General features: G+C 33.0%; 7 protein-coding genes, 1 long non-coding RNA gene and 2 pseudogenes across 9 annotated transcripts; 6 read left to right on the top strand and 4 right to left on the bottom strand.

Annotated features, from left to right (window-relative positions):
* The first annotated feature begins 2792 nt into the window (after positions 1 to 2792).
* On the top strand, positions 2793 to 5837 carry LOC122578687. The gene is made up of 4 exons (XM_043750705.1): positions 2793 to 3019; positions 3245 to 3647; positions 4609 to 4736; positions 5183 to 5837. Exons 1-4 carry the CDS (start codon positions 2933 to 2935, stop codon positions 5645 to 5647), a joined length of 1083 nt encoding a protein of 360 aa, XP_043606640.1. The 5' UTR covers positions 2793 to 2932; the 3' UTR covers positions 5648 to 5837.
* A 2934-nt stretch (positions 5838 to 8771) lies between these two features.
* LOC122609740 (pentatricopeptide repeat-containing protein At2g15980) lies at positions 8772 to 14193 on the top strand. 2 transcript variants are annotated; one of them, XM_043782686.1, is made up of 4 exons: positions 8772 to 9248; positions 11135 to 13099; positions 13185 to 13287; positions 13844 to 14193. In XM_043782686.1, the coding sequence occupies exon 2, from the start codon at positions 11242 to 11244 to the stop codon at positions 12730 to 12732; it is 1491 nt and encodes a 496-aa protein (XP_043638621.1). In that variant the 5' UTR covers positions 8772 to 9248; positions 11135 to 11241; the 3' UTR covers positions 12733 to 13099; positions 13185 to 13287; positions 13844 to 14193. The 2 variants fall into 2 exon arrangements, with proteins under 2 accessions (XP_043638621.1, XP_043638620.1); XM_043782685.1 differs by having other exon boundaries at positions 13179 to 13287.
* Positions 14194 to 30669: 16476 nt separating this feature from the next.
* Positions 30670 to 38749, top strand: LOC122579598 (endoglucanase 6-like). The gene is made up of 9 exons (XM_043751795.1): positions 30670 to 31043; positions 31219 to 31431; positions 31611 to 31811; positions 36230 to 36319; positions 36405 to 36569; positions 37027 to 37311; positions 37491 to 37839; positions 37931 to 37993; positions 38079 to 38749. Exons 1-9 carry the CDS (start codon positions 30831 to 30833, stop codon positions 38366 to 38368), a joined length of 1869 nt encoding a protein of 622 aa, XP_043607730.1. The 5' UTR covers positions 30670 to 30830; the 3' UTR covers positions 38369 to 38749.
* An 82-nt stretch (positions 38750 to 38831) lies between these two features.
* On the bottom strand, positions 38832 to 45038 carry LOC122579599 (annotated as a pseudogene).
* A 2320-nt stretch (positions 45039 to 47358) lies between these two features.
* LOC122611018 (putative RING-H2 finger protein ATL21A) lies at positions 47359 to 48951 on the bottom strand. The gene is made up of 3 exons (XM_043783969.1): positions 48638 to 48951; positions 48072 to 48477; positions 47359 to 47870 (listed from the first exon to the last, which is right to left on the bottom strand). Exons 1-3 carry the CDS (start codon positions 48902 to 48904, stop codon positions 47359 to 47361), a joined length of 1185 nt encoding a protein of 394 aa, XP_043639904.1. The 5' UTR covers positions 48905 to 48951.
* A 5375-nt stretch (positions 48952 to 54326) lies between these two features.
* LOC122611017 lies at positions 54327 to 55932 on the top strand (annotated as a pseudogene).
* A 5563-nt stretch (positions 55933 to 61495) lies between these two features.
* On the top strand, positions 61496 to 61834 carry LOC122611016. Its single transcript, XM_043783967.1, has one exon. It carries the CDS (start codon positions 61496 to 61498, stop codon positions 61832 to 61834), a length of 339 nt encoding a protein of 112 aa, XP_043639902.1.
* Positions 61835 to 62623: 789 nt separating this feature from the next.
* Positions 62624 to 65510, bottom strand: LOC122579539 (probable lysophospholipase BODYGUARD 4). Its single transcript, XM_043751727.1, has 4 exons — positions 64952 to 65510; positions 63719 to 64056; positions 63219 to 63418; positions 62624 to 63093 (listed from the first exon to the last, which is right to left on the bottom strand). The coding sequence occupies exons 1-4, from the start codon at positions 65388 to 65390 to the stop codon at positions 62763 to 62765; spliced, it is 1308 nt and encodes a 435-aa protein (XP_043607662.1). The 5' UTR covers positions 65391 to 65510; the 3' UTR covers positions 62624 to 62762.
* Positions 65511 to 66134: 624 nt separating this feature from the next.
* Positions 66135 to 68572, top strand: LOC122579737. The gene is made up of 3 exons (XR_006320689.1): positions 66135 to 66346; positions 67634 to 67690; positions 68365 to 68572. It is a non-coding gene; the product is annotated as an uncharacterized LOC122579737 (long non-coding RNA).
* A 1694-nt stretch (positions 68573 to 70266) lies between these two features.
* LOC122579107 (NAD(P)H-quinone oxidoreductase subunit S, chloroplastic) lies at positions 70267 to 71298 on the bottom strand. Its single transcript, XM_043751209.1, has one exon. The coding sequence runs from the start codon at positions 71165 to 71167 to the stop codon at positions 70445 to 70447; it is 723 nt and encodes a 240-aa protein (XP_043607144.1). The 5' UTR covers positions 71168 to 71298; the 3' UTR covers positions 70267 to 70444.
* Between the last annotated feature and the right edge of the window lie 333 nt (positions 71299 to 71631).

The raw sequence follows: 71631 nt of genomic DNA, 5'->3' as shown, positions 1-71631 counted from the left end.
AACCGCACAAGCTAAAGGTTGACTCTTTAATGCATGCTTCATTAGAGCATGGAATGTCTCATTAATATGTCAAATTCATATATTGCCTAAACCTATAATATCCAATGATTAAAAAAATGGCAGCACTTAATTGGTCTTTAAACAAAAAACTTCATTCTTCATTAAAATATGAAAAATATTGCATACAACTCATTCGGACCTACAATACAACTTATATAGATTATCAAGGATTCAAGGTTGACTGAAAATATAGAGGCACCAGTATATAAATCACAAGTAAACAATGTATTTGATAATCAATTAAAGGAATCAAGCTTAAATATAATTACTTCGTGAACAGAAGATATCCTCTCCAAATAATGGTCCCGTAATTGTATAATCGTAAATGACTTATGCAAAAATCATTAAGCTTTTTGCTTTCTTAAAATGTAAAATATTGAACAAACATCAACATATGTCGTCGTCGTGGACCTTGGAGGCTTGGAATGTTGGACAAAGCTGGTCGGCAATGTAAATTGACTCTTTTTGGAAGTTTGTTTATATTTTCAACTCTTGCTTTATCGTTTAAATGCGTATATAAATGCTTGATTTATCTCTAATATATTATAAAACATTTGTTTTCTTCATTTTTTTAACTTTAAATAAGTGAAAATTTCAAAATATCTCAGTCACTTATTTATAAAACCTTTAAAATAAATCTCAACCACTCATTTTTTTTCTCCTCAAATCTCAACCATTCATTTTTTCATCTCTCCTCCATAAATTTCTCTAATTAATTTATTCAAAATATTTTATCTCAAAAACCGTAAATCGATAAACTATAAAAATTATATGGGTGTTCTTAAAACTTCATGCTCTTTCATTAAAGATGTCATTCGATATACTTTTGACGAATTTTTAAATCCGAAGGGTGGAGCCCGTACGGCTAAGACATTTGACTATCACACTCTATGACATATCATAACCTATCACCCTACCATCTTACTGCCACAACGCGCGGATAATTACTCTCGTTTTTTGAGTAATTGAATTATGCGGCATATATATATATATATATATGATAATTACTCTCGTTTTTTGAGTAATTGAATTATGCGGCATATATATACATATATATATATATATATATATATATATAGGGGGATATATATGGGAAAAAGGAATATAAGACTGTCTGGCACCTAAGCTTAGGTCTGGAACCCCTCACATACTAATATTTTATTATTTTTTGTTTAATAAATAAATGCATGGGCCCTCATAATTTTATGAATTAAAAAATAATATGTGAGTGTTCCACACTTAAGACTAGATACGCGACAGCCTTATATTCCCATCCCCTCTCTCTATATATATATATATATATTTAACAATCATAAAGAGGTTGAAGTTTTTATATATCTCTTCGTACGTACCACGTACGTAGCTATAAAAAATGTGCTTCAAATGAAAGAATTTAAAAGTGATTGGAACAGAGATAATGCATGTTTTGTACGTACGTACTAAGAAACCAATTCAACTTTGTTAAATTAACTAATGAGTTCTTAATCTCATGGTCCAATTACTTAAAATGAAAATTTTGTCTCTTCGAAATTTTTGGGTTCAAATAAATAATTCACGTTTTAATATTAACAAATTAAAAAGAACTAATTATCAACCATTAACATTTGCCGCATAAGATTTTTTTTTATTTTTTGATGACTCATTTCGGTTTAATGAAAGAGACAAAGACCGGCCATATGAAATAATCACGTACATTTCCAATAGATCGAGGTTATGAAAAGGAAAGTGATAAAGCTACAACATATTTTAGCCATTTACAATAATATCTGCTTTACACAGTTGTATATTGTATAATAAAACATGTACATTTGTTGTAGATGGCTAATAATTGTTATAGAATTATCACTTTCTTTATGAAAAGGCCATGTCACAAGAGTTGAGAATTATTATCTATCACGTAATGACTAGCAAAGCTAATAACCTCTAAACAAGGGCAGGTTGACTCTTTAACTAATTCACACCCACCAACCTAGCTAGCTAGTGAAGCTCATATTATAGATACATAATCGTGTCACATACCGATTGCCATATGATATATACATACCAGTAAGTGGGTGAGAACTCTTATATATGTATCATTTTTTTTTACCCAGAGTACATTACCACATAAAACTTATGTCTGAAGACTCATCATCCTTATAGGGGACCACAAGATATGATTTCTCTGGCCACTTGTCTCTATCAAGTTTTGAATATGTGATTTGTGATTCGCAACCTCTAAGGTTTCACCCATTACGTTCTTATTACTCCATAGCTTTATTCAATTAATAAAGCTTTATAATACCAAAAAATACCCCATCTAACATTAAAATCAACTCCTTGCAATACATAATTTTTAGTCAATTCTTTATTTAGCACTCGAATTAACTTTTTACTTAATTAATACGGAGTAGTAGAAACTAATTTTTCACAAAATCACTTTCAAGTTACTATATCATCATCATCATCAATATCATCATCGTAACTATCACTTTTCTTCATTACTGTATTATTTTTAGTGGAAAAAAAAAAGCTGAAATATTTGTTTTTAAAACATAAAAAGGCTCGTAAATGGGAACAAAGAACAGGCCTAAAGCCCATTTACGTTAGCATTAGACCGATAGAGAAAAATTCCATAAAACAAATTAGGCTTGATGTAGCCCATTACCATTTTAATCCTGACATCGTTAACATTGACTTCTCGAGTCAACACACATTCTGAAATCCCCACTTTTGGATTTTATCATTTATTTTTATTTTTTTCTGAAAAAAAATCAATGTGGAGGAAAACACACGCCAAATATGTTCCTGTTTAAGCCCTAAATCAATCAATCAATCTTCACTTACCAGTTTTCACTGCCTAACTGTTTCTGTGTCCTTAATTAGTTAATCAATGAAGTTAACCAATTTAACCCTTTTGGTTGCTTTGTTTTTAATCTTGGTAATTACAGCTCACTCCGCTGACCCGGTGGATCCTCAGGTAAATTCCATTCATTCATCTATTAATTACATATTACTATATTTTATTCGTGGTTATACCATTTACTTAATACGGTTTAAGTTAACTGGTGTTTTCTTAGTATGTATTTAATGAACTCAATCTTTTTGTATATTAAGTTTGGTTCATTAAATATTTGCGCATTATTAGCATATAGTACTTAATAATAAGACAGCATTGGTAACTGAAGTTGATAATTTGAATTAGGTAAAGGAGAAGAAAAGTACAGTTGATGAAACAAGTAAAACGACAAACCCCGAAACTAAGCTGAACGAGAAACCGGGGTCTAATTTAGAAACTAAGAAAACTGATCCTTTAGAGAAGGCTAAAGTGTCTTCAAATGATATTGGAAAGGGTAATGTGGATAAGGCAACGAGTCAGGAATTAGGGGGTGATGAAAGTGGTAAGGTGAAAACGGGTTCAAACGATAAGGGGTTGGCGGACAAGAAAAGTAAAGCAGACGAAGAGAAGAATGCGCTGAAAGAGGAGAGTTCGTCGTCTGCGAGGAAGGGAAGTTTTCAAGGAGAATTGTGTGATTCAGCTTTCAAATGCACAATCGATGATGGCAAGAATCATGGAATGGTTGCTTGTTTGAGCGTTCCGGGAGATGGTATGTTACTTTGTTCATTGTTTCGTTATTCCTCTAATGTATTTCCAAAATCTTTGGTCCGTAAAAACTTATAAAAGGGGGAAAAAGTGATACAAATATACAATGCTTTTCAAAAACCACATGTTTATATTTTTTGGGTGTGGATGTCTACTTTCTAAATTGTCATATTGGATTATTGTTTCCTTTATGCATAGAATGCTATTGCTTGTTTCAGCTAGTTTGAAAATATGTAAAAGCCATAATGTTTTGAAATATAAAGATAGTATACACGGCATGTTTTCAGATAGTATTCTTGTAAAGGGGGTGCATAGTATGATAGTATCTATCACTGCACATTAGGAATCACTAAAAATCCTGCTCGAAGTAGTTTTACCATGTAACTGATAAGTATGTTTTTTAAGTTACAACATGCACATTATGATTGATGCAAGATTTTTATGCAGTGGTAGGAGCAGTTGTAAACTAGACCTTGTCAAACAAGATATCACAACAAGTGTCCTTAAAGATTTGTTTCTCTTATACATTTTGTGAGATAAATTTCAATGTCTTTATCAAAACTTGCCCAACATCAAAAGAGTTTGCTTCATTGAATGAAAACTGCAACGATTACCACTTTGGTATGCCGTATGCCTATTGAAAACTGGAAGCTTTCTTACTTTTGGAGTCTTTTAAATTACCTTACCTGTTGTACCTGTCATTATAAACAGGTGAGGGATATTGATTTTACTTCTATAAAATATCCCTATTATATTATTTTTATGTTTATGTTATGTTTTTGTTATTTTGAATGGTATTTAGGACAAATATGTGTGGGCTTGTGGGTGGGAGCGTATCAAATTTGAAATTCTAAGTTCGGTCTATATTTCGCATGTCATGTATTTTATTTTGTTTTTATATTGGTATAGATGATACAGCTTTTAACTTCAAAAACATGGCTGACTGTTGTTTTCTTATCTTCCAGAGTCTACAGAGGTTTCCCTTTTGATTCAGAATAAGGGGAAGGGCCTGCTGGATGTGGATATTAAGGCTCCTGATTTAGTTCGCCTAGATAAATCCAAAGTTCAAATCCAAGAAAATGAAAACGAAAAGGTAACTAATCAGATAAAAGAAAATTGCCCAGTCAAGGAGGAAAATGGTGGGTTGGGTGGGAGTGAAGGGCCAAAGTAGGCTGTCCAACAGGTATAATTAATCGCCTTCCAAGAAAAAAAACGGGTATAAATAAGTACTGTGTTCAATATGATTACAAAGACTATTACATAAAGCAATTTGGTTTCATGCATTAGAAATAATAAACTAAAACGCTTTCAGCGACTTTCGATATGTTTGACTTGTAACGTTTTGGCTACTTTTTAATAAATATTTCACCTACTTGACTCATACGGGGTAATAGATAAGAGCACAACCCAGATCTACATACTTACAAACTCATAAGTATACAAGTCTCAATTGTTATCTTGACCTCCGAGGATTGTCTTATACAGTAGTTAGTGTTTTCTGTTGCAGCTTGTTATTGACTCGAAAACTTTTACTTGCAGGTTACGGTTTCAATAGGATCTGGAAAAACTGAAAAGCATATAACTCTAAAAACAAGCAAAGGCAGTTGCAGTCTTGATTTTATAAATTTTCTTACACATAACCCCACGAAGAAGTCAAACTACATGCCACAACTGACTTACACTAGTCTCTTCAGGCGAACTCCATTTATCGGACTTGTATCTTTAGCATTGTTACTAGTAACAGTATCAGTCCTTGTGTGTGTTACCTATCAAAGAAGACGTCTTGTGAACAATGGTATAAAGTACCAAAAGCTAGATACCGAACTCCCGGTTTCAGCTAGGCCCAACATAGATTTTGACCAAAAAGATGGGTGGGATGACACTTGGAGTGATGATTGGGGTGATGTGGAAGCACCCAGTACGCCCTCCATGCCTCTCACGCCAAGCATTTCTTCTGCTGGTGTTTCTTCCCGACGTATTAACAAAGATGCCTGGAAAGATTAGAATTACAATCAAGATTTGACGTTTCTTTTTGTCTCTGAGTAATCTAAGATGTAGAGTAAAGTCCATTTTCCCTCTTCACACATAGTGTCTTTTCATGTACCAATTTTCATGAAAAACGACTGGATATCTATATATTTTGGATCTTGGATCATTTGATATACTTAATTTTGGAAAAGTACTTCTCCGTAAATCTCACCTTAAAAACTTTTTTTTTGTTTTTTACACGGTTTAATAATATAGACAGATATTATTATGATTACATATGTATACATTATGTTTTGATCTTTTTAAACTCGTTTTAGGACTCAACTTTTACGCCATTAAAATATACCCGTTTCTAGCAAGCCTCGTGTCTTTTTGAAAGGCATATGCTCATGTTAGCATTAACTTTTTTCAGGTTTTACTACAACAATATATACGAAATGTTACCCGGGGGGAGGGGGGAATTTACACGTTACGAAATCCGACCCAAACCTGGTTGACCCGTGACCGCAAGTGCATTAAAAATGGAACTGTGACCCGGCCCGTGAAGACTTGGGTCAGGATTGTTTGGGTGGGTCACAATTTTTCGGGTTTTGGCATCACACGGCCCCGACCCGACCAACCATTGACCCGAAAATACAACAAAAACTTGGCTCGTGACCGGAAACGGGTCAGTTCGGGTTGGGTTTATGGGTTATTTGCACATCCCTAGACATAAGTATTCTATACGTATATACTAGATTTTGACCTTTTAAAATTCATTTGGAACATTATCAAACAGCTCAAACATGCTATTTTTGGACTCAAATTTGACCCTTTAAAATACACTTGTTTCTAATAATTCTTGTGTCTATTAAAGGCCTAATCTCATCCTATCATTACGTGTTTTCGGGTTTTACCGAAACAATATATACAAAATGTTGCATGCACTTAAAAATCATAAAAATTTCGTAAAACGAGATATGGTATTACTTACTAATTCTAACATTATTTTTTTTTTGGGTATCTTGCCTTTACACTCCAAAACGACAAATCTTTTTATTTATACCGTATAATAACGTAAACATAAGTATTCTTATGATTATATACACACAAAAACTAGATCCTAACCTTTTTAAACTCATTTGGAACATTAACACACACCTCCAATATGTTATTTTGGGACTAAAATTTGACCTATAACACCTGTTCAAGTAAGTCTTTATCTCTTTTCAAACACCTAATCTCATATTATCAATACCTATTTTTAGGTTTTACCGAAACAAAAAATACAAAAATTTACAGCCACTTAAAAACTGTAAAGAAACGTTTATGTAAGACCATATCTAATTTTACTTATTAATTATAACATATTTTTTTTTTGAGGCCTGTTTCCTCTACACGTTAAGACCCAACCCGGAAGACAATTTCTTTTATTTACACCGTTTAATAACATAGACATAAGGATTGTTAAGATAACATATGTATACATTAGATACCTTATCTTTTAATACTTACTTAGAACATGAAGAAGCACCTCCAACATGCTATTTTGGGATTTAGATTTGACCCCTTAAAACAAACTCGTTTATAGTAAGTCTTGTCTCTTTTGAAAGGCTTAATCCCATGTCATTAATACCTATTTTCGGGTTTTAACGAAACAATATACACAAAAAGGTATAGACACTTAAACCGCAAAAAAACATTTTTGTAAGATCAGATCTAGTTGTACTTATGAATTTAAACATTTATTTTATTGAGAGACTTGTCGCCTTTGCACGTTAAGACCCGACCTGTAAAAGACTTTTTTTTTTCATTTACACCGTTTAATCACATTGACATAAGTATTTTTATGATAATATACGTATATACTAGGTTTCGACCTTTTAAAACTCATTTGGGATATTATCAAGCAGCTTCGACATGCATTTTGGGAATCAGATTTGACCCGTAAAATACACCCAATTTTAGTAAGTCTTGTGTCTTTTGCAAGACCTAATCCCATGCTATCATTACCAGTTTTTGGGTATTACCGAAACAATAGACACAAAAAATTGTAGCCACTTAAAAACCACAAAAACTATTTTCATAAGTCTAGATCTGGTCTTACTTAAAAATTCAACATTTATGTATTTTTTGGACTTGTTTCCTTTATACGTTTAAGACCCGACACGAAAACGACATTTTTTTCTATATAGGTAGTTTAATAACATATACATAAGTATAATTATGATTACATATGTATACAATAGATTCGAACATTTTTAAACTCATTTGAAACTATAACAAATAGTAACAACATGTTGTTTTGGGACTCGAATTTGACCCATTAAAAATCATATGTTGCTTGTCTTATGTCATTTCAAAGACCTAATTTCATGCTACCTATGTTCATCACCAAATGTTATACCTTTATACCACAAAAAACCATTTCTGATATTGAATTTATTAAATTTATAAGTTTATCTTTTTTTGGGTTTTTATGTTGTCTCTACACATAAAAAAATCCGACCCGGAAACAGGATTTTTTTCTTAATAGTGTTAAACTAGATCTAAATCCCGTGTTAAACACGGATGAAATAAAAATAAAATTTGAAAACATTTAAAATTAAGATATATCTATACTATATTATAAAGCAGGTCTCTCCTGTTTACATTTTAAGTTTCAACATTTACTTTCCCAAAATGTTTATATATCAATTCTATATTTACCTAACACCCTTTATCTCTCCTCAAATCTCAACCAATCATTTTTTTTTCTCTCATCCATAAATCATTTCTTCCTCCAATTCATTCAAAATCTTTTATCTCAAAAACCGTACATCGGTAAATTATAAAAATTAAATGGGTGTTCTTAAAATTTAATGTTCTTTCATTAGAGATGTCATTCGATATACTTTCGTAAATTTTTAAATCTGATGGCGGAGCCCGTACGGTTAAGGCATTTGGCTATCACACTCTATGACTTATCACCCCATCATTTCACCACCACAACGCGCAAATACTTGCTCATGTATATATAAAGAAGATACTTTTGTAGTAACCATATATTTAATCATAAACTTGTGAACATATATCCCGTGTCAATCTATCAGTTTTCTATGCTGATTGCCAAGCAATGAAAAGTACATAACACTTTCCATGTCTACAGTTAACCACAAACTACAATGACAATACTTATCCACAATATTTCCAACCCCATTACCCCAATATCATTATCAAATATTCAAATGTTACATTAGTTCCTGCAGTAATATCTAGCCATTGCTCCCAATTCATCTAACATATTCAAACCATACCTATTAACCTCCAAACATCCTACATACATCCTATTGCACCTTAACTCTATCACTTTAAGCCAGTAGAATACCACCTTAACAAGATTTTTTTCTTAATAGTGTTAAATAATAATATAATATAGATATTAGCATCCTTATGAAATACGTATATAATAAATTCCTACTTTTTTAAATTTTATTTGGAACATTAAGAAACAAGCTTACAGAGTATTAAATTAAACTTATACGAAAGAGAACGTCGCTGAGGCCTGAGGGTTTAACAAAAGAAAATATAATCAAATAAATTATGAAAAGCAGTGTATGTGTGTGTTAGCTCGTACATCGATTGTGTTGATTCAGAGGTAATAATCTGTTTGTTTTATGATTATATATGTACGCAACGCAATGCTGTGTATCATTTCATGAATTACTTTCACTTGTTTTTCGATGACCCGCCAACTGTTCGACAAAATTCCCCAACTAGAACATTAGTTAATACGAGTATTTCTTTTTTATCTGTATCTGTAGCTATTGTAATAGCATACGAGTCTTGCCAATTTTATATCTGAGGTACAAATTTATGAAGTTCACCTGCTTTTGTTTACTTTGCCCCATTTCTTGATAGAAACCGTGTATAATAGGATCTCAATATGACTAGCAGTGCAATCTGTTTTCACGACCGTTAAATTCGTATTGTTACTCTGATCATTAACACATTGCGTGTATAGTTAACTATTTGATCCCATTACCCTTAAGTTTGTATTATTTGAAATATATTTGCTGCTTTTAACTTCCAAAGGTCTGGAATTCTTATATCTATATATACGTACTAGAATGGTACCCGCGCGATGCGGCGGTGGCATCCGGTGCTGGCATGCGGTGGCGGCGATGGTGGCGATACAATGGCGGTGGCGGCGATGGTGACGGGTGGCAGCGCACGGCGTTGGTGGTGGCGGAAGTGGCGATTAATGGCAGTGACAGGTGGTGGTGGTGGCGCGCGGCGGTGGCGGTGGCGGAAGCGGCGATTGGTGGCGGTGGTGGCGGCGGTGACAGCGAGTAGTGTAGGTTATTGATGTAATGTGGTTTAGATGTATTGTACACCATGCATTAGCATGTGTACATTGTTTAAAGTTGAAAGTTGAAAATCCTATTTTCTTTTTAGCTTTACGAGAGAAAGTTCCCGTGCGTTGCGACAGTGAGATGGTAGGGGAGATAGGTCATAGAGTGTGATCGATCATAGGAGGTGATAAGTCATAGAGTGTGATAGCCAAATGCCTTAGCCGTACAGGCTCCGCCCTCGGATTTAAAAATTCGTCGAAAGTGTACGAATGGCCTTTCTAAGGAAAGAAAAATGGAATTTTAAGAACACCCATATAGTTTTTATAAATTATCGATGTATGGTTTTTGAGATAAAAGATTTTGAATGAATTAGAAGAATAAAATGATTTATGGAGGAGAGAGATGAAAATGAGTGGCTGAGATTTCCTCTAAGGGTATTATAGTTATTTTAAGTAAATATATTTAAATTAGTGAACAAATAATAAGGGCATTATAGGGTTTTCAAAAACTTAGTTGAATGTTGAAAAAGAAAAAAGAGAGAGCAAATGCTTTATAATGTAGTATAGATAATATATTATAGATATAGATATCGATATAGATATAGTCATATAGATGTACATTGTTGAAAGTTGAAAACCCTATTTGCTTTATAATATATTAGTCACATGCTCACGCGATGTGGCGGTGTGGTGGTGGCGGTGGCGGAGACAACAGGTGGTGGTGGTGGCGGTGGTAGCGGCGACGGGTGGTGGTGAAGGTATGGTTATTAATGTAAAAGTAATCGATATAAAAAAAGATAGTGTAGTTGTTTTAAGGGTTGAGTGATGTATGTTGTAAATAATTTCATTAAAGGTATTATAGGTATTAGGTGAAGATATTCAAAAGTAGTGAATTAAAAAGAGGGGTAGTTTGGGTTGATCAAGTTCTTTTTTGAGAAAATGGGAGGGTCAAATGCTTTATAAGGTAGTATAGATAAGTATAAATATGTATGTCTGATTTCTATAGCGAATTAATGATTGGGAGAAGTTCTGCAAACTTATCTAGAGATTTTGAATTTATTAATGGCAGTATCTACTGTCTTTTTGGAAAGACATCGTAAATGTTTTAAAATCACTCAATCTGTTTGTTCACGGCTGTATGTATTGTCCAGGAAAGTATCATACGTGATTCATTTCATTTTGTGTTTCAGGATATGCCAACTATGACGTAAGTCATATTGTAGATTCACATCAGCCTAAACGTTTACCCCTACAGCTCCAAGTTAAGAGTCCGGTGGAAGCTTAAAACACTCCATAAATGGCATTGTTTTATTCTATCAGTGTATCGAAACGCACTGTCTTATTCTCCCCAATCGCCAGAATCATCCACTTTTGCTCCGCCGCCTCTTCTCCGCCGTCACCTGACGATAATACCACAGTCACCACTGCCGTCTCCATCCTCAAACACCACCGCTCCAAATCCCGATGGACTCATCTCCGTACTCTCTTCCCATCCGGTTTCAATCCTTCCCAATTTTCTGAAATCACTCTGCAACTTCGAAACAATCCACACTTAGCCCTCCGTTTTTTTCTCTTCACAATCAAACACTCCCTCTGTCATCACTCTCTGTTATCCTATGCCACAATCATTCACACACTTGCTCGTTCTCGCCAAAAATCCCATGCCCTAACCCTAATTCAGTCAGCAATTCGCAAATTCAGCGAGGATAGCACAAATCCACATTCAAATACTCCTCCTTTGATTTTCGAAACTTTGATTAAAACATACAGAACGTGTGATTCTGCACCTTTTGTGTTTGATTTGTTGATCAAAGCATGTCTCCGATCGAAACGAGTCAATCAGGCTATTGAAATTGTTCGAATGTTGGGCTCCAAAGGTATATATCCGATGACAAGTACCTGTAACTCTTTAATTATGTCCGTTTCTAAACACCATGGGAGCATAGCTGGTTATGAGGTTTACAATGAGCTTTTTGGATCTAGTACCGAGTTTGAGGATAAAAAAGTTGTTAATCGTGGTAAAACCATTGTTCCTAATGTACACACATATAATATAATTATGCATGCTTTTTATAGAGATGGTTTAGTTGAGAATTTAGAAAGAGTTTGGAGTGATATGATTGTAAATGATTGCTTGCCTAGTGAATACAGTTACAGCATTTTAATGGCGGCTTATTGTGATAATGGAAGAATGGTGGAAGCAATGAGAGTGTGGAGAGAAATGGAGAACAAGGGTTTAGAGCATGATGTTATGGCTTATAACACGATAATCGGTGGCTTTTGTGAAAATGGAAATGTTCAAAAGGCCGAGGAATTTTTCAAAGGAATGGAATCAAGTGGGAAAGAGGCTACTTGTGTCACACATGAGCATCTGATTAATGGGTATTGTAAAATAGGGGATGTTGCTTCGGCAATGCTAATGTATAAGGATATGTGTATGAAAGGGTTTATGCTAGTCGGGTGTACGCTTGATGTGTTGATTAAGGAGCTTTGTGAGAAGGATAAGGTCTCTGAAGCATTAATGGTTTTAAAAGTTGCAATGAAGAGAAACAATGTGACTGTTAAGAACGAGAGTTATGAGGTTTTAATCAAGGGCTTGTGTGATGACGGCAGAATGGATGAAGGTATGAAGCTTCAAGCAGAAATGGTGGGAAGAGGGTATGAACCAACTTCAGGGATTTATGGTGCTTTTATTGATGGTTACGAGAAAGAAGGGAACATAGAACTAGCAGACAAGCTGAGAATGGAACTTCTTGAAATGCAACAGCCTTTCGAAAAGTGTGTGTAGCTTAAATCGTGGATCGAGAAGAGAATTATGGCCTAGTTCTACCCATACAAGTATACTGCCATGTAATTCTAATACTCTAAGTCAAAGTTAATTAGAAGAATACAATTGTATGATCATGGATTTAGGTCCTTAACTGCATCTCACACCTGCTGGCATATTTTGTGTTTTTGTCTGATTTGATTTCCCATTGCGGCAACATATGCATAAAACCGTATCCTTAATATCCATGTCGCTGCTTTGACTCATTTAGTCAACACATTATCCATCTCTTTTCCTGTTTTGCGGGAAAGTTGAATTTGGACATATACACCCACCAAGTGGGATCCTATTTGAACCCTAAAGGGCCACATACCATTTCATCTTTAAGGTTAGATTCTATCTATCATCATTTCTTATTTGAAGTTTGAGTGAGCTAGTTAATCTGTGTATTTCTTTCTTTTATGCAGTTGCAGTGTGAATTTTGGAAAAATGTCAGTTTTATCGTAGAACCGTGTGAATGTGAAGTTGTGTGAGTCATCTTTGGTTGTAGTTCAATGTGCGAACCTGGATGGTGAGGTAATCAATCATTCGTTATAACTTTGTGTATTTTGCTTAAATCTTTAGATTTGTTCGATATAAGTTACAAAGTGAATTCACTAATAAACTGAAATGTGGCATGCTAAAATTAGTTATAGCCATAATTTTAATGAGTAATCTGCTGAATTATGAGCTTGTGACTTGGTAATGGACTATTGGGTAAGTTTTCTTTAAGTATATATTAGTGATCTAAATGTAAATTTAGGGAAGACAGATACACTTGATGATCTAGATTTGAAAGCAATGAGAAGAGAACATGAAATATTGAAGTTAGTTTGAATCAGAACATAAGCAGAATGGGGTCTATTTTAGATGCTAAGCAAGCGAAATAAGGGATAGTGCCTGCAGGGTGTGGATATTATTGCTTCTAACTTTATAAAATTGTAGCTTTGACTGCGATACTATTACCATCATGCTAAATGTGGGCTTTATATGTCGTGGGCTTGATGAGGTGTGGCTAGTAAAATGTAATTCTAACACCTATACTAGTAAATTATGTAACTCCAAAAACTGATTTGAGAATCTTGATTTGCAGGTTATGGCGTCTATGAGATGCAAAAACTGCAAAATGTTTATGTAACTCCAAAAAGTGGACGTGGATCTCCCTCTCAGCATTTTCTTCTGCTGTTGCTTGAGCTCCCGCTCAGGATTTCTTCAGGAGTAATAATGATGCTTGAAAAGATTTTATTTAATCAATATCTGCTTTTTTTTTCTTGCTTCTAGTAATCTAAGATTTCGAGAAATTCCCTCTTTCCTTCTCACAAAATCGATTTTAACGTGTATCATTTTTCCATATAGATCGAGATATGTATGTCGTAATTCAGTTATCTTTTTGTAATATTTCTCTTAAATTCTAAAGTTAATCTGCTTGCATTCTGGGTGAAATTTCTCTTGTTATATATCCATCTATATCTTGAATCTCGAAATTCTGATGGACTTGCTTAGTTGTAACATTTCTTAAATATTCCATTTGTTTGGGTATATATTTATGTTTATGTATCAATAAAGTATGTTGATTTTACAGTTAAATTTTGAGTAAAGTATGTCCTTTTAATTTGTAATTCATTAGTAGATCTTCAGTCCCCTTTTAGCTTGTAATCGCTTTATCTATTGGTAGACCATTGTAAGACAGGATGACACAGAAGACGAGTACGAACATAAGGTGGTAAGACAGATGCTATAAAATGACCCAATGATAGGTTATGCATACAAGATTTGAACTCAATAATTGAATCTATTAGTATTATATTGTACACTAGTGTCAGTTCGAAAATTCTTGATTACCAAATACAATTGGGTGTTGCCGTGTTGGCATGGGTTGAAGATCATAACCAATTTTTTTTATTATCACAGCATGTGTAATACAAGTGCCAAGTTGTGTGCTAACTTCTTAGGTGATATGGCATTCCTTTCATATATACCACTCTCTCACTCACTTATTGTCGGTGCTTATGTGTTGGACAATGTATCATTTGAGCCTGTCGATAGTGGTCATGACTCACTACATGTAATTTGGGTAGGACCCTTAATTTTTTTATTTTACAAGAAAAACAAGACATTCGGACATGCAGAATTTAAATAATTTTTTTTAAAAATATATAATCCACTCTCAGTAATTCGAATCCTGATAGAATTTTGAAGACTTTATCGATGGACCACCAACCTCATTAACATATTATTGTTGTTGTCATGATGTGTCGGTACATTAATAGTTGATAGATTTGAATTTTATTCCAAAATCTAATTCTTCTTGTTGTAATATAGTGTTTTGCTTAATTTAAAAATATAAGCAACTAATGAAACAACATATATGGCCATGTTTCTTGATTTTCAATCATATTACTGGATTATCTTTCCAATGAGATCATGACATTTACTCTAAACATTCTTGTATTCTTTTTCTTCTGTTAATTATGATCTGATAAATATCTTAATTCATTGAACTGAATCATTAACTAGTATTAATGTATTATGTCATTTAATTGTCTTTAATACACACGTATACTCAAATCAGTATGGAAGCATGTGGGCAGAGCATGCATGTCTCTATTACTATAATGTTGCAATCCATTTAATCATATCTAACAATATACTAAAACAGGATTGATGCTTTTTTTTATGGACATTTGGCTTATTATTTATACGACATATGTTCTTTTTAAATTTCTAATTTTAAATTACCTTATTATACTATCAAACACTAATTTAATCATTAATAAAATATCTAATAAATAATCTTTATGTAATCGTTTAGGAATATAGAATTTGGAAGAACTTGAGTTTGTTGCAAACTCCATTTGTTAATTACGAATTTGGAAGAACTTGAGTTTGTTGCAAACTCCATTTGTTAATTACATGAATCATCAACGAATAAATAAGGTTTCTAATATTTTTATCATTATATATCAATAGATTAGGTAAGTTAACGATTAGTATTATTAACAGATATTTTTTAAACAAATAGATACATTATATGAAAATAATAATTATAAAACAATTATATATTTTTTAAATTATATATATAGATATATAGCTTGAAATTATATAAGGTAATTAAAATCTATCTACCTAAATTTTAAAAATAGGTTTCGTTCAAATATTGTGTCACATATTAATTAATAGATGTTACAATTGTTTTTAGTATATTGGTAGATCTACAATCTTCACCATTACACATTCACCCATACAACCATCCTTTTTACTCTACCGACGACGGATCATTTAACAGCTGTTTTGAAGAGATTTCGCCAGATATTATATTAATGATTAAATTAGTGTTTGATAGTAATAAAGTAATTTAAAATTAGGAATTTAAAAAGGACACATGTTGTATAAATATTAAGCCAAGTGTTTATAAAAAAAAAACATCAATTCTGTTTTAGTATATTGGTAAATATTAATAGGATAAGTTCACTATGAAACTAGCATTAGAGAGACTCATAAAGCATGTCAAGTATTATTTCCAGAAACAAAAATAAATAATCGTACAATAAATATGGTCAATTTGCATATCGTACGAGTATTAAGACCAATATAAAACATATAGTAGCTGCTTATATAATGTTTTAACATATTGTAGTCCGTGTTATTTTTTTATGCTTGTTTTTTCTTTTAACATTATTTTTCTACGCATGTTACTACTAACTAGTTACGTAAATTAAGAAGAGATGTACACTATTTAACTAATGTACTTTCATGATTGTTTTGTATCCTTTCCTTCGCACTTGTTTAATGTATGCATCTATATAAGTTTTTAGTAAATTACACCTTTCGTCTCTAAAGTTGGCACGTTTTGCACTTTTCATCCCTTAAGTAAAAAAATTACAATTTTAACCTTAAACTTGGCAGAACTTTGCAATTGACATCCCTTGGCCATACGGCGTTAAGTTTCAGCCGTTAAGTCCCACACGTGGAAAACACGTGAGGGACTAAAAGTGAAAAAGGTGACTAGTTCAGAGACGAAAACTGAAATTTACATTATATATTGTCATCATCTTCATCTTCTCCGGCTGAGTGGCCAGAAAATTCATCGGAAAACTTAATGTCGATATCTCACTTGTTTCTTTGAATTAGACCACGAAATTACCAACAAACTTCTCAAAATTAATTTTCGCACGAATCATAACCAAAAGATTTCAAATTCAACACTTGCCAAAAAACTCAAAATACCGTGGTCACATTGGATTTAGATCAAGCAACAAAACGTCATGGATTTAGATCAAGCAAAAAAAGGTCATAATTTCATGTTATTGATCTTCTATCTCAAATCGATCTGGAAATCACAAGGTTTTATTCGCGATAAAATTCTGAGCATGTTGATGTGATGATTTATTCATTTCGTTGAGTTTGGTCGGCAGTTTGTTTTCCGGCAAGATTTTGAGTTTTCCGGCAAATGTTGAATCTGAAATCTTTTGGTTAGAAACGAGTGAAATATCGGCACTTTAAGTTTTCCGACGAATTTTCCGACCACCCAGCCGGAGAAGATGAAGATGATGACAATATATAATGTAAGTTTCAGTTTTCGTCCCTGAACTAATCACCTTTTGCACTTTTAGTCCCTCACGTGTTTTGCACGTGTGGGACTTAACGACTGAAACTTAACGCCGTATGACCAAGGAACGTCGATTGCAAAACTCTGCCAAGTTTAAGGTCAAAATTGTAAATTTTTCACCTAAGGGATGAAAAGTGCAAAACGTGCCAATTTTAGGGACGAAAAGTGTAATTTACTCTAAGTTTTTTTTTTTGAATAACGAATTTCGCTGGAAAGTTCGTGTCGTGATTTGACAGTGTCAGGTCTAGTAAACGTTGTTTTAACCGGGACTGCGTTAGAGAACTCATTCGAAGTAGAAATGCTTATTTTTAGCCCTTTTTTTTAATACCTCTATGTGGAGAAAAAATTTAAAAATATGAGCAATCTATCTACTACTTGTGTTTGACTTTTGGTGTTTTTATGTATTTGGATAATGATAAATCCTTTTTAAACTGACCCTTTTAATAATTCTTTCAATCTTAATTATGATTAAAACATATAAAAAAACCTAAAAAATCAAGAGATAAAATAAGAAAAAAAAATTAAGATTATACATGTCAAATTTTATTTTAGATGATTATCGCTGCGATTCACGACACCAAGAGAGGTTGGTCTTATATTCCTTACAACAAGTATATCCCTAGTACGTGGTCTAATATTATTAAATCTGTTGAGGCTGTGAAAATTGGCGGTAAAGGGATAAAAAAACTGCATTAAAGATGTCCTAGGCGACGGTAATGATATAAAATTTTGGGTCGACCATTGGTTGGGAGATGGTCCGCTTATGGATTTATATCCTGACTTGTTCAAGTTAGAAAAGGAAAAAAAAGTTCGGGTTAGTGATAGATTGGTCAGAAGTAACAACGAATTGCAAGTTTGTTGGGATTGGAGGAGCCAACCTAGGTCTGCTAGCGCTCTTAGCGAGCTAGTCAGTCTTTTGGTCAGTTTGGAAAATGTTATAGGTATAAACGGGTCTGATAAATGGTGTTGGACGGGTGGGAATGACGGCATGTTGACTGTGAAGAGTGTGAAGGAGTTCCTTAGTTCTGGAACCGACTACGGGGATAACTATGTTTTCAAGTGGTGCAAATGGGTCCCCGGAAATGTAATCTCTTTATGTTGAGAGCTATGATGTACCGCATCCCCACCATGAAGGCCTTGCTGGATCGGAAGTGTGTCTATGGTGGCAGCTCCGATTTGGAGTGTGTTTTGTGTGGTGAGAATATGGAAACAGTGGACCATCTGTTCTGCGATTGTGTGGTTGCGGCTAGAGTTTGGCACATGGTCCAAGCTTGGTGTAATACTGCTCCTTTTTTTGTGTTTGAACTAAAGGATCTCTTAGATATTCATGAGAGGTCGATGAAGTCGAAGGAGGAGAAAGAAGCGCTAGAAGGAATTATTATCATTGGGTGTTGGAGCATTTGGAAAGCAAGGAATGACATCAAGTTCGAGAATGCTACCCTTAAGATCAATAGCTTGCTACAAGGAATTAAGTCGATTGGTTATCTGTGGTTCAAGAATAGATCGAGGCATAATAGTATTTCTTGAAGCGATTGGTGTAAATTTAAGATTATATAGTATGTTGACGTAATACTTGTACATATATATACCGCCGGCGTTTTGTCGGGGTGAGTTTGAATGAGAACTTTACTTTAAAAAAAAAAAAAAAGAAGATATATCATTTTCTGGTATTTTACATTCAATGTTATAACCTCAAGAAAAATATTAGAGGCCCTCGCGTGGTGGATACTGGATTGTGATAGGGTCGTAGCAATAAATGAGGAAAAGAAGGTGTGTCGTGGCTTCATCTCATTTGGTGGCGAAATATCACATGATACATATACTTTGATTTTATGTTGTCAGATGAGCACGTGCCATCACATGACTATACAACATTCGCCGTCGACAACCCCACAGCACGTTCTTTTTGTTCCCACGGCCTTACGCCGTCAATTTTCCTAACCGGCTGGCGACGGAGCTTATTATTAGTTAAAAGGTCCAATTGTTGCTTATCTTCTCCAATCAAACTAACTAGAACAGTACCTGCGCGATGCAGCGATATAATAGCGGCAACGGTGATGGAGGTTGCGGCAGTGGTCAGAGGTGAATCCAGGATTTTCGTATGTAGGAGCACAATGACAAAGGTGATAAAACGAATAGGATAAGTGGTAAGCGGAGAAAAAGAGATTAAACTAGGTTTGGTAGAATACAAAGATTATCATATAATGTTTCAATTTTATCCTCTTTTATCTTTAACAATAGTTTAGTAAACAAATCACAATTTATTCATGCATGCGGACTTTTTATTTTGTGTATTCCAACCAAAATTAACCAAGATATTAAAACATAATTTTTGAAAATTACAAGCTTGTTTACCTATACAACACTCGTTATATTTATTACTAAAATGTCTTAAAAACGTTTATATGTATCTGATGTATCACTTGTAAGATGTTAAACTTATCTTGTTACTATCTTTTTCATCAAATTAGTTGTTATATCTATGCATTTGTAATTTCTCTATATCCATTCATATATGTTTTCTTCGATAGTTTCAAACTTCCAAAAAGCTCAATGGGATTGTAAAAGAATGAATATAGCAAAATTACTAAAATAAATATATGCATGTACAGGTCACGTTTGTGTTTTGCAAATCAAAATATAATTTTTAAACTTTTAAATAAAATCATATATTTTCAGTATTCATCAAAGTTGTATCACTTTTGTCATTTTGAGAGTGTAATAGATAAATGAGAAAATACTAGCAAAAAGTATTATTACTTAAGCGGCCCACATTTATTTATGCCAGAAAACTAAAATGAAATTTACTTTAGGCTTTGGTGTATTTGATAAACACAGAAGGCTTCATGTGGGGCATTGTGAATAAGTATGGGATTTCCTAGTTCTTTAAGACAAAAACTCTACACATGTAAAACGATTGGCCCAAAGTGATAGGGGGCATTACCCCCGGTGTTATGCACTTACATCCGCCCCTTGGCGGTGGTGACGATGTAATGATGGTGACGACGGTGACGTGTGGTGGTAGTGCGCAGCAGTGGCGGTGATGGCGGTGACAGGTGGTGGTGGTGGCGGTACGGTGTCGGCGGCGGTGATTGTGGACAATTATTGGTTGTTCTGGTAGTGGTGACACCGACGAGTAGTTTAGCTTATTGATGTAATGTGATTTTTATAAATTGTTTAAACATAAAATTCTTGAAACATAAAACTCAATGTTGAAACTGAAAATAAAATTTACTTTATATTATAGAAGATATCTACTAATAAACTAAAACATGATTGACATATTCTTGAAACGACACGTGTCGTAATCTTTGATCGACACGTAATTTAATATTTTGGTTAAAATTAGCTTTTTTTTAGTTGTATATAAATTCAATTTCCTTATTAGACTTAGTTGTAAACTCTAACTCTTGACTTATTAATACAAAAAATATTATAATCTTATTTAATTAATCGTTTCTCATTAATAAATTGTCTATTTTTCATTTTCAATTCTTCAACTTTTATTACTTATATGAATTATAATAAGTTATTAACATGAATACTTCAAAATTTTGAGTTTAATTTCCGAAATTACAAGGCTATTTGTTATCATCTACTATGATTACAAATTTCAGTTTTGATGTGGTTTAAAATTTTTAAGGTAAATCCAAAATTCTAACTAAACATATATTATATTTATCATTGTTGTTTATTATAATTTAGCTTTGTTAATCAATTTACTTTAACCACAATTTATTTCATACTCACGAATCATGTATGAGACATATTTAAATTATTTTATGATACAATTTATATAGTTACCATAAATCGTATGGGTATTAGGACTAGCTAGTAGATATAGATATACAATTTATATAGCTACCATATATGGTAAATTTTCCGACTTGATCGGAAAATTTCATCGGAAAAGAATGAATGGAAGAATAAATTTATTTGTATGAATTTTATTTTTCGTCTCTCAAGTAGTTATTTTTTCATTTTTCGTCCCTCAGGTAGCTATTTTTTCACTTTTCATCCCTCGGTGTAACGTGAAATGACATTAGTGCCCTCACGTGTCTAGCACGTGTGTACGTTCACGGCCATTTTTTAACGCCGTAAGGCCAAAGAACGATTATTGAAAAAATTGGCCAACTTTAGGGTCAAAATTGTAATTTTTAAAGTTTAAGGATCAAAAGTGAAAAACATGCCAACTTTAGGAACGAAAAATGTAATTTACTCTTATTTATATTCAAAAACCTATCAATGGCACATGTAGAAATTCCTGGACATGTAGTTAGATTACAACCCTGAAAACACAAGTCTCGACCGTTGAGAGATAATCTTATTAAGCACGTAGATAGATTACAAACAACATTTGATTCTTATATAGAATACAATTAGATGCCAGGTAACTACTTGTATTGCATATAAACAAGGACCACCTTATAGAAAAGTAATATGCTTCGACAAAGTATGGTCCAAATCATGTAATTACAAATGATGGTCATGTATAAAAAAGCACAAACAAAGCCTAATACATCCATTTTGCACTGTATAAAATCAAAAAAATTAAATATAGAAAATGACAATATGGGCCAAGTTGGTATTCACTGCTTTTAAGTTTAAACTCAAAACAAACCAAAGATGTCGGTCCATATATATATGACGAACATTTGACAAAAGAATAAACATAAGATCAGGGCCGGATTTGAGGGTGTTCAACATGTTCAAATGAATAGGGCCTAGCTAATATTAAATATAGTTTTGTTTGAGGGTTCAAAAGTTTAATTTTCTTTTGCTAATATTAAATATTCATATCATAATACCCAACAATTACAATGTGATATTGTGTTTCTGTCTGGATTTGCTAATTATAAAAGGTATTTTTTTTGTTCTATAAAATGAGAGAATACGTAAATGATATGGATAAAGGTCCTTATAAATAATGTAACGCAGGGTCTTTAAAATCCATGGGACGACACCGCATAAGATTAAGTCTGAAAATAAACAAAGTGAAACCATATTTAGAATAACATAGACAACAGTTTCATTGATACATATTCTTGCTAGCTAATTAAACGATAACATTGCAAATTGTAAGACGGTGTTGAAATTCTCGTAAGATGCCCACTTCCAACTTCTCCCATAAAAGAGTTCGAAAAATGACCAAAATAAAACCGAGCTAGGCACATATTAAAGTCAAATGTCCAACTCTCCATGAATACCTTACTTAAAATGTCTCACTCTCACTTTACCTTTTTTTTTGTGTATGCCTTTAACCCAAGGTTGTTATCGTACATGATCAAGTCATACATAAGTGGTTAGGTACATGGAGTCTCAACTCGTACAAATGAGACATAAAACCGTGTCAAGTTTACCCTCAAAAAAGTACATAACAATAGTACTAGTATTAAAAGATGAATAATACTATAACTTAAGTTTGATTTTAATTTTAACTTCAATAATTCAATTATCCACGGGTGGTTCTTCAGCACAATGCCCTTAAAATATTAAGGAACTTTTTAACAAAGCAAATTGGGGGCGGTCTTCAATCTTGTATGGAGTTTGTAAAAGAATTATGGGTGCATGCGTATTGTGGTCAAGGCATTGCATGCGTAATTGATGAGTCCTAATATCCCTCCCATTCCTTTGGACCACCCAAGAAAACAAAATTATATATGTTATTAATTAAGAACAATGTTGTATTGTTTTTTTCTTTCATATTTTAAGCATCATCCATCTACACATAGAGATGATGACATTTTTCAGTTATCTATCAATTTATCATATATTTTTGCGTGTCACATGCACAAACAGATGAGTAGAGTAGGAGTTATAAACACAAAAATTATTATAGACTAATACCATTTTTTCTGTATGTTAAACAATCATTTAACAACATATAGAGCAAATTTTATAATCTCGTAGTTTTTTGCTAAACCGTGTATAGTAGCAAAATTTATTTTACATTTAATTCTACTTAATTAACTTTTAAGACATGTACACCCGTCAACATTTAATCAAAGATAAAATAGTAATAAATCGAGGGAGGTGGAGGGTAAATGAGAGGAATCCTAGCCCCAGTATCATTATTGAATAATCATCAACTTATCCCATATGAGCCATATAATGTCGGTACGATACTTCCATTCTAATTTCCGCATGATCAGGACATCTCAAAGAATTGTACCCGCGTCCATAGAACTTCACATATGGACCTAGGTTTCATTGATCACAAGTATCTTAAAAGAATATTTTTTGTTCCAAGCGTGAATCGAACTTGATGTGACTAATTTATACCCATTACCCACATCGTTATTGGCCATTTTACTATATGTTTTAAGTCATTTTGTATGCATTTGGCGCGTTTATGGTGTTTGTTAGTGTTTACAGGCTCTAAACAAGGTCCGCGTTCATTTGGTACATTTTTGGATGATTATTGGCCCGGAAGTGCGTTATGATGTTGAGAGTTAAATTGAGTGGAGGAGACGGTAGAGTTTGGCAAGTAATCGAGACCGAAAGAATTTGGCTCCACACAAGTACAGGACTGCGCCGCAGTGGAGATGTATCGAGTCCACTGCGCCGCAGCCCAGATCCACAGAAGTTTATTGAAATTATCCGACTGTGCCGCAGTCGGGAAGGCACGAAGTGACTGCGCCGCAGTCACTAAAGGAAGAAATGAAGGCCGAGGAAAATGACCGCGCCGCAGTGGTGGTCACACAAGCCACTGCGCCGCAGTCACTTGAAGTCAAAGTCCAACCACACCTCACTGCGCCGCAGTTAGGGAAGGCTCAACCCCACTGCGCCGCAGTGGGTGCACGGGAAAACAAGACTTTCCTTGTTTTTGCATCAGATTTTGGGGGAGTATATATAGCAAACCCTAGGTTGAAATCAATCATCAAAAAATCTTTCTAGGAGCTGTTCTACAAGGGTTCTTCTTCCTCCAATCAAGATTATTTCTTAGGCGGATTCGTTGAAGATTCACGGGCACCCATCTAGATCGTATCTACTTATTTTCTTGCAATTTACTTTTCATCAAACGATTGGTACATCATGTTTCTTTTCTATTTTATTTATTATTGTGGATTGATCATGAGTGGCTAAACGTTTAATCATCCACCTTGATGAAACAAGACGGATAATGTGATTGCAATATTCAAAAGGGTTTATTTAATTATCGTTGTTCTGTGATCTTGATGATGTTAATTCTTTTCATTAATTAATTTTGATATTGGTTGCATATGATTCTTCGTTGTTGGTACCAGTTGAATGTGTATGTGATTTTAAAACGGTTACTTGTCTATAAGTAATTATCACTAGTTCATGGTATGATAGTGAATATCATTTTAAGAAAAGATTAATTTTGTCAACGTGATTGATATCGGTTGGTGGTACCACGCTATTGTCACATAGGTTCAATTGATAATTTGATAGTCAATAAAACTGATTGTTAGAAGAATTGTCTTAGTTTTGGTGGTACCGGCTTGGGTAATTTAACTGGCAGTTAGGTGATTCGATATTTTGTTCACGGTTGGTGGTACCACGTGAGTATCTTAATCTTGTCACGATTATCTTTAAACTCTAGATAATTTGTTCTTCATTAAATGCAATCACATTTGAAGTTGAGGGAAGTCAAGGTGGATGACTTTTAATTATATTGTCTGAAATCTTTTTCAGTTTATGCAATTATTTTGCAAACCAATTTACTTTATTTGTCAAGAGGATTTTCGAAGCAACACCCGTTTTCCAAACCATTTCATAAGCAACTAATCATTTCCAATCCCTGAGAACGAACTCAGACTTATCTCTTAACTATATTACAAACGATCGGGTCCACTGCCCGTGAGTGCATAGTAGTGAGTTTTTAGAGAGTTTTAATTTTATAAATTTAAAGCTCGATTTTACATATCAGAACTTAAGACCTTAAGGTAACCGCCAAGTGCTTTCATTACACTAAACCAACTCCTTGTAGATAAATAATTATAATCACTATTTAATAAAACAAAAAATACCTGCGTGATACAATGAATTATAATCTTGAAGGCATTCTTGTATTGGTGTTAATTAACTTTATTAATATAAACTAAAATCAATGGAATAACTTTTGATGTATAGTCTTAAAAGAAAAAAACTCTACCATATAATTCTAATATTGCAATTGCTTGCATTTTATAAGGTTGGCATTTCATCCAAACTTTTCTCATGAGCAATGTGTAATAGACTTAGGGGTGTTTGGTTTAAATAGAGTAATAAAAACGGAAAACATAATGGGAATACTAAGTAATGCAATCAAAGTATTATATTATATTGATATTGCTTGATTAGTAATATTATATATTAAGTTAATAGATATATTAATTTAATATAAATAAAAATGTCAAAAATTGATTAATAAGATTAAAAATAACAATTATGTTATGTGAATAACGTACAGGAAGTTGTTGTTGATATGTAAGAGGTGAGTGGAGAGAAAAATTAGGAGGTGGTTAGTGGAGAGAAATTAAAAACTGGGTAATGGATAGTGATTACCCCAAATGACTCTATAATGGCTTATTACCCACTTTTGGTATTGATTAAACTTTTTTTTTCAACCAAACATAGTCTTTTATTATCATTATCATTTCTCACCTCCAAATACATCTAACCAAGCACCCCCTACTCTTTCACATTAGAACTAAAATAGCATGTTACACGAAATTAAACCTTTTCAAACACGGACATGTTAAAATCAAATATCGATATAAATCTTAACAAGTTACGCGATAAGACCTTTTAGTGGGTATTAACGAGTCAATTTAACGTGTCCTTAATGCATGGATAACGAATCTCAACAGATCAATTCGTGTCTTGATAAATTTCTTAACGATTTTAACACGTTACATGATATTAGTCCATATTAATCTCATATTGAATATTCAATCAAACAATTCGTTTGCCTGTCTTGTGTGTGGTAACATAAACGCTACAAATACAACCTAAAGAAAACATTATATGCATCAATCGTGTATAAAAATATTGGCAAGTTGAAAGGAAAAAGTTAGTAATATAACTTCAATCACAAGACCAAATTAATGCTGTGGCAGTTCGCATAACTGGAATGACAACGAGTAATTTCTTGGAATTCATGTCATTGCTTATACGTTTGTACTTTTTGAATTAAATATTGTACCTTCATTTGCAACCCATCTTCTATCTCTGATCCAATCACTAGTTTTATACTTTTAAGACAGCAAAGATTACTGGTCAAACTTTCAAGTCAACCATTCGGGCATGTGTCTCCCAACTTAAGCGATACACTTACTTTTGCATCACCTGCATAATTAAATCTTAATTTGTTTACATTTTACTATAATAATAGTTGTTCATTATGTAAAAATGTTACATCATTTAAAACTTTAAACGTACTATCTTTCTTATTTGATTTCTAAGATTGGAAGAATCAATCAATGGCTTTCTAAAGATTTCTAACAATCGGTTAAAATGGTAGTGGACGAATATTAATTTGCAAGAATCGGATTCTACATTTTGCAAGTGTCGACAATGGGCCGGGGAGGTTCGAAAACAAAAATAATCACACTCCGTATGTTATAATTCCTCTTGTTCAAGTTCATGACAAACAAATAGTGATAGGGATTCCGAAGTAAAGACGGCAGATAGTGAAGGAGAGAACAATTGTCTCTCTTTTCTATTTATGGGTAATTGTGGCATAATTTAAGATTTTGTTAAATACAAGTTTGGTTAAGATACATAAAATAGTCGCAGATTTTTGTTAGTGTCGGTGACGGTGAGATAGTGGGAAAAGACTATTATTGGTGGTAGAGGCATCGACGAGTAGTGTTAGAAATTAATGTAAAGAGTCAATGGTTATATTTTCAAAAATAAAGAACTAATTGTATAATATAATAATTAAGGATATTTTAAATATATTTTACATATATGTAATTTTTAACATGTGGTTGTTTTTTTTATAAGATAGTATTGATAAAGGTTGAATTTCTAATATGTACAGATTTTCCTTTTGTGTATGTGTTAACTATGATATTTAGCATTTTCCTAATTTAAATAATAGAGCGTAAAGAGAATTAGGAAGGCGCCTTCAGTTTTTGTTCTTTTCTTGGGGAAACGGTTAATTGCGGTTAGAATAAAGCTTTCAACGTGGTCCACATTTTTGACCATCTTTCACTTTAGTCCCTTTTTTGATATTATTGATATCTAATGCATTCATTAAAAAAATATAACCATTTTTGGGTGGAAAATATGATGAGAAACATTTAGATTATACGTAGTACTTTGGATGACGACACAAAGCAATACATACTTTAAAATCAACTTACATTTGCTAGCACAAAATTGATCTTTTATTCTCTAGTTAAAACAAGCTACAATCAAGTTCTCGCTAATAAGTTAGCCGCTAAACAACAAATAAGATGCAAAGTTAATGGTATTCACTTTATTTATTTCTTTTTCATGTTTTTCCAAAAGCAATAGTTTTACCTTTAGATATAGATATGACGATTTATATTCCACCTCTCTCATACGTTGTCCTTAACATATTTAACTATCGTTGTTGTTGGTGATTCTAACTTTTAATTGACCCTAAATTAGGTTATGTCATTTGGGAAAATACAACTTGAAGCGTGTTAAGGCCATGCAAGTCTTCAATTCATGAAGTTAGGATTTACATTTAATAAAGATGTAAGGTAAACACAACAACTAGCAGTACTACATTAGAAATTAAAGACATGCTAAAAGTTATAAAAGTAGATAATATATGTCATGCTTGGAGTGATTGGAGCGTTCAATTTAGAATGTAGATCACTTAAATTGATTGATTAAAAGACACAAACTTAGTGGCAGACTGGCAGACAAATGAGCTGATATAATGATCACTTATTGCTTGTCTATGTATGAAGTTGGAGAGTAAACTATCAAGGAAGATATATGGTACGTGAAAATGTGAAATGTAATTGGGAGTATAAGGGGGTAAAGTGTGAAAGTGTTAGGATGAAAAAGAGAAAAAAGGAAAAGAAGATGGGTTAAAAAAGTAAATATGTAGGAGGTGGGGAGAATTGTCGGGGTGTCGGCATCAATTTCATGTTTTACCGTTCTTTTTGTGAGGATACCATTCTTCCACTTCCATATGAAACCTGATGTCCTTTGTTATGTTGCCACGTGTCACAAAAGAAAAATATCACATTACCTTTTTACTATTTTTTAATTTTTATACGAGTATTAATTTATTTATCATAAACTTAACTTATATTAACGTGTTTTCATTATGAACATTTGAACATAATAAAAAAATGAATTCGTACATTATTTCTGGTAAATATTCTGTCTTTAGTCTCTTCACTGTCGAGGATTATGATACGACGTGGATTCGATGGAGCTTTATTTTATGTTTTGAATTGATATTGATATTCCAAGTTTAAGTATTTATAAGTTTAGAAATATTATTTTGCCTACATTGTCTTATTCATGCAATTATTTATATCTCAATTATAGCCGGATCTGCTATTATTCATCTAGAAAATGGAAATTGTGGTGATAACGTATAAAATGCCATTGTTTATTAATTATTTATGTTTTTGTAAATCTATAAAAATTTTATGAACCAAACAAAAAAGTATGAACATCAAAACTTATTACAATCATACCAACCACTAATAAATTGATTAGTATTTATGTGAATTTGAGAGATTTAGACCTTAGTGTTCGATCAAAACATAATATGAACAAAATGTTCTCTGGGTTGAATTCATATATAATACCACTTAATTTGAATTATACTCGCTATATGGCTTGATACTCACATTTACTTATACGAATGCATTATTGATATATATGTCTTTACGAGTATCAAGTAAAATTTGTAGGTATCCCTAATCGGCATGCAACATCACATCCAAAGATGTTGCCTACACAAGGGGCACAACTCACATAACCCACTATAACACTATGTTATTTAGTTTTTTTAAGGAAAGAAAAAATAAATACAATAGATTATAATACTAGTTGTGTTATTTTTAGGATAGGAAAGAAGTGAACTGATATGATTTGAAGGGATAATTTTGTTGTTTTTGTTTGAAAAATTTTCTCCTCATATTTGGGGTGATTTAAAAGGATACAAATTTATTTTCCAATATCTTTCTTTCTTTTATAAATTAATCTCAATAACACAATGTTAGAGTCATATTGACTTCTACGATTGTAGACTCTAAATTCATGTCGAGTAGTACAATTTGTATATCTCATTGTCGGTATACTAAAATACTAACAAATTCTAACTATTTTTGTGAAAGGGAAGTGATATTCATACAACGAAATTTAGCTATCTACAACAAACGTACAAATTATAATGCGCAAAATACAACTGAATGATGCAGGTATTGTTTTAGATGTCTAATTTTTGTTGTAGCAATATCATTTCCCTTTGTGAAAATGTATAGGTTTTCGCAATATGAATATGTAATATACTAGCGGATTATGATTCTTCTATTAGTTTTTATTGTGTTGCTTTGTATAATTACACAATATATATAATACATAGTGACAATTGTACAATTGTTAAGTATATATGCACGTCTTAAACTTGGTTGCTTTAATACCATCTTATAAGCCAAGATCACCATTGGTTTGAATTTTATAACATCATAACTAGCTATTCCTAGAGATCAGAGTAAAAGTACTTCTTTTTTTTTTTACATATATTAGAGGAAATATACAATTAGTATTTAAAAGCATCACAAAACAAAGTCTCCCGAAAGACATTAGGATCTTTCCAAGTAATGCACATGCTCTAATCTCTCAACATGACAAAATTCAGATTCATATATATATATATATATATATATCAATACTAGCTATTTGTTCGGACGATGCGATGTGGTAGAGTAAGCGGTGACGGGTCACGGGTGGCGGCAGTAATGGCGTGGCGTCGGTAGCGGCATGATCCTTAATGTAAAAGTACTTGATGTAAAAAGGATAGTGTAGTTAAGAGTAGATGTTGTAAGTTAAGTTTATTAAGGATATTATAAATATTTTAAAATTTTAAATGAAGATTTTTACAAATAATGAATATAGTGATAGGACATTTTAAGGTTATTGAAAACTTAGTTGAAAAAAAAAATGAAAGAAACTAAATGTATACAATAAAAACTTATTTTTTTGTTTTTAAACTTTTTATTATTATATCGAGTTTTTTTAAAAGAAAAGAAGATTAATTCAGAAAACCAGCATTTATTAGGCTCTGCCCATTTCTGAGCTTTTGGCACCTTCCCTTTCATCTCTTCCATATATACCATGTCTCTGCCACATTTGTATAATTGTATCTACATCCTCTCTCCCTCGATCTCTCTTCCCACCCCCATACACCTCTCTCTATATAGAATTGGTCGGTCTATATAGAATCTAAACTGATAAACCCATACCAACATTGCCATTTAAACATATACAACCAAAAAGCCACAATAAAGTTGACTGATTTCTAATGGAGGTTTTAATGAGACTATATTCAATGGCAACTACTCTGTTTCTCCTTATTGGGATTTTACCTTTAGCTTTAGCAGGTGGACATAATTATGGCCAAGCTCTTACTAAGAGCATTCTTTTTTTTGAAGCTCAAAGATCTGGTTACCTCCCTGGAAATCAAAGAGTCAAATGGAGAGGCCATTCTGGTCTCAAGGATGGCAAAGTCAATGGGGTAAACATTTCACTTTTTACAATCTTTTGGTTGATGGACTAATACATATACTGACAGACTATATTCATTTGGTACAAATTAAGTTTTCTTGAATTATAAAAAATCAACTCAAATTAAAATAAAAAGAAGGTGAAATGTTGATGGTTGGTTTTTGTTATACTGTATATTCTTATAGGTGGATCTAGTTGGAGGGTATTATGATGCAGGGGACAATGTGAAGTTTGGGCTGCCAATGGCATTCACAGTAACAATGATGTCTTGGAGCATAATAGAATATGGGAAGCAATTGGCTCAAAGTGGTGAGCTTGGTCATGCCATGGATGCTGTTAAATGGGGTACTGATTACCTCATTAAAGCTCACCCACAACCTCATGTGCTTTATGGAGAGGTAATTAAAACCACATAATCTTTTGATTAATTTGCTTGTATTGAGTAATTGTGTGCAATCTTTTGTGGAACCCACCCACTTGATGACCATCCTTATATGTTAATAATGCATGTTTTTATCAAAATTCAAGTATGTGTTTTGGATGTTGATTTAAAATGATGTGGATTTCTTTTTAATAGGTGGGAGATGGTAACACTGACCATTACTGTTGGCAAAGGCCAGAGGATATGACCACTTCGAGAAATGCTTATAAAGTTGACCAAAATAACCCTGGTTCGGACCTCGCTGGAGAAACTGCGGCCGCTATGGCTGCAGCTTCCATCGTGTTCCGTCGCTACAACCCTGCATACTCCAAGTTGCTCCTCTCTCATGCCTATCAGGTCAGTACACATGACGCACAATTAATATTGTCTCACCTCTGTAAGTCTTGGTCCACGGTACTAGCTAGCAAGTAAAATCCAAGTTGGGATTTATTCTAATTCTAATATATGATATGATACGAGTAAAAATAAAGAGTTTTCAATCACTATATATATTTTGCACATTGTGACTGAAAACTCTATATTTTTACTCGTATCATATTATATATTAGAATTAGAATAAATATTGTACATCATTAGTTTAGTGTCATCTAAAGGTGTATGTCCAAATGGCTGTAAGTAGTATTATTTGTAATTTGGTTTGTGATTAACGAGCATGGTACTTGTCTAATAATGCGCCAAGTCGGAGATGACGTTGGTGGCAACATCTATTGGTGTAGGTAAATGTATTTGATTTAAAGGGGTTAGTAGAGATATTTTCTAATATAATGGACTAATGGACAATTCGCTTGTCCCATTTATGTAAACTTTCAATATAGGGGTTATAATTTTTATATAGTAGTATAGATATAGAAGTATAGATATATTTTTCGCTTTTAATTTTGCCCAAAAAAAAAAAAATTGAAAAAGAAAAAAAAAAAAAAAAAAAGGGGGGGGGGGGGGGGGGGGGGGGGGGGGGGGGTATGTTAGAAAAACGGTTGTGAAGTCTCGACTTCAATTCCCAACTTCATATATATAGCCGACTTTACAGGTAAATTTGGGTTTAAAGTGCATGGTTAGGCTTTTCCTTCAGAAAGCGTAGCATGTCAGTCAAAATTAATTTATGGTGCACGCTAGTAAATATGGTTGCATGTTCCAAAAGTGGTTGGAGTTGAGTAAAATGCACTACTGTAGCTTGAAATTCTTTTGTGTGGTCAATCTAGTGCACATTAGCAAACATTGGTATGTGGTTAGTAGGAGTAGGGGCCAATTGAGATTTGCTAGATTTTATTGCTTTTTACCAAACTAGTCATGGACCTATAATCTTTGATAACGAATCAAGATAAAAATCTCAGAGTGAACTAGTTTAGGCATGTTATTTTGCTTACATGTTCTGTCCATTTTCTTTTATGTTTGTAGCGGTGGTCCCTAAAACACTAAAAGTTCATTTTCTCAAACGGATGGTAGATATAGTAAGAATCTTACGTTTAGCTACGGTTCATGTGTATGTTATCTTTTTTACACATTTCATCCAAAAACGAAACCATTGTAAGAAATTGAGGTTTTAGCCACTTTTAGGGATCACCTATGCAAAAAAATATACGAGTATATATATATATATATACTCAAGACAATGACACTTGAATTATTTACTCGTATATGATTAACTCAAATAATACATATATAGAAAAAAAAAACCCAATAAGTAGTGCAGTAAAAATACAACAAGTCACTACAACAAATTAATCATTTCTACACACTTTATTCTACACACTTTTGAAAAGTGCATAAAATTTTGTTGAATACTTCACACTTAAAAATGTGTACAAAATAAAAGCTACAAGTTTCACATTAAGTGTGAAGAAAAATGTTCATACTAATAAGTGTGTACAAACTTTTTACTTTACACAATTATAAGTGTGGAGATCATTTCTTCGCGAGTGATTTCTACGCACTTGCATAGAGATAACTCGCGAAGAAATGATTTTTCAGTGCGTAGAAATCACCCGCGAAGAAAATGATCTTTACATTTGAAAGCGCGTACAAATCTAATAGTGTACACACTTATTAGTGTGTAAACATTTTCCTTCACACTTTTAATTGTGAAACTTGTAACTTTTTTCACACTTTTTAATGTAGACTATTTGTATACATTTATAAATGCGAACAACTTAACAAAATTTTACGTATTTTAAGGAGTGCGTAGAAAAAGTGCGTACAAACGACAAATTTGTTGTAGTGAATTTTAAATATGAAAAAATCAAAAATCAAAATAGCTAGGTTAAAAAAACAACAACATCCAATTCTATCAAAATTAACTCGCAAAGTACGTGAGTTATTGAAGTGTTTCAATGCAGCTAACATATTTTGTTTTGGCAAAAAATAAGTCCAATTAACTCGCGAAGTAGGCGGATATATATATATATATACACACACTAGGTTTTGATCCGCGCGATGCGCGAGCTGTATAAAAAGCTATATAATACACTTTATATATGAAGAAACGATAGCGAACATATTTCATTAGAATTACGTGATGTGAATTATATAAATAGTTTAGTAACATATAAACATATGGTTGAACAGAAATAGATTCAACCAAAAGCTTGACAAAATATGAACTTAAAGAGATAGAAGGACTTAAGCTATTAAGTTATACTTTAAATTATCATTAAGAATTTAGTAATATGTTTTTCTTCTAGTAATTCTAGTAATTTGCCTTTTGTTGCCACTAAATGATCTACATCTAGAACATGTATCATGTAGTCGTCTTGTTACAACAGAACTCAAAGACATACAATTTGATGCTTAATGTAGAGTGACAATCCACTACATTTCTCTCCAAAAAAGTTAAAAGTCACATGAAAAATTACAATTGGCTGGATATATAATTCAAAGAGTATAATTTGTCTATGCCTTATGTGTTGAATGTTCTTCTTAACATCCAAAAAGTAAAACAGTTATATTCATTTGAAGGTGTTGCTGCGATTTTTAGAAATGGATTATCAACACCATGGTGGTTTTAATTTTTATTTAATCTAGCTAATTGACTAATCCAGAAGAGGTAGAATGTGTCGTTCCAAAAGAGAAAGAAAAAGAACATTAGGATGTAGAATTTGGTTTAACGGTGGGGTAGGTCTCGGACTCCGGTGATTTACAATTACTTGAATTTATTGACTCAATTTTTTTTGGGTTTTGCTAACGAAACCCAAGGATTTTGTTAAAGTGTATTAATTAGTTGAACGTTTACTATAAAACTCATCTTATTTGTACTTACCGGCTATTGGCAAAGAAGAAGGTATACACCAAGTAGTTTTTATACTTAAAAGAGGATATTGTTTTATTAAAACAAAAGGTTTAAATTTGGAACATATATTCAAGGTGTAGTTAATATAATGTTAAGATTTATGAGTTTCGATGTTATCTTTTAACTAATTAAATCTATTTTTTTCACTTAGTTTGTTTTATTTATTTGTTTTATTTTTGTATATTTATATAGTTTTGAAAACTTCTATATAATCATCATAAGAAAAAAAGGAAAAGAACTTTATGTAATGTTGAATAAAATATAATGAATATCATTGGTATAGACGTGAGTTTAGTTAAAGAGAAGATATCATTTTATCTAATGAGAAGATCTTAGATTTCTACAATATATTTATTTATTTATTATTATAATTAATTAATATATATATCAGTTTATTTTTTTTTTCAAAATATATAGTTTATTTTTGAAAAAAATATGGAGTTGACACATAGGATAAAATCATATGTGATATTTTTTTAATATAGTTTTAGATTATAAGAGGGCTTTAAAAAGCTTGGTTAACTATTTTTATATTACTTTTTTATAAGAGTTAAAGATATTTAGAAACAATAAGCCCAAGTAAAAAAATCAGTCAATATAGAAAGAGGCGTATATGTTAGTAAAGACAGTTGAAGTAAATACAAAAAGTTGGGATTTCATGGTTTTTACTGTCAGGCTGGTCGTTGCCAGGTGTAAGGTGCCCGCATTTATAATGCGGAAATCATGGAATAGTGATTACTTTAATTAATTTACTCTATTAGGATTTGGGATTATTGTTGTCTTATATATACTAAAAAGAAATACATTAAGTACTAACTACTTTTTCAAGCACATACCATATTCTGCAACGTTTAGTCACTTGGGATGTCGATCTCCATTCAACAAAACATGCCAAAGTCCAGTCACGTTTTAGTATTAATCAAGAAAGATATTGTGTTTGTACGATTTCTGATGTGTAGAGCACAAATGTTCAAAGCAGGATTTAAAACACAAACTAGATTAAGTATGAATTGTTGATACGTATTTTCAATATTTAAAATCAAAGTTAGTTAAATATATCCATCTTAATTTATGCTCAAGAACACAAGTTTAAAAAACATTTGTTTAAACACATCACACATGAACCCTATTATAAAATACAATATTCATATAGTTTGAGTTCGTAAACATAGGTTTAACTTTGTATCTATCAAAAAATTCACTCTATTGAGGTCTTAGGTAGGCATGTCTTGTGCATATAAATTCGATCTAAGAAGATTATGTTGGCGCACATGTTGGATCACGTATCCACCGTTAAAATTTGTTAGGACCACATATATCAATCTAGTTTGTTTAGCCAGTGGACCCCATAGACTGTCGGTGAACATAAACATGGCCCCGTGAATGAGACTATGAGAGTCCCTCATGTTTATTAAATTTCAACTTTACCCCTCAACTATCACTAATCTAATTTTCTGGTCTTTCTTTCCAGCTATTTGATTTTGCGGACAAATACAGGGGTAAATATGACAGTAGCATAACTGTGGCACAAAAGTACTATCGGTCTGTCAGTGGATACGCAGTATGTGATTATTTTCTCTTAACGAACTTACCAGCATTAACTAACTTCTTTCTTTTTCACCGTAACTTTTTTTTTTTTTTTGCAGGATGAATTGTTGTGGGGAGCTGCTTGGATGTACAAGGCAACAAACAATAATTACTATCGGAATTACCTAGGTAGAAACGGCGATACACTTGGTGGGACTGGTTGGTCCATGACCGAGTTCGGTTGGGATGTTAAGTATGCTGGTGTTCAAACCCTTGTCGCTAAGGTAAAATTCCATTTAAGTCATACGCACATCTAATAATTAATGTGTACATCGATAAGTGACAAAAATGGGCTAATTGTACGTGTTGGGAATTGGGATAAAATAGTTAAAAACTTTTTTAAAAAGTGGTACTTTAACAACATTTAGTACTGTAAATGTGACTTAAAACTATATGGAAAATGATTGATAGACCTAAAACATAGAAGTGAAGATATGCTCAATACATTAGATGTTTGACACATATATTATAACAGTTTTCTCTCTTTTAAAACTCTCTTACCATTCATTATGCAATATGTTATCATCTTATGCTTAGGTCTATTTTTAGGCATACCAATTATGTAATTATTTATAAACCATATCAACTTGATTAGGCCTAAATGGGATCGAAATTGTCACATCTAGTCTATTAGTATTTACCAGTGTATCTAAAATTTGTATTGCGGTTGACCTAATGCAGTTGTTGATGGGAGGAAAAGCCGGTCGTCATGCCCCAGTGTTTGGGAAGTACCAACAAAAGGCAGAGTTTTTCATGTGTTCATGCCTAGGAAAAAGTAATCACAATGTTCAAAAGACTCCAGGGGGGCTCATTTTCCGGCAAAGATGGAACAACTTACAGTTTGTCACAAGTGCATCATTCCTCCTTACTGTCTATGCTGATTACTTGACTTCTGCAAGGAGAAACTTACAGTGTTCTTCTGGCACCGTCACCCCTCCTCAACTTCTAGCATTTGCCAAATCTCAGGTAATCAGAAGTTAATCTACATTTTGAATTCTTAAAGTCAATGGTTGCTAAACCTATTCAAAAAAAAGGGGACTTTAAGAGTGGTTTTGGCCAAGATAACAAATGGCTGTTATAGAAAAACAGAAATAAATAGCTAATAAAAATCAAAACTTTTGTGCTGATTTTTGATCTTTATGTAGGTGGATTATATTCTTGGAGACAACCCAAGAGCAACAAGTTATATGGTTGGATATGGGAAAAACTACCCACAACAAGTACACCATAGAGCGTCTTCAATTGTATCTTTTAAGGTCAACCCTTCATTCGTGACCTGCAGAGGTGGGTATGCTACATGGTTCAGCCGAAAAGCAAGTGACCCGAATCTCCTAACAGGTGCTATTGTTGGTGGGCCTGATGCATATGACAACTTTGCTGATCGAAGAGACAACTATCAGCAGACTGAGCCTGCTACATATAATAATGCACCTCTTCTTGGAGTTTTGGCTAGACTAAATGCTGGTCATGCAGGTTATAACCAACTCCTTCAAGGTACATTGTGAATCTAAACTAAATCACATTTATAAAAAATCTTTCCGAATGTTTTCTTTCAAGTTTAACTCTTTTAATTTAACTTATTCAGTTGAAGTCCCTCTTCTTAAGCCTACAGCAGTTCAACCAGAGCCTAAAGTGACTCCAAATACAGGTAAAATCTTGGTTTTCATCGAAGATCATAACTTTATAAGAATTTTGTTAATCTTAAGTATCTTATTTTTTTATTCTATCTTTAGGTTTAACTGCAATTGCACAAAAGACTACAAGTTCATGGAACGCCGATGGTAAAAAATACTACAGATACTCAGTTACAGTGACTAACAAATCAAACAAGACAATCAAGAACCTTAACATTTCAGTAACAAACCTCTCTGGTCCTCTATGGGGTCTAACCAAGACCGCAGGTGGTTCATACGGGCTCCCAACATGGGTTAACTCATTACCGGCTGGAAAAAGCATTGAGTTTGTGTACATTCATACTAATGCTCCAGCCACAGTCTCAGTTTCAAGCTACACATTAGCGTAAACGGTCAAAGAAGACCAAAGGATGTATACAAGAAGCTTACAAAGGAAGTCCATTTTTTGTGATTTTTCTTTTAGGGCTTAAGAATAAGGTCTGGAGAATGGAGGGTGAAAGGAGTGAAGAGACGGTCTAAAAAAAGAAGTGCTCATCCTCTTTCTCCTCCTCCTTCGTTAGGTCTTGGAATGATACAATTTGAGGACAGATACAAGAAAAAGGCATACTTCGAATACACAAGTGATCGGAAGAATCCTTTTGTCTTTTTTTTCTTTTTCTTTTTTTTCCCCCCCTTTTTACTTCAAAATAGGTTGAAGTGTTATCTCTTCTTGTTTGTGTGTAAATCTGGCAACATTTTCTTACCTTGCGATATGATTATAGATCTTGTTACATTCTGTGTGACAAATGTCCCGTTCTTGCTACAAAATATTTCTAACATAGAATTCTAAGACAAAATAAGCTAAAGCTCATGTGTCATAAATATATAATCGTATATCCAAGAGACAAGGTTTTCTGGATTCAGTGTCATAGAGCAGTTGCTAACACGTTTCTGGATGCTATCGGCAGTCTCCAAAACAAGAGACATGTTAGAGCTTTGAATATTATAAATATGTTAATTCTTATATACGGTAGGACATTATTTGGTAGATGCCCATCATGATGAAAAGATCAAAATGCATATACTTTAAAGTTGCCTTTCATACTGGCCTCCTCTTGTTCTTTCTTCTTTTGGCTTGCTTCTCTAAATTATTGATCCTATGGCTAAGAAAAGATGATGATGATGTTGATGATCTTTGGGGATTCTCTTCTAAAGATGGATTTTCTTCTGAAGATGTTCTCCCACTGAGGAGTCGTGCTGGATAGAAAATTCTACTCATGAGTGAGGGCTTTGAATTTCCTAAGTTTTGTTGTTCCATTGCTTGTGCAGCAGCATACTTTTTCATTGAATCCCAAAAGGAGATGGGCGGCTTGGATTGATTGATCGGAGGAGGTACTATTATGGGTATGTTCAAGAACTTTTTCACGCGCTTTCGTTTGATTACTGTGTAAAAGCAAGCAAGAAAATAAATCTTTAACTGGATCGCTTAACAAACTACACATAAGACAGGAGGTGATGGGTAGGTATATGAACTTCTTGAAGTCTGTTCAAACTGAGCAGAAACTAGCTATGAACAGAAAGAATACGACATAAGTTATCATATAAGCAATTTCCAAGTGAAATCTAGTAACTCACCAAGTCCATATACAAGAGAGAACAAGTTGGTTGTGATCCAATAACAAAAAAGAGCCTGCACAAATGTGAAAATGATATTAATGAAAATGACATCCAAGAAATTCAGACATGGTCCAAATATTTTGGAAATCAACAAAGAAAATAATTCAATTTTCATGACACAGAGAATAACATCTTGGGTAACGGGTCAATACGGGATCTTTTAGTTCAGGTTTTTCGTTTTCTCTTACATGGATCCACTCAAGAGATAAGCCAACTCTCCAACATTATGGTTTACTTTTGAAAGATAATTAGGTAAACTCACCAAATGACAAAATCAAGAAAATTAGTCCATTGGATTCCTATCAACCTCAAAACTACGAATCAATTAAGAGTACTGATACTTCAACTCTAACATTTAACAAAATTCGGAAACAGCAAAAGAAGCAAGGTTGAGTTCCACATGGCTTAGAATACGGGTAATCAAAATAAAATGCGTATAATTTACAAAACGTGGGTGACATGTATAACACAGACATCAATGTATTGCATGTACATGAAAGTTGTGATATTGTTGTAAGCATAAATCCATAGCCTGTGTCAGTAGTGGGTTTCCCACATGAGGTATATAAGGATTCCCATCCATTGGTCATGCCGAAATCTATCCAATCAATAGCAAAGTCTAGTTTAAGCTGTCAAAGTGTCAAACAAAGTGTAAAAGCTGATTCCCATCAACCAGGAATAAGTTGTAAATATGAGTTTCGACCTGATCGTGAAAATGTAATGTGGAGGAAAATAATAGCCTATCTGAAAGTTGTTGCATTTGATCAAAGTTTTTTTGTAGAAAGCTGATGATTAAAAATTGCAGGGGTAACTGTGGTTTCCCAGCTAACGCATCTGATTCTTTTCCGTACCACTCAAACCAACTAGCTTCTCATTTGACGATATATATATATATATATTATATAGGGTAAGGTTCATGTGAGAACAATTCACATAAGTAATTATAAGTATAACTTGATAGTTCATATGTGAACGAATGTGTTCACATACACCATTCACATATGAACATCAAGTTATAATATAGAAGCTCTCATGGTTCTTCCAATTCCAATGGTTCTCACATGAACCTTTTCCTATATATACATACATATATATATATATATATATATCCTCAAATGAGGAGCTAGTTGGTTTGAGTGGTACGGAAAAGAATCAGATGTTTTAGATGGGACCAGCTAGAGAAGAAATAGAAGCCTACATATCATGTATGACTGTAGATAATTTGAAAGACCTGTCATGTCGATCGTTATAGTACTGTGAACTTGTAATGATATATCTAAAACTGGAAATTGTTGCAATTTTCATCGAACGGCGAGAGGGCCATCCATTGCAATAAAACACTGAACTGTCAAAAAATTATGAAATCTACCTTCGGGAAAGCAGCAGTAAAAAGAACTGTCAGAGCAGCTAAACCTCTTGAGACATTTTTCATGGTACTAGCAGTAGGATTGCCTTCCAATCCTTCTTGCGCGTTAAACTGAACACGGCAAATAAAATATGTTCACAAAAAAAGCCATGTAAACTTTGCATAAGGCTTGATATCAATATTTGTATTATGGGTATAGAGCGAGTAAACTGGAGGCTCACAAATGAGAATAGTCAAACGTGGTGGAGCGATGGATACCAATTTTTAATCTTCTATGACATGATGTTTAAGATACACAGAATCAAGCAAAACAGCAGTTAACAAATTTTGTAGATCATACAGGTAAATGTTTACCTCCACAGTCATCCAATAAGAAAATGCAGCCAAGCAAGGAAGTATGTAGGTAGGATCAGCAGTGGTAAGATCGGTGAACCAAGACACACCACCAGTTTGAAAAGATGGAACCTTATCCACCATGTTTTGAATCTGCAGATGAAAGGTATAAAGAATTTAACTCCAGATATAGAAATGCAACATTTCCATTTACTTCTATAAGATCAGTAATTTCATTTTCTTTTTATAATGTAACACTGAATAAAGTTTACACCATGATCAATTGATTGAATGTTTTATTACAAATTAATTTATTTACTTACCGCAAGAAAAAAACAGACAAAAACCAGGCCTTGGATGAGGGCCCCCTTGAATGGGGTTAAAGGACTAACACCATATCTGCAGAAATATAATGTTCCAATATTGACATTAATATTATATCAAATATTGACATTAATATTATATGAGCAAGTGTAATTATGTAATAAGGAACATGGATTAGCGCTTACTTTGAGAATACCTCCATTATTTTAGCTTGACCCTCAGATTTAACTGACAGACTCATGCCCTAAAAAAGGTAGTTTTCGTACTAACAGAAGTTAGTAACTTTTTAGAATGTTAAACATAACTTTTTCAGTAAGGAATCAACAGGACAATGACTCCATAAACAAACATTCAGATCACATTAATGAAGCTAAGCTCATGACTTTACTAAGCCTTCTATTTGAATGAATAACTAATCATTACCAATAGTTATATGGTGCCGTCAAAGAATAGAGATTCACAAATCACAAGCATATAATTTAGTAGCTTGAAGAAAAAAGTTTCAGCTTTGGGCTTTCACTATGCAACATTAAAAAGACATTTTGATGCACATACCTTATCTTGCATCTCTTGATTAATCTGATCCAGTTCTGGTTTCAAAATCTGAGTAAACCACAAATACAATACCCAGCTCAACTTAACAAAATATGACAATCAAATAACTGGGAAAAAGCTTAGATACCATGTTTATGAAAAACTTTACAGTTTCAAGAAGCTATGGCCTATAGGATACTGTAAGTCTGTAACAGATATTACATATATGTAAATGCAAATGCAAAAACTCAGATATATGTCATGCAAAGAGTCGATTGTAAGAAAAAGTGGACAACCACGGGGCTTCGGCCTAAGTGATACCATCACCCATTTTAAATGCTAGGTGGAGCCAACGTGGAGGACTTTGGTCAGGAAAGAGGTCATGGTATCAAATCTGTTCCCCACTCCAAAAGGTGGTACCAACAGCTGATCATTGACTTACAGTTAACTTTGTACTTGCTTTCAGCTGATTAATTATGATCAGGAATTGACAAGGTTCTAACAAAAGAAAAGTGGACATAATATATAACTAACAGTTAAATCCGTAGTTGCTTTCAGGTGATTACTCATGATCAGAATTGACAATGTTCTAGTAATAAATAAAAGGTGGACATAGTATATAACTTACATTAAACTTTGTAGATGTTTTAAGCTGATTAATCATGACCGGAATTGTCAATGTTCTAATAATGAGAGTTGTAATTACTATGCTTGCCCACCTGACAAAAGACGCAAAAGATCAGTACAGGAGATACGACACATAATCTGATTCTAAAAATGAAAGAGAAATTTCAACTAAGCATGGACATCCATTCCACATGTAGAATACATCAAACACAGACACACAGTTAATATCAAAGTTTCGTTGCATAACAAAACTTTTTGAAATATAAGATTTCTTGAAGGTTGAGCTACAAAATCTTTTTCACTATCGTTGGGGATGAGTTATAATGACTTTCATGTTTCGGGCCTTGAAACATCAACGTATTACACATCTACTATTTTTGCTTACTGAAAATTAGACATATATGAAATACTTGGGCATGTCCAAGTTGTTTATATTGTAAATTTGTATATTTTGAGAAATAATACAATTTACCAAAAAAAAATATTAGGCATATACAGTAAGCTGAAAAAGTCTCATAGAGAACAAAATGTCATGACAAGTCAAAAGTAATACCATGTCATATCTGCAGACCTGTTAATAGCAGTTCATCATCAAATTCTTACAATTGGAAACATATACACCACATCTAGATAGGTAGTATAATTTCCCACAAGTCTTTGGTAGAATAATGAAAGCAGACTTTTACTGAGTCAAGTTTTTGGTATCACTTAGTGAAGCCTTTTTACTGGCTAACAGATAACATGGTTTTTAGCTTTTTTTCCCAACACTTAAGAAGGTCTTCCATGGTTAGAGCGTGTATACATATTTTTATTTATTTCTAAAACTACATCATTGTATCCTGTCAGTGATGTCATGCTGCCAATTCATCTATATTTCTTGTGGAAATCAACAGATACGGTGTAATTTCCCGCAACATGAACTACTAAAAGCCTACAAGGCAACAACAGAGTTTATGTAATCTGTTAGACATAGACTGATAGACTACAAAGCAAAGCCTTTTTCTGAAACAAATTATACGCCACTAGTCCACTACTTAATTAGTGTAAAAGAACATTAAGATGCACCAAGTATATAATAAATTGGTATGAACATATAATCACATACCAACATTGTTTGGACTTTAGGTTTCTTAAACGCTAGCCAGAAGATTATTTCACTATCTTCAATAACCCACGGTCCAACAAAGCCTGATTGTAACCCTATTTAATCATTTCCCTTATGATACATTTACTATCAAAGTAAAAACAAGGTAAACGGAATGGTGAGTCTTTTTGGCTCAGATGTACGCAGCCTCATCAAGGTCCCCATGACCAATTCCAACCATTTTCCTAGCCACTCCCAAGATGTTTACCTAAGGAAGTTTCAAACCTGAGTCTTCTTTTGGGGAAAAAGGACACCATCAATGTAACAAGTCCACAACCAAAACATCTAAAACTCAAACACGAATTCGCCCACATGCTTTATGTTCCCACCAAACCAAACTACATTATCAGCAAACTATAATTATTAACAACATACAAACATGCAGAAAATATTAACTTTGTTCATATTGCCTTACCAATTAAATCCGGTAAAAGTATGAATCCCATCAATAAAATACTGCAAAAATGCAATAGGTGGCCAGGAATCCGCAGCAGCAATAACAACTTCACTAATAGCAGGGGCTGCTTGTGTCACTTTCCGCAGTTTTATTAGACAAAAATTCAGCCAACTCATCAATATACTCAAACCTATCTCCAACTCCATCACCAATACCAGTTGACATATTTCTAGCCAACAAAAGCCCACTCATTGTCCCCATTGGTACATCTCGACGCCATCTCGAATCGCGAAAACTCACACCGCTACTCCCGAATCCTAACCCGTTACTATAAAATCTTGATTGAGTGAAAGCATTCAGATTTTTTTCCTTGGGTTGATGGGTTTTATTTTCTTCGTCATTGTGATAATTAAAATGTGAAATTGAAGGTGTGATTGATCGTTGTTGACCAAAAAGTTTGGTTCTTGAAATGAGATTTCGTCTGTATGCCATTGATAATGATTCACCTGTCCCTGTCAATGGATCGATCAAGATTCACAAATTGTACAAGAATTATAGATATTGGTATTGTAATAACATTTATATAATTAGAAATTAAAATGAAACCTATAGTATCTTGGATTTGGAAATGAGGGTTTTACTTTAGGGTTTTAACTCTGTTACAGATGAAAAGAAGATATGAAAAATGGAAAGAATTGAAAAAATAATAATAATAATAATAATAAAAGAATAAATAGCCAAACATTATATTCTCTCGTAGCACTTCACTTTCTATCATAAAAATGTTTTAATAGAAAAAGATCATTTTAACTTAAAATACATATAACACCCTTAATAAAATAATTTACAATATAAACGTATCAACTCCTAAAATACTAATTACACTACCCCTTTTACATTAATTATTTTTACAATGATAATAATCACACCGTCACTACCACTACCAAACGCCGCCGCTATCACCACCACCGTTGTATTGCACAGATAAAATGCTAGTAATAATAGTGTATATGAAGCTCGACCGAATTAGGAAACGTCACTCGAGACTACTATTCATGACTTTGTGTTTTAACAGTGTATATGAAGCTTGACCGACTTAGTATAACTAGTATAATTTGAGCCCGCGTTGCAGGCCCCTCAAAATTTTTTTTGTGTTGTTTTAAAGTATTTGTGTTGAATCTCCGACTGCTTAATTAAAATTCATTCAATCATAGATAAGTTTGTTTCAAATATATATTTTTATCTAATGAAAAAACCACATTAGCTTACAACTGAGTGTTGTAGAGTGTCAATTACTGTGATTACATTTCGTTATTTATGATGTGTCGCTATATATGTTAGCTTAAAAAGTTTACCATACGAAAGATATATTTATTTAAAGCAATACCACAAACGCATCCAAAAGTTTATATTATCGAATACATATATTCAATATGCACAAAGAAATAAATTAAATGAAAGTCCCAATCTATTATTAGAAATCACAAAGAAAAAAGTGTGCAAAAACCAAATAAAGGTACATAATATTATGACATATGACCATAAAAAAGTTGCAATATACTATTTGGGAACTCAAGCGGAAAAAAAAGTGTGAAAAAAAACAAATAAGTAATGTGTAATAAAAAGCCCAAACGAGATGCGATGTGACAAAATTGGAATGGTGGTTATGGTACGGGATATAACCATAAAAAAGTTACAATATATTGTTTGAGAACCCAAAAGGAAAAAGAGTGTGATAAACAAATAAGTAATATGTGTTTAAAAATCCGAATGAAATGCGATATGGCAAAATCTGATTAGTAATTCAGGATGTGACGTGCACGAATAGTAATGCGCCACGTCGGCAGTTATTATTCATGATTTATTCGACGAATAGTAACACACCACGTAGGCGGTTACTATTCATAATCCACTCTCCATTAATAATATATATAATATAATATAATATAATATATAATTACACCAAATTATTCCAAAATAAAAAATAAAAAAAATTTTAAACTTGGTGCCCCAATAAAATGAGACCATCTTGGATCTTGATAACGTAAGCCACGGCTGCCTACACACCATATGATCGACTTTGAAGAAAAGAGGGTGATTTCTCATCTGAATGCTGACGCTTACGATCTTCATGGTGATGGACATAAGAAATGGAAGGCGTAAACCGTTGTCGGGTTAATAATCTTGCACTTGTAGTGAGGCCACGCCTAAATGCGATTGAATAAATTATCCCTGAATTGAGTTTATAACAGTATCCATGAAATTTAATCATAAATATACTTGATCCAGACACCTTTTTTAATCTTTAATTTTTTTATTTTTTTGGGAGCAGCATGGGATTATTATTGGATACACAAATGAGTAGCATATATGGTATGCATGCTAATTAACCTCGGGATATGATGAAGAAACTGTAATTATGTTCGAGAAAGTTACCTTGAGGTAATGATGATTTACTGTACCCAGTTAAGACTGATGATAGGAAATGCTGTTGCCGCTCCTGATGATGATAGATAATGGCTACTCTGTTTCTTGAGACACAAGACAGAATCGGTGGGTTATTTTGTGTCCGCGTTTTGAACTGATCCAGCCCATTAGTCTGTCTCTCTCATTCATACTAAATCTTTTCTCAAAAAGATGTCGATAAAATAAGCTTATCAAAATAAGCAAAAGATGGGCTTGATGGAAAATAAGCCGAATAGTCAAAATAAACACCTCCACAATCTCACCACATTTAGAATAGGGTTGGTTATACACGTTTATAAGAACAAAACCTAATTATTCGTCAGAATAGGAGTGGAAATAGGGAATGAATGCCCTAAATCCCCGGAGAGTACTTGATCCAAAGAAAGTTTTAATAATACTGCCAACTACGAGCATATATTATTTCTGTCATATCTTGTTTTCTTTATGCAATCACATTATAAATAAAACAGATAGTACCCCTTAAATGCGATGCCCATTGTCTGTTTCGAATTGTTAAAATATTTTTCTAATTTTAGCTCTGGTACCTATTCACCTTTTTGATGAGTAATATGTATAGTTTATTATGAAGAGAATTTGGGAAAGCTGGTAATGAAGAAAAGTTGTAACCAAATATGTCCCTTTCAGGTGAATTCCTACACATTGGACAAGTTGCATTCAACTTAAGCCACTCATCGATACAATCCAAATGAAAATAGTGATTACATTCAGGAATTGTCCTTAATGCCTCTCTAGGTTTATATTTCGAAAGACATATTGGACACGTGTCATCATCCTTTGGCAGTCTACGACTCTCTCCAAGCACTGTCTTCGTGTAAGACTCAATCGTTGACGAATCTAACCCCGGTGACGATTGTGGGCGTGGAGATAAGGTGATTGACAATATATCAATACTACTACTTTGGTGCACAGTTTGACCGTATTCCCTAGATTTGTTAGCAACGTACCATACAATCCCAAGGATACATATTAATATCGATACCCCAATGCCTATAATCAATCCATGCTTAGCACTCCTTCGAATACCTGAACAAGCAAAAATAAATTACAATTAATTAACATGGATTCCAATAACACCCTAGCTAAATTTGAATACCGAATTGTGTGATTTGATTTCTTTTTTCTTTTGGGAAAGCAGGGTCGGCCAAATGGGTTAGGCTAAGGGGATTCAAACCTGTCATTATACAGTATTATTATATACGTGTGTGTGTGTGTGTGTATACTCACCATCAGTAGTAGAACCATAGCAGGTAGTTTGTCCATCATTTCGTTTCAAGCCACAAAGTCTACCTTCAACTTCACAAGATCTACAAAAAGGCGTAAACCACATCAACTCCAATTCCTGCTTCATATGGCCATACCACCTTATGGGCACAGAGATTGTCGCTATATCATGACAATCCTTATAAGGTGTCTCTCTTTCTGGGATCATTGCAGTCTGTACAGCAATAACAGAATAATTCACATTGCCTAGACATGGTAAATGCACACCCGGAAGCATGTAACTGGACTTCTGTATAGAGCAGTTGTAAAACCTATAACTCCGTATGCTGTTGAAATCAAAAGCCGTCCCAGTTAGACTGAAATTGCTGATACGTTCTGGGAGACAGAACTCTGGATCAACGTAGATAATCTGCAAGCCATAACATATATAGACCGTTTATTTTATTTTGTTATACAGCAAGCTAGCTAGTAAGCACTCTTAGTGTTTATAGATGATGTATTCACTTTATTAGATAATTCAAAGATAGGAACATAAACACTTAAAAATAGTTTTAAGCAAGATGGAATACCTGGCCACTATAGGAAATTTTGTTGACAAGGTATGATGAGTTAGAGGATGTTAAGTTAAGGATGGTCTGATTTTGTTTGTTACACGAGATATCAAAGCCGGGATATCCGCAATGTGATGGTTGTTGATTGCGGATACGGAATGGAAACCGGACCTGAGGTCCCGTGGGACTGCATGAGGCCGGACTGCAGTCATCAGAAGTGCCCGAAATACATTTGAACAAGAATAATAAGTACAAGAAGAATAGTAGGAATGTTATCTTATCCATCTGTTGGAAAGAATTTGATGACAGGGAGAATTCATAATGAGTTCAAATTTGTCAAATTGATATAAATAATCTATTTGTCATCTTTCTTTAACTTTTTATATATAGCTAGAGAGAAAGAGAGGATACCCAGCTTTTGGTTGAGAGACATTTATAGTCCCCTAACATAAAGAAGTACTTTTTGAGTTCGTTGAGGTTAGAACTTGTTTAAATCAAAAAGTTAACAAGTTATAATTTTGCTCTTAATTAAAAAGCCTAGCTAAACTTTGAATTCATGTTCGGCAAAGCAACATAAAAGTAGAGGTTCAAACATCCATAATGATCATAGTATTACACAATTTACAATATTATCTTATGAGTATTGAATATTTATAATTGTATCTTTATGAAACATGTCAACTTAAAAGTGACAGAAACCTGAAGAATACATTAATGAAGACAAAGATGAGAAAGGTGAATGATGGGTGATTGGTTGTTATAAATAAGTGTTGGTTTGAATGAAAGATGAAAATGTTAGGTAAGCTGGAGGTGGTATTTATGGTTGTAGGTACGTGGTATACGCTTGGTTTATGGTTTGTATGTTGGGGTTGGCTAAAATATATATACTGATGGGATCTTGTTATGGTGCATTGGTGTCTGTCAAACCAGTTTTGTGATGTAAAATTTGAGATGATATTGAAAACAAACAACATAATATAACTAAAAGAGGATTTGGGTTACACTTGGCATCACTAATCTCTTTCCTTTAACATAATACTCCCTCTTTATTAATCTCATATTTTTTAAATATTTATTTAATAAAAAATGACTTACCTATAATTAAAAAATCTTTATTATTATTATTACTATTATTATTATTATCTTTATATGGAGTTAATTTTCATATGTTTCTTCTTTAGTTTTCGTATTGATTAAGTTATGATATTGATATTGGTCATACACTTTTTGTTTCTCTTTTATTTAACTAAAGTTGGGGGGAAAAAAAGTAAACTAGAATCAATATTTATATGAAGTTAATTTTCATATTTTTTTTTAGCTTTCGTATTGATTTAGTTGTGGTATTGGTCATACACTTTTTGTTTCTCTTTTTATTTAACTAAAGTTGGAAAAAAAAAATAAACTATAATCAATATTTATATGGAATTAATTTTCATATGTTTCTTCTTTAGCTTTTGTATTCATTAAGTTGATATTGGTCATACACTTTTTGTTTCTCTTTTTATTTAACTAAAGTTGGAAAAAAAAAGTAAACTAGAATCAATATTTATATGGAGTTAATTTTCATATGTTTCTTCTTTAGCTTTCGTATTGATTTAGTTGTGATATTGGTCATACACTTTTTTTTTTCTTTTTATTTAACTACAGTTGAAAAAAAAGGTAAACTAGAATCAATATTGATATGAAGTTAATTGTGATATTGGTCATACACTTTTTAATTCACAATTATTATTAGATTTATATATCTTGAGACTACTCGTCCAATGAACGGGTCTGAACACTAATAAAAATCATATTCATTAATTCATTTAGAAGAAACACGTGAGTAGAGTGTTGACAGATAGGAAAAGGAACCGATGGATATGATTGCCAACAAACCAAAAGTTATTAGAATTAAATTTAGATTTTTATATTGTTTAAGGGTTAAAATGTATCTTAATAATAGTCTGAGGGATGAATTGTGCAATTAACAGCAGATACGATCATACGAAAGGGAAAGGTTCCCTCCGTGAGAGGTGGTAGTGGTACTGGTAGGTCGACATGTCTTTTTTGTTGTTGCTTATTTGTTGTTATGTGTGATTTTTGATTTGATCTATCTATATATTTTCATTATCTTATAATTAAACTAGTCTTAATACCCGTACAATATACAGTAGATATATAGATTGTATCCTAAAGAAATTTGAATATGTCTCATACAAGATTCGTGAGTACCAATTAAATTAGTTTGATGATCGAAACTAAATTATAATAAACAGTAATGATAAATATAATATATGTTTAGTTAGAGTTTTGAATATACCTTAAATTTTTAGAATCACATCAAAATATGAACTTGTAAGCATAATGGATAACGGCAAATAGCCTTGTAATTTCGGATCGTAAACTCAAAATGTTGAAGTCTTCATGTTAATAACTTATTATAAGTAATATAAGTAATAGGAGTTGAAGAATTGAGAAAAAAAGAGACAATTTATCAATGAGAAAACAATCAATCAAATAAACCTATAATGTATTTTGCATTAATAAGCCAAGAGTTATAATTTAATTCTAAGTCTGATAAAGAAATAATCTATATACAATTAAAAAAACTAATCTAATAAAATAAATAAATTAAAAAGACATGTGTCGATCAAGGATTACGCCACATGTCGTTTCAAGAACATCTCAATTCTGTTTTAGTTTATTGGTAGATAGTTGTTTAGAGCGTGTTTGATGTTTATATCAGATTATTAGTAGTTTGTAATTAGTTTGCACATTTTGTGGCATATTATCGACCAAAATCATTTGCAATTTACAAGTTTTTTTGAAAGGTGTTAATTACTCACAAAGATTATGAAGTCTAACATACGTTCTTTTGACCGAATTTGTGTTGGAGAACCCCTCACATTATGGATACTAAATTTAAACTCTCGATGAGAAACCTCTATAATTCAGAGATTTGCAATTTACTTGTCATACAAAATTTAAGAAAACAAAACCCTATTCGTGTTGACTTGTCATCCCCCTTTGACGTATATTTCCATCATATCATAATACTCTGTATTAATATGCATAACCAGCCACAATTTAGCCTTAAACCACTTGAAATTACTCGTATCAAACACATTATGTGTATTTTGAGTCGTTACATTACAAAAATAAAAACACGTTACTATAAGAAATTAGCCGATTCACACCACATAAGTAGCAATATGATGCAGAATAATAGACAATAGAGTAGCTATTTGATTTATCTTTATGAGTTTTTGAGTTTGAACAAATAAAGGTTCTAAAAAATGTGATTTTATCATATATATTTGCGGTAAGACTATGAAACAAGTTCTCAATCAAAATAACATTAAAACCTTCTAAGAAAATGATAAATGCACCGTATCACACATGATTCTACATTCTAGCCGGTCATTCTCGTGTAACACACATGACGCAAAAGCATATAAAAAGCGTTCAGAAATTGAAAATAAAATAGATAAAATAAATTGCATGTGTGACGTAGATGGGCCTCCAGTGTTGGCGTCCCGCATACAAAGTAGATTTGGTATTAGGTTGGGCCTTTTTCAAAATTGTTACTAATGGACAAATGGTTAGTTAGTAACTTGGTAATTAATAAGGCCACTGAAGAAAAATATTTCCCTGCCTTTTCAACTTGGGTAAATATTAAAATATTAATAATGAACTAAAATAAGTACATTGCATTGGCAAATTAAAATAAACAAATAGGTAAGAAAGAAAATGTTCAAATAGTATTTGCATTTGTTTAACTTTCAACCACCACATACACATTAATAGAAAGAAAAAAAGGGGGGGGGGGGGGGGGGGGGGGGGGAGACAAGCCTAAATCACCATCGTGGGCTCAGATCATCAAACAAAGAAAACCCAAAACAATAATATCACTATTGGGAAAAAAGAAAAGAAACAATAGAGGAGTTGTTGACGTGGGTGAGAGCCGAGAAAGATAAAGGAAAGCCCAAAGAATTTGGGTGCATGTTGAAGAGTTGGCAGCCCAACTTGGGCATCAAGCAACAAAATCTACAATAGTTTTACATTAATGGAAAGGTGTATAATTTTAAAGGGAGGAGTTGAAGTCGGTTGGTTAAACACCCATATATATATATATATATATATATTATCACAATCATAATTGTGGAGGTGTACGTCAGAATTGAGAACGAACAAGAAAAAAAGAGTTTTTTTGTGTGCCTTTGTTTTCGCAAGTGTAGCAGCAGCCGCATCCCTCTTTGGTTGCAATTTCTGCTTTTGCGACTTCGACATCATAGCCGGGAGCAATCTGTTCGTAGTTTTTTCACTTACCTTTTTTTTAACCATATATATATATACCCTTTATCTTTTAATTTCAGTTATCTTGTCGCACTAAAATAATTGATTATCTTTGCATAATTAAAGCTAGCTAGCATTCACTGATTCCATAAATACAAATATATGATCGATGATCCAGAGACTGACTGACATTCCCCTGGCCATATTGTTAAAAAAAAATTACATAATTCTACTGTTATTATTATGACATTATAATTATGATAGCTAGCTTAGACTAAGAGGAGCAAGGCTTCCTCATAAAGCTCCTTCTAGGAGCATCTTTTGACAAGTCATCAAGGAGCTTTCTCCCATATTCACATGGAGCAAGGCTTCTTCATAATGCCCTTCAAATGGGGTGGGGTCACTGAACAGGATCTTTTGCTTCTTCAAATGGAGGCGTCTAATTCTTCACGCCATGCGCTGTTTCTTGATCATAACGCTCCTTGGGGCAATGTGCATGGCTTCTTTGGGCTTTCTAGGGCTTCTTGTAGCCAAAAAAGGGAAAAAAGACGCCTTACTCCGTATAGCCTTATGATGATGTATGGTGCTTTCTTTTTTTAATATTGCAGGTCGATCAGGTGTGAATTAGTTTAAGGATTTTCGGAGTAAGGCGCTTTTTTTAACTTTTTTGCTACAAGAAGCTCTATAAAGCCTCAAGAAGCCATGCACATTGCCCCAGCCCCCAAGGGGCTTTATTGATAAAAAAAAAAAAAGCCTCCAGGCGCGGATTTCAAGGCGCTTAAAAAAAGAGACGTTGTGCGACAGTGCAGATTCCAAACGGCTATCTATGTTTTTTATTGTTTTTTTTTTCACTTTAACCCCTCTTATTTCCTATATATATATACATATTTAATATTTCACAACCATATTTTCACAACTATCTATCTATCTATCTTTCTTACAAATTTTTATACAATTTACACACAATTATTCACCTTACCTTTCATCTATGGCTATTCAATATATTTTCTATGTAACTTGATATGGCCTTTTTACAACATTGTAGTCACTTGTGAATATATTTTTCTTCTCCCAAAGTAGTCTTAAGTAGCTTTACAACTTTTCTTGTTAATTTATTTTGGCATTTCGGATATATGCTCTAAAGTTTTGCACTAAATTATATAACATCTCCAATCTAAAATTTTGATAATTCTTTTTTGCAAACGTAAAAACTCAAGGGTAAAGAATTGTAAAAAACAAAATTTTATTAAACAAAACATAAAACAAAATATAAAAAATACAAGTTTGGCTCACAAGAAGGGCTTCCTTTGTGAAGTCTTGCTCCAAAATAAAATGAGAGGAAGGCCCTTGATGAATGGATTTCCACTTGTCAAAAGATGCCCCTATGAGGGGCTTCCTCATAAAGTCTTGCTCCTATTAGCCTAAGTCGATGGGGGCCGCCAAGAAAGGCGAGAAGAAGAAATCTTCAGAACATGATTTTGCTGTGGAGGAGGAGGAGGTACGTGGTCCCATGCAAGCCATTTTATTGGCCGACAGTTTCGCCGAAAAGTTGCACCCAATCACTCTAGAATGCCCGAAAGTACTTTTACCCTTGGTTAATACCCCTATGATTGATCACACATTATCTTGGGTTCAAGATGCTGGTATCCAAAAGGTTATTGTAGTGATTTGTTGCTCACATTCTGACCAAATAACTCATCATTTGGAGAAACGCGGGTGGGTTAACCAGCCAACCTTTAGCGTTACCACAATCAATGCGGATAATTGTATTAGCGCCGGTGATGCTTTGCGTGAAATGCACACGTATCATATGGATAAAATAAACGGAGATTTTGTACTTGTTAGCGGAAATACGGTTAGCAACGATATGAATCTGAAGTAGGCACTCGAACAACACAAAGAAAGGAGCAAAAAGAAGGACAACAATGTTGTAATGACAATTAATGGTTATTAAAAATTCATCACAACCACCCTCTCAAGTTACATGCTTTGATATGGATGAACTGATCATGGCGATCGACCCATCAACAAAGCAGCTGATGTATTACGAGGATGATCTTGATAAAGCAATCGAAAGTCTCGACAAGTCATTTCTTGCTGAAAATCCTTCTATGTCGCTGCATAATGACAAGCAAGATTGTTATATCGACATATGCTCCCCGAAAGTCCTTAGTCTTTTCAAAGATAATCCTGACTGGGGGGATCTACATGGTGACTTTGTAAAAGGGTTGCTTCACAATGATGTCATGGATTTTAAAATCTTCACTCATGAAATTCCTTCACATGCTTATGCCGCTAGGATCCATGACTTTCGAAACTATGACTTGATAAGTAGAGATATCATTCAGAGGCCAGATGTGCATACAGCAGCCAGATTAATTGAACAAAACGACATTTATCAGGGCTCGGAGATTTCTCAGTCAGAAGTTGGACCATTTACGTGTATCGGCAAAGGAAGCAGTATCGGTAGCAACACTAAAGTTTCAAGTTCTGTTGTCGGGTGTGATTGTAAAATCGGGAATAATGTTTCCATTGATGGTTGTTATGTATGGAATAACGTGACAATAGAAGATGGATGCAAACTAAACCATGCATTAATATTATGTGATGGCGTCGTCGTGAAATCTCGAGCTGTTGTTGAACCAGGTGTCGTATTGTCGTACAATGTTGTTGTTAGACAGGAATTCGTCGTTCCCGCCTATTCAAAAGTATCTTTAAGACTCCCACAGCCTGAAGATGATAGTGATGATGAGGAATTTGATCAATATTCGGTGGCTTCATCTCTGATGGGTAATGGAGGGTGTGGATTCATTTGGTTAATAAGTAGTAGTAAAGCTGACCATGAAGAATGGAAGCATTCTATGGCACTGATATCTGCAGACAAACTTATCGAGCTCACTCAAGCCTTTTTTGATGATCATGATATTGTTGTTCAAGACGACCCGCTTCCTGATTATGGAGGAGAATTGGGCACTGAATCGGATGATAATTTTGAAGAAGAAGAAGAAGTTGGCGTTGAAGAAATAATGATATAATTTGAAGAAGAAGTTGAAACGACTTTTTGGTGGGCTGTAGAAAACAATTTCAAAGGGGAGAATCTAATTAGAATGCTGGAAATGGAAATAAGCTCACTAAAGCGGGACTATGCGTGTGATCATGCCAACGTTATGGTGAACTATGCGAGTGCATTGTTTTATTCCATGATGAATTTAGCACTGCGTGAGCCACGCACGTCGCCTGCAGATTTGGTTGCCAATGTGGATGGTGTGATTTCACGTTGGGGCAAAGTTTTGAAAGGTTACCTTCAAAGCTTAAATGATGAAATTGAAGTGATATTGAGGTTTGTAGAGATGTGCATGGAGCCTAGTAGTAAAGAGTATGCCCCGTTGTTTGCTGAAATTTTGTATCGTTTATATGACAAGTCTATTATACAAGAAGAAGCAATTCATATGTGGGCAAAGGAAAAAGAGAATGCAGATGAATCTGACAAGGTTTTTCTCAAGCAATCTGAAAAGTTCATCCATTGGCTCAATGAGGCATCTGAAGAAGAAGAAGAGGATTAACTGAATATATGGTAATTAGCATGGACAGGTTATACATGAACAATAAGCGATTATGAATTTTAAAATGATAATTAGCTTGTTGGGAAGAGTTGCTTACGAATCCACTCATGTTATTTAATTTGTAATTTTTTTTTCTCTCAATTGATACATTTTCAACCGATCTTAGGGGGGAGGGAGCCGAAAGGTTGAACCCTCTCATCTCTCTTCAAACAACCAATCAAATTACTCCACCTCATTTCAACCCTCCAACCTTTTTTTCAACCTTTTTTAGTGGCAACCGAAACTCTCAACCTTTTTTCTTCACATTTTAATAATTAATCCTTAACATTTATAAACTTTACATAATTAACCCTTTTACTTATAATAACATTTATATAAAATGCATTACTATTAAATACTTTTATATAACACACATTTATAAACAAAATTGCCTTTATTACAAGTACATTCATCTATCTATTTACATATATCAATTTGTACAATTAAAATTTCTATCCATATATAACGTAGTTAAGTACATTTAAAATGTGTATATAATAAGTAATAACTTAAATGAAAATTATTTAACAAAATGTCAAATGGTCAGTGGAAAAAGATGTATAAATCCAGTAAAATGTACTCGTATAAATATTACATTGTATGACTTAAAATTTATTTTATTTTATTAACCAATTTTTCTTTTATAGTGTAAGTACAACTCAAACCTATTTTATACTATCGACACATACGCCTTAATCCTATGTGGCATTTTTATAATTTTTTGCCAATAATTTAATTATGTAAAAAAATGAAATAAAACTAAAAACCCAAGATATTATTTAACGTAAGATATTTGTTTTCTTTGGCAAACACAAACACACACCTTCTTTAGTCTTTTATGGAGATCGACTAGCATCAGAGATGGAAGAATTCATCAAATAATTAATATTTATCACACTAGCACCAATGGGTTGTTGTTGATGTTTTGTTCGACCGGTTGCACTTCAAATAACCCGTCCACGACCTTTCATCTTTGCGTATGTGTTTTAGGATCCATGTTTTTAAGTATGTTTCAATTATATGTGTTTAGAAACCGTATGTATGTATATATATATATATACAATGGAGGTTTGTTTTTTTAAACATACAAGAAGAAGCTTTGTACTTCGAAAAATTGGCAGAATACCCCCCTAAAACGACTTCTTGACCGTTTGAAAAAGTTACCAATCAACCCCCTGCAACGGTCAAATTCCTCAAGCCTCACCCATCTCCCTGCGAGCTTGAAGCTCGCTCGACCCATCTCGCTCCGAGCTCGCGACGCTGGCACCCAAAGCTCCCTCAACTCGCTCCATCTCCCTCCTCATCTCGCTCACGGCTCCCTCTCCCCTTATAGTGATTGACTTTCGGCCAACTCAAGAACCAATTCAGAACCTCTATCAAATACAGTAGATATAGACTAGCCTCATGTTGTCATATGAGTCAATATCTATCTGTTTTGGCTTTTAGTAGTAGAAGACTTTTGCCGTTCTAAAAAGAAAAAAAAAAAAGTAGTAGAAGACTTTTTTTTTATGCACGGACGCACTATGTGATAATATGTAAATGATGCATTGATATTGATAAATATAAGTTGAACAATATCATATATATAAATCCAACCACCAAATAACAAATAACTAAACAACTAACGTCGAGACAAGATTTAGCCTCTGATCATGTGAACCCACCAATTAGTATAGTAGGTATTGCACATTTGCACGGATTAATTATATATTTTAACTACTAATAAAATTGTTAAAAATATTTTATGATATTTATAAAGTAGATGAAAAGATTATTTAATTTATAGGTGTGACATAATTTTCATGTCTTTATTATGCAAATGTAAATTCATATGCTAAGTAGTGGTTGCAATTTGAACACTTAATATGTGAGAGAGGATACGTGATTGGTCTAATTAGATCAAATGGCATGAGGGGGAGGGCTAAACCGCTTAAGTATCATATGATCAATTCTTAACTCTGGGGTTTGAGAGTCGTTCCTCTCGTAGTGGGCTTTCTGGTGATGCATGGTTTATTGGTTTCCTCCTGAACCGATGGCATTGAGGTGGTGTATGCGGGGATGTTAGCTAGTTCCTGCCTAATTGGATAGGGTCCTCGGTCCTATATGGGAAGAGTAGCGCTTGATCTCGAATAAATCCGTGAAGTGACAACATTAAACTAGTCGCTATGTGTGAGGATACGGACGACATACTAGGACTTCATGTCTTCATAGCATATATATACCATGACCTTATGTAGGTTAATTGTGCAATAATAATGCTTGTTCCTTATCTAAGTGGGAATTGATTTAATTAATACAACTAATGATGCATGTTGTACAAGTTATGTTGCATAATGTACAAACCCAAAATAGAGACAATATGAGCGAGAATGAGATACAAAAAAGAATACTTTGTAAGTTCCATCAGCAAATAAACAAAGGCGGGTACAGTTAGTGAATACTCCATAATTGAGGTCAACATTTCGAACAACACTATGCGTGAACAAAAGTGTCATTTTATATACAAACGTTACTCTAGTTATTTAAGTATCACCGAATAAAGTACTCAACGCTTAGAACATTATAATGAAAGGTTTGTATAGAGTTAAAATGACTTATGAACCAAAATTTCGTAGTAAGATTAAGTTCAACTTTACAAAAAAAAGTAAGATTAAGTTCATAATAACATGGCATGAGAAAGTTTTAAAGTTTATAAATCTATAGTGTAGTTTATTTATAAAGCATTACAAGGTTAACGCATGGTGAACATGGGTACGTATGCTCACAACTAGATTATTGTATTGCATAAGTGATCATATACGATATTGATAATGTATCAATATTTTATAATATTTGTAAATCGGTAATTATATTAAAAAAAAAAAAATTGATATGGAATTGAAGAAAAAAACACATATATACATAATACTCCGATAGTCCGGTATACAATAAAAAAATAAAAATAAAAAAAAGGACAAAATTATGCCTTTGCTTGTCGCAAATCCCCTTGCATCGGAATCTTCACTCGGGTCTTCAATTCGCACCAGTCCTGCAACCCTAGCGTCGGGCATGAATGAGGCTCTACGCCGGCACTTACGGATTAAGTGCAGGCGTACGTGTGCTAGGAGGAAATGTAACATGGGAATCTTGTGTTCTTGTACTCTTGTACTTAGGGACAAATTTGGTGTTTTGAATAATTTATTATATATCTTTTGTTATGTGGAAATTGAAAGTTGAGAATCTTGTATTTTATACTGGTATATTTAGTGATGAATAATTAATTTGGTGTTTTGTATATTTATATAGTTCTCCTATTTTGTGTTAGACAAATAAAACTTTTAATTTCATTGTATATCGTTTGGAAACCACAATAATATGTTTTCGACTAATCCATTACGAGTATTCCTTGGTCCTTATAATAGCACTTTACAAAGATTAAAACAAAGTTTGGTCAAAAATAATTTTGGGTCGATCGGAGATACGGAGTACTATACGGAGTAATTAATTATTTTCCGAACACACTTGGTGGCAAAAAGAAGCTAGACTCGTTAAGCATCCCACTGAAATCAGATATCCATGTTATGTTTTTTTATTCCAAAAGTATAATGGAAATTTATGAGTAATCTTATATTTTCTTATATATTGGGTCTAACTCATCATATTACACACATAAATATAGTGACATGTAATAATATACATACTTTCAACAGGTCAAACATATTTCATCACAATCACATGCATAAATATTTGTATGGATACTAGTTATTGACCCCGCGCGTTGCTACCAAGTACGTTTTTTATATAATAAAGTTCGGCAAATTTATGTCAAATATTCAAACCCAAACTTTAAAAATGACAACCAAACATTTAGCAATAACATTAAAAATATTATAAATGAATAATAAGTCGTATAAAAACACAAACAATAAGTATATTAATGTTTTAAATGTTTCATGAAGGTAAGACGTAAACATGATAAAAATTATTACGGAGTATATATTAAAAACATTATATATATGTATAAAAACGGAATAAAATAATCAAAAACCAAATCTTTAAAGATAAAACCATAACTGTGTGCAAAGTGTATGATGAAAACCTGACAACCCAAAAGTTTAGTGTCAATAAAAATGAAAACGAAAATTTTGATATGGGATACAAGTTAAAAGATGAAAATTTTCATTAAAAAAACAACTAAGCAATACAATAAAAATAATGTAAAAGAATATTAAGATGTAAAAAAACATAAACAATAACTGTATTAATGCTTTAAATGTAACATGAACGTAAGACGTAACAATGATAAAAGTTATTGTGTAATGAAAACGCTAAATGTATAAAAACATAGATGAAAATAATCAAAGACCAAATGTTTAAAAGTAAAACGGTAATTATGTGAAAGTTGTATAATGAAAACATGAGAAACTAAAAGTTTAGTGTCACAAAAATGAAAACGAAAACTTTGATGTGGGGTAAAAGTTAAAAAAAATAGAAATTTTAGGGGGTTAAAACGAGATTTGGTTAAAATTTAAGGGGTTAAAATGAAATTTAGTTAAAATTAGTATGTGCTTTAAAAACTTATACATTCTATGCATAAAGTACTTGTACATTTACATAGGTTTTAGTGTATATATATATATATATATATAACTTATTAACTTTTATTCAAAGTTATACCTTGTACTTTGTCATTGTTATATTACTGTATAATTTTTGAAAAAGGATCACTGATATTAATATTAAATTTATAATTTTTAAATAAACAATTATCAATTATAAATACCCAAATGCCTCCCCCCACACATCACATGCATTAGTTGAAAGGTTCTAACAACTCCCCAAATTTCTCTCCAAATCTTTTGCTCATCACTAAAAACAAAAAACTTGGGAGTTTTCAAAGAAAAAACACGACTTCATTTTTGTAAATAGAATAAAACACAACCAAAGAGAAGAAGTATTTCAGTTGTTTCCCATTTTCTTGCAACATTTTCTCTCTTTTTGTTTGGTAAAACAAAAAATGGGGAACTACATGGAAACATGCATTCAAAGGGAACCAACACAGGAAGAAAAACCACAAGACCCACAACAACAACAAGAGAAACAAGATAATGAGAAAACAAGTGAAACTTTTAGCAAAGAAAGTAGTACAGTGAGAGTGAAGTTAGTATTAACTAAAGATGAGTTACAATGGTTGCTACTTCAGTTAAAGAAAGATCAAGGGAGGAAATTAGAAGATATGTTGGGAGAGATCGAAAAAAGTAGAATAACAGGAGAAAGTGTTTCCAAGTGGAAGCCTTGTTTAGAGAGCATCATGGAAAGTCCTAATATTCATCATAACATGGATAGATCACCATGACAACTCGTTACCAAAATTTTACTACTTTTACCCATGTTGTTGACCATCTTGTTTTCTTATGTTTTCCTTTTGGTCAAGCCAAGATTTGTAATTATGTTTTCTTTCTTGGCCACTATTTGGTTAACTAAAACACTGAGTCGTCTGATGTCATCATGTTCTGAATTTTACTTCCTTTACATCTTGTTCTCTTTAGTAATTATGTTAATTAAACTTGTGAACAATGAAGTAATGTGATTCCCAACGTGTTACACACTTACACGTAACATATATCGAATCAAGCAAGACTTTCATCTGGGCCAGTAGGCAGGAACAGAGCCAGGAAAACGATCGATCTCAAGGGATAAATTTAGAATGGTAGTCTTACGTTTTGTATTTATGATTATATTTACCTTTTGTTTTTTCTTTTGGTAATTAATTAAAGGGCAAAGTTCTAAATATACTCTTGAAATAAAATAAAAAATTACTCCGTACATTGTAGAGGGGCTGCCTACACTACTCCCTTATGTTGCCTCCGTCCCGGCCGGTATTACAATCACCTCCAAGAGGTGTCACATAACTTGATATTTCAAAAGGTCTCAGTTTCAACCTCTTTAACAATATATTTAAAGGGTGGTTTAAGAAAGGGTTCTAAACTTCTAATTATAGCCCACATGTTACATGTATCTGAATACGTAAAGTCTTCCGTTTGGGCCTTTGGTCCACTCTTCGACCCAAATTCAATAGGTTTGAATCCAATCAATTAAGCTGGTAATTTCATCAATCAAAATATCAAATTCTAACTCAGGTAAATAACTTCAATATTTAATTCACAATTTAGAATTACGATTTTACGTCATCCTTCTTCAATAACATCATTTTGTATACCTAAAAGAACATTCATTGGATACAAATATGAGAATGATGGTCACATGTAACATATGGTCACATGTTACCCCTTTGTACCAGTGACGGAATTCCATATAAATTTCAAATCTGTAGCAAATTGTTTTTCTCTTCCTATTATCACTGTTCTATGATTAGCACCTTTTATGATCTTAACCTCCGCATCAGGAACCTTAACTTTAACGTTGTGGCTGCATTCTAGTGGCACCACCTCGTCTCGAGAGCCCTGGACCACTGCGACCCTAACTCTGGCGAGTCTCAAGATTTCTAGACATGGGTTCATCATCTTTGCGCCACCACATATCACATTGTGCATTGTGTGCCAAGCCGAATGATGAGTGTGCCTTGTCAAGTCCATCACTAGGAAACTTAGCTTCCTGCAGATAATGGCCAACCGTTAAGTGACAGTTCATTATCTGATTATGAAAAGGAAGACCAGCTCTACTAAAAAGAAGCAAGAAATTGGTTAAACGAGCTATTGAAATATTTGAATTTGTTGTACCTTTTTCGGGTAACTAGCTTTAAGATCTTTTCCCAAGTCCTGTGGTTACGGCACACAATAAAACAGACACACCTGCCCAAATGCTCGTACCATGTCATGAATGATGCACCAAACAATAATGGTGGCCATAAACTCTTGCGTGCGAGTCTTTTCAATGCTATTTCACTGGCATCCTCTTCTTCGGACAATAAAAAGTAAGGCTGGAAATGAATCAATATTTATATGAACAGCTATACCAAACTTTAGCAAGTATTAACAAAGTCAACCTTTGACTTTTAAGAGTCAACATGGCATGTTTTGACTCTTTAACCTTATAAGAAATGCTAGTTTCTGTAGAACAGCTATATATCTATATTGGGGTATTAAACAATGGAACTTTCAAAAAAAACATTTTGAGCTAAAAAACCCGTAAAGTTGGATATGAAATTAATTTTGGAAAGTACTAAAGTGGACTTTGGATATTAGTTATCTGGAACATACAAAGGATGAAAGGAACTTACGGGAGCAATGAGAGTGATGGATTTGAGATTGTTGGGATGCTTTGCTGCTAGTGCTATAGCAATCATACAACCCATGGAGTGTGCAACCAAATGGAATGAATTCAGGTTGAATTCACGAATGACTGATTTCTCGACCATTTCCAAGTGGTCGCTTAAAGTGTAGAAACAGTCACTTGGCTTAGGACTACTTCCAAATCCCAAGAGATCAACAGCAAAGAGTCTATATTTACTACCAGCCAATTGAGGGAACACCGTCTCAGTCCAAAGATAAGAAGATGAGAGAAACCCATGTAGAAATATCACATTTTCTGCTGACTTGTTAGCAAACTCTTGATTTCCTGCAAATATCCATAAGCATCAATATTCTTTTCACGGAACAAATTAACTCAAGAACCAACTAAATTTGGGTTTTCACCCATGCCAAGATTTATAAGTGGTTTAGTACACAAGAATTCTACTCGTACAAGATTGGTCTCACAATTTGCAGCTACATTAACTCATTAAGTACGAGACCTATCCATACATATTAACATATACTCCCTCCGTCCCATAAAAAATGTCATGTTTTGAATATTCAAAGTCAATGTTTATAAACTTTGACCTTAAATATCTTTTTTTTGTTCAATATAACTTGATGAAAGTTATACCAACGAAAATATCTCTTAAATCACAATCAATTCATATAACTTTCATCAAACATTATCTAACACAAAAAAAAAAAAAATTAAGGTCAAAGTTAGAAATGTTAGACTTTGAAAATTCAAAACATGATATAGACTTACAATTTCATTTTTCTATTTACAATCTTGGATTTATCTAATGCAAAATTGCTATATGTGGTTTTTTAAGGAACTCTAGCATTACTCTTATCCATATCTAAGTACAACTGAACGATAAAGCCGAATGTGGTTAGTAGTTCCCATATGGTGCTTGAAGGTCCAAATCCAACTCTGAATTAGAATTTGTAAATTTACATGACCCGAAATCTTATCCAGAACATTTTCCGATTTTCAATCATACTTACAAAATTAACTTTTCATGCAAAGAATGATTCAACTTTTGAAGATAAATTCTCACTAGGAATACTTTTTGCAGCTTTAGCACCAAGTTGTTCTAATCTTAGTAGTAATTGCTATAAACTCATCCATTCATACGATATTTAATTAAAGCTCAAACTATATGTACTCAACTAACCATACAACAAGTCTATAACAAATCAAAAAAGTGTAGTACCTTTAAGTGGTTCTTTAACAACAACATGAAGCTTCAGATCACCACCAATATTGTTCATCCAAGAAACACAAGATTCACACCCACAATCCGACCACCTTGTTTTCCGAAAATCTTCACTTCCCGTTTTCTTGGAAGCCTCACCAAACTTCCAAACCTTGATTCCATGAAACCTCATTCTCCTAAAAACATTTTTCCTCCCAAACAAAGTATCCGAAATCCCAATATTTCTTTCTTCAAAATCTTTTGTTAGAGTTTGACTTTGACAGTAACATGGGGTTGATTTTCCTTCTAAAAACTCATCAACATATTTGTAGAATATGCACATTATGGAATCCAAAAAATCAAGAAATAGGAAAACTAATGAGTTGATTATATACAGCATAAACTCTGCTATTTTTCTTGGCCAGTTTGGCCATATAATAGCCATTTTAGCCCTCATTCTAACAAACTCACAAAATTGGAAAAACCCCTATGTCATGCGTATGATACGACATAGTAGTACATAGAGAGAAAAAAATAGACACAAACACGGAACCTTGCTAGAAGCAGGGAGATGTTTGAAAGAAGTAGCACAAATACATGCGACATATTTCTGGCCACGTCACATGGAATATATGACACAGAGTTTTGGAATATTTGACTTTGGTCCCTTATACTTTACCTATTTGAACTTTTTAGTCTATTAATTAATCTTGATTTGTTTCTCCTTTTCCAACGTTCGAAGCTCGCTTGGTAAATCTTGTGATAGCCAAGAAAAGGTTTCAGAAAATGAGTATCCTAGCTTATTAAGTCTCATGCATCTTAGTCAGATATGGGCCTTCCCCAAATTACTATAACGTGGCAAACTGTAACATCCCAAATTCAAAAGGTTATTAGTTATATATAGATTATTATTATCATTATCATTATTATTATTATTATTATTATTATTATTATTATTTTTATAATGTTATGTTTAGAATTTATACTAATTTATTAGTTATAAAAGAGAATGTTAGAAAAAGGACTAGTATTGTTAAGAAATAGGACAAGTTATGTTATTTTATTGGATGTAAGGACTAAATATGTAAAACTGATCAATTTGTAGGGACTTACTTGCAATTTTCGGTCTTAACATCCTAATAAGGATTAAAGAACCAAAATATATCATTTTTCCATCTTTTTGTGTGTGTTCTTGAAGGTGAAACCCCCAAATCCGAAAATCAAAGAAAATAGAGAAGAAAATACATCAAATAACAAATATAATCAAAAAGATAACAATAATCTTTGAATAAAACTCATTTTTATGGTGGTGGTGTAGTGATGGCCGAAATTAAGAAAGCAAAAAGAGGGCAAAGAGGTTGATTTTAGGTCTTGCATGGATGATTGAGTGTTGAATTACATATCTACTTGAAGGTATAATCTTTATTTTGATTTCTTATGAATTAGGGTTTTATTGTTATAGATATTTGGGGATTTATGAAATAAATAATGAACATAGTTTGCAAGTTGAATAATAACGTTAGAATCTCATGATACATTGTTGGTAGTGATATATGTAAGTATGATGTGAGTGTTAGTAGTTGAACTAGTTTGATGGTTGAAAAAGTGATAAGGTTTAATGATCAATTTGATATTGTTGGATAAATTAAAGTTATTCAAATCAGTACCTAAAAGTGTTTTTGAGTTGAGGTTAACCATTAGAAGTGTTAAGCTTTGATTTATGTTGAATGTTGGTGATTATATGTAAAACTCGTATGTATGGCTGCACCAAGTGCAGAAAATTTGTTGTTTTCGAAAAATCATAGAAAATCAACCGTAAATAGTTAGGAGACGTATGACCTATCGTTGGAAAGGTGTATGAGTTTAGTTTGTAACAAAATTAGTTTCATTAATTAATTTTGAGCAGAAGTTTATCAAATCTTTAAAGTTCTACAGGCTGTCCAGTAGGTGCTAGAACAAAAAAAATAAATGAGTTTTAGTGTAAGAATACCATACTACTTGATGTTAAAATCATGTTGAAAATAACCCCTATTATGCATATTAAGTTAAGGTTATCAAATGAAGTGTCATGAATTTGTTAGAGTTGATTTTAGAGATGTTTTTGTGCAAACTCGGATTTGGATCAGCAACTTTTATGGAAAATGTGTCATTTTAAAATGCTCGTAGCTTTCAATCCGTAAATCTGTAGGAGTCATGTAAGCTGTCGTTTGAAAGGTATACGAGTCAACTTTCATATGAAATTTGTTTCAGGTCCTAGTTCAGGTTTTAAGTAAGTCTAATATGCTAAAACTTACAGCTGGTCAAATCTGACTTTACGGTGAAAAAAAAACAGATTATGTAACTGTTTTTAAAACGACCAGAAGTCATCTTTGAAGGATAATTCACACATTGGTCACTAAATATAAAATGTAAGTTTATGTGTCATATAAATTTGGCCACTAGAATCAAGTAAAAAGAGTTGGTAGAACTTGAGTTATGCTCGTTTGAAGGCAGCTTAGTCAAATATAAATATGGGGATTTTTGTTATAAAAGTGAGTTTGGCATTATGATAATGATATAAAAGATACATGTTATGTGAACCAACCCAAGATTAATATAAGATTGTAAATGATGGGTTGGGTGTTGAAATGCTAGTGATTATGGCTAAGTGACCTTATATGTGATAGATGACCATATGTGTTTTGTATTTTGAATTGCTAGGTTGATTGCAAATACGTTTGTTGTTATGGTCATCTTGCATTTGTGGTCGTGAAGAAGGTGAGTGTATATGTATATTTTCATATTCTTGTTAGTAGAGGTCATAGGTGGGTAAATTCCTATGACCCATTTGTTTGATTGATTTTGAGACTAGTAGGTGGGTAAATTCCTACTAGCAAATTTGTTGTTAAAGACCTACAAGTCCTACTAGCAAGTTTGATGTTAAAGACTAGTAGGTGGGTAAATTCCTACTAGCAAATTTGTTGTTAAAGACTAGTAGGTGGGTAAATTCCTACTAGCAAATTTGTTGTTAAAGACTAGTAGGTGGGTAAATTCCTACTAGCAAATTTGTTGTTAAAGACTAGTAGGTGGGTAAATTCCTACTAGCAAATTTGTTGTTAAAGACTAGTAGGTGGGTAAATTCCTACTAGCAAGTTTGTTGTTAAAGACTAGTAGGTGGGTAAAGTCCTACTAGCAAGTTTGTTGTTAAAGACTAGTAGGTGGGTAAAGTCCTACTAGCAAATTGTTGTTAAAGACTAGTAGGTGGGTAAAGTCTTGTATATGGATCCATATAATTTGAATTGATCATGTGATTGTATGTATGAAATATCATGGCTTGTTCATGTTAAAGACTACATGCCAATTTTGTTTGATTGTTGATAGCTTGGTATGAATATATGTGTATGCATTCACTAAGTTTTGCTTATTTTTTAGTTGTTTACCCTTTTTTATAGGTTGTCCCGAAAGCGAAAGCCAAGTTATGTAATATAAAGTTTGAAGTTTGAAGTTGCTTTATGAATTTTGATTGTTTTAGCTAAATGTGGAAATGGTAACGTTGATAGGACCCGTAGAGACCCCTTTGAACTATTGGCTCATGATACATTGATTGTTTTGGTATAATTATTGATTATGTCAAATGTAAGAATTAAGAAGTTTTGGTTATTTCCATTGAGTCATTTTGCATTAAAAATGTGTTGGATTGTGATTGAAATGTATTTTTGGATAACTCATAATCCGTAACAGGTTTTGATGACGATTTTACGTATGGGTCATGCCGAAATTTCTAATTTTTGTGCTTTGTCTTTTATAACGAGTTTTGCTAAATGTATTTGTTGATATTTATAATTGAGTACATTCTTTAAAAAGAAAAAAAATACCTTATAAAATGTTCGAGTCGATTTTGGTCCTTTCACAAACCCCATCGGGCCGTTTATCTGTTCAAACCGTTGGGGGTCTAAAAAACTTCAAAATATATTGAGCGTATATGTAATAAAGTCAATAATCCATACAAATAACCATGGTTTACATTTTAGACATGGTGGTGTAAGACTGTAAGTTCTATCGTCGGTGATTAAAAATTAAGACTCATATACACTATCAATGTAGGTAAACGGGAGGTGAATGTAGTTATCCCTTAAGTTATCCAACTTGACTAGTCAAGTTAGGTAAATCTTGACTTTTGATTTAAAATCAAGGGTTAAAATTAAAAGTTGATTATTTAATCTTAACCCTTGATTTTAAATCACGGGTCTAAGATTATTCTAATTTATAGTAACTTTAAAAATCCTTTCCCTTAACATGGTCTTCAATTGGCAATTTGGCATTTACTAGGGAGTTGGCCCATAAATAAAATGATTCGTTTCTATGACACAATCACACAATATCCTTCAATTTACATATGCTCACATTTTTTATGCGGTGGCTGACAAAAATAATTTTATTTTATGATTTGACTCTTCTATACATTATTAGGCTTCTAATAAATTTGGGCAAATGTTTGAAAAAATAAATAAATAAATTTGGACAATACCAAATTACCAATTGTGGATTAATAATGAGTGGTGATCAAAAGAATAGCAAGGATGTTTTCCAAACTACTCGTATCATATCATATTACAAACTTCAGTCAATATTTATTATTTCTAGTATTAAACTATTAATCATTAACATTAAACGAGTATTAATAACGTTTCATAGCAAACGCACCAAACTAAAACTTAATTCGTTGGGTACCATCATTGAGGTAAACCTCAATGGTATCTAGTCCTCTCATAAGGGCCGTATCGTTTAGCGAATCATTTGGTGGATTAATAGGAGGTTTTCCTCCCCGTGGTTCTCTTAAAATTTGAGTGGCATCGTGCCCAAAAGACGTGGGTGTCGATAAGTGGGACGAACAGACTCTGACCATTTGAACGTTAAAAAAAAAAAAATCGTTTGGGACCACCATATGGATGGAATATAAAAAAGTTTTGTATAAGCATAACTTTGTATTTTCTTTTGAACAAGTGTTGATTATCTCAAACATTTTTTCCCGATAAACTTTGGAGGCCTGGACTAGGCCCATTGTATGCATGTAATTGCAAGTTGGAACTACAAGTAAAGATGGGCCGGACAATAAGATAGATGACAAATTGACAATGAAGCCAACACACACTAAAATACCAAAATCACATGAGCTTTAGTCAGAAAGAACAAAAGAAAAAAAATTCTTGGCTGAAGAGTAAAGACATATTTCATGTAGAAAAATTATAAAAGGGATTAATTTTACCTCTGCCATTGATGGAAGTGCAGTATTGGTGTTACACAAAACAATACCAAAGGTCAACAAGAACTAGTCTGGACTAAAAATAGTCACATTTTCAAATCTTATGTTGGATTTCATCATCTTATTTTGTTATAAAAAACAATACAACATAGGTTATTTGTATAGAACTCTATACATGATACATATAGAAACACAAACATCATCATTTGTACATACAAATTAAATAAGTTATTCCATAGAAATAGAAACTATATATAAACCACACATGATCAAGAGCTACTCTCTTTTACAAGGTCTTCAAGCATAACCGATCTCGGGCTAACCATGGGCGGTCCCTTTTCACGACGTTCGAGCTCATTCAACTTAAAAGTAATCAACCTATCCCAATTCCCACCTTCAAATAACACACCAGCCTTGCCATCAGTTATCCTTTGCACAATCCCACAATACATATGATAAGGACTATTTGGATTCTTGACAATTGCAATCATTCCTGGCATCAGCAATGGCAATTCGGGTGCTTTCGGTTTACCAACCATTTTTTGATTAAAACCAGCTTCTGTTGTTGTTGTTGATGGTTTTTTAGGAGGTGGGTTTTTTTCAATGAAATCTTGAAGGCCTTTTTCGCCACCAGGAAATCCACCAGTTAGGCCTAGTAACTCTTTTTCAAAACCATCTTCAGGAAATGTGGCAGCATTTTCTTGGTCATTGGCTGCTGTTGCTGATGATGGTGGTGGTGGTGGTGAGGCTTCTGGTGGAGTTTTCTTTAGTTCTTCTTGAAGGCCTTCTTCACCTAGTAGGCCTCTGCCACCCAAGATTTCAAAAAGGTTGAACTTTGCACATGGGGGGCTAATTATGATTTGATTTGATGATTGCTTTGGGAAAGAAGAAGAAGATGATGATTTGTGAATGAAGTTGGTGTGCCCAAGAAAGTTGGATTTGTGAAGAGGATGGTGGGCTTGAAAAGTTGGGAAATTGAAGGAAGTAGCCATTATTGGGGATCGAGTACGTGGTGATGAGAGAAAAAAAGAGATGGAGATCAAAGAGTTAGAGAGCCAAACGGCTTGTTCATCTCTTCCATGACTCACAGCCACAAGTTGTGATTTGCTTATATCTTCTTTTATTTATGGCTTTTTTTTTTTAAGTAGTAACTAGTGTCTAGTAAGCTTTATATATTTTTGTTCAATCTATATTACATAACAAATAAAATACATCCCTTTTGAAAGTTACGTCCAAAGAAATTATCTAAAATACTCATTCTCATAAAAACAACTCTCTTTTCATTTGCATCCATTTACACACACAACCTTCTTTCAATAATTTATATCTACCTTTTTTCTTTCATTTGCAATCATTAATGGTATCTGCTAATGATCTATTGCTATAAGTTATATACCGACATAACACATAAGAATAATTATATTAATAACAAAAGTCGATACTTGAATAATAATGA

This window comes from Erigeron canadensis, chromosome 8, assembly GCF_010389155.1.
Source record: "Erigeron canadensis isolate Cc75 chromosome 8, C_canadensis_v1, whole genome shotgun sequence".
NCBI classification, from domain to species: Eukaryota; Viridiplantae; Streptophyta; class Magnoliopsida; order Asterales; family Asteraceae; genus Erigeron; species Erigeron canadensis.
Note: the sequence above shows the minus strand (reverse complement) of the source record. Positions and strands in the feature narration are given on the sequence as shown.

Bases quoted from the DNA above. Each gene is read 5' to 3' on its own strand.
- LOC122578687 (XM_043750705.1), top strand. From the start codon at position 2,933: ATGAAGTTAACCAATTTAACCCTTTTGGTTGCTTTGTTTTTAATCTTG. The intron at 3,020-3,244 runs GTAAATTCCATT...AATTTGAATTAG, and splicing joins CTGACCCGGTGGATCCTCAG to GTAAAGGAGAAGAAAAGTAC. The intron at 4,737-5,182 runs GTAACTAATCAG...TTTTACTTGCAG, and splicing joins AAGAAAATGAAAACGAAAAG to GTTACGGTTTCAATAGGATC.
- LOC122609740 (XM_043782686.1), top strand. From the start codon at position 11,242: ATGGCATTGTTTTATTCTATCAGTGTATCGAAACGCACTGTCTTATTC.
- LOC122579598 (XM_043751795.1), top strand. From the start codon at position 30,831: ATGGAGGTTTTAATGAGACTATATTCAATGGCAACTACTCTGTTTCTC. The intron at 31,044-31,218 runs GTAAACATTTCA...ATATTCTTATAG, and splicing joins AGGATGGCAAAGTCAATGGG to GTGGATCTAGTTGGAGGGTA. The intron at 36,570-37,026 runs GTAAAATTCCAT...GACCTAATGCAG, and splicing joins TTCAAACCCTTGTCGCTAAG to TTGTTGATGGGAGGAAAAGC.
- LOC122611018 (XM_043783969.1), bottom strand. From the start codon at position 48,904: ATGGATAAGATAACATTCCTACTATTCTTCTTGTACTTATTATTCTTG. The intron at 48,478-48,637 runs GTATTCCATCTT...TATGGCTTGCAG, and splicing joins AAATTTCCTATAGTGGCCAG to ATTATCTACGTTGATCCAGA. The intron at 47,871-48,071 runs GTGAGTATACAC...TTGCTTGTTCAG, and splicing joins CTATGGTTCTACTACTGATG to GTATTCGAAGGAGTGCTAAG.
- LOC122611016 (XM_043783967.1), top strand. From the start codon at position 61,496: ATGGGGAACTACATGGAAACATGCATTCAAAGGGAACCAACACAGGAA.
- LOC122579539 (XM_043751727.1), bottom strand. From the start codon at position 65,390: ATGAGGGCTAAAATGGCTATTATATGGCCAAACTGGCCAAGAAAAATA. The intron at 64,057-64,951 runs GTACTACACTTT...GGATATTTGCAG, and splicing joins TGTTAAAGAACCACTTAAAG to GAAATCAAGAGTTTGCTAAC. The intron at 63,419-63,718 runs GTAAGTTCCTTT...ATTCATTTCCAG, and splicing joins CCATCACTCTCATTGCTCCC to CCTTACTTTTTATTGTCCGA.
- LOC122579107 (XM_043751209.1), bottom strand. From the start codon at position 71,167: ATGGCTACTTCCTTCAATTTCCCAACTTTTCAAGCCCACCATCCTCTT.